The 65,464-nt window shown below is 26.3% G+C and overlaps 2 protein-coding genes across 2 annotated transcripts; both read left to right on the top strand.

The window, feature by feature from the left end:
- The first annotated feature begins 6,721 nt into the window (after positions 1-6,721).
- On the top strand, positions 6,722-23,920 carry LOC129957225 (short transient receptor potential channel 2-like). The gene is made up of 9 exons (XM_056069457.1): positions 6,722-6,858; positions 11,652-11,793; positions 14,115-14,270; positions 15,241-15,415; positions 16,739-16,853; positions 17,338-17,407; positions 17,498-17,840; positions 19,370-19,452; positions 23,350-23,920. Exons 1-9 carry the CDS (start codon positions 6,814-6,816, stop codon positions 23,547-23,549), a joined length of 1,329 nt encoding a protein of 442 aa, XP_055925432.1. The 5' UTR covers positions 6,722-6,813; the 3' UTR covers positions 23,550-23,920.
- Positions 23,921-30,236: 6,316 nt separating this feature from the next.
- On the top strand, positions 30,237-62,552 carry LOC129957039 (kinesin-like protein KIF3B). Its single transcript, XM_056069158.1, has 23 exons — positions 30,237-30,324; positions 31,620-31,661; positions 33,899-33,981; positions 35,912-36,007; positions 37,732-37,853; positions 40,801-40,925; positions 42,123-42,206; positions 42,290-42,369; positions 42,855-42,924; positions 44,773-44,865; positions 45,050-45,182; positions 46,278-46,365; positions 47,771-47,866; positions 48,740-48,926; positions 49,063-49,155; positions 50,199-50,303; positions 51,321-51,440; positions 51,528-51,646; positions 53,143-53,250; positions 56,410-56,527; positions 57,922-58,049; positions 60,468-60,533; positions 61,937-62,552. Exons 2-23 carry the CDS (start codon positions 31,644-31,646, stop codon positions 62,025-62,027), a joined length of 2,223 nt encoding a protein of 740 aa, XP_055925133.1. The 5' UTR covers positions 30,237-30,324; positions 31,620-31,643; the 3' UTR covers positions 62,028-62,552.
- Positions 62,553-65,464: the final 2,912 nt, after the last annotated feature.

Here is a 65,464-nt window from a genome sequence, read left to right as displayed (position 1 = left end):
ATATTAAATTTGGAAAATTTAGTTCCGATAAAGATTTGTAAAACTCTAACTTTTGCATATTTAGAAACAACTGCTTGAGATGATTGTTAGATTGCAAACTCAATTAATTCAAGCTGCAAAGCTGAACTCACTGCTTCACAATTTATGTTAAAAGGCATGGTGAAAATATCCAATTCTGTTTGACTGGCACTGAAATCTTGAAATCTACGTTCGAACTCAAAATACAGTTTTTTTTAAGCCATCTTCATAATTCTTAAGCTTCTCTTTATTTACTGAGGGTATAGAAATTAACCTCAAGAAATGAGAAAAGTCGTTCTTAGCTAGTCGCCCAACAAACAGATTAAGTTTTAGTTTAAAAGCTTTGAGATGGGCCCAGATATCGTCGATAAATTGATTTTTCCCTTGCATCTTGACATTCGAGTTGTTCATATGACAAAGAAGATCAATTTCGTCTTTCAGCTGCCAAACTCGCTCGAAAACACGTCCTGCACTAAGCCACCTTACTTTCGTGTAATACAGTGCATCACAGTATCCAGATAGCACGGACAAAAGAAAATCTCGAAATTGCCTGTGAGATCGAATATTGTTTACAAGCTTCACGACTGCATCGCGCACTGGTTTCATATTCAATGCAGTTTTACACAGAGCATCTTGATGTATAACACAATGTAGGAAAACAACATTGTTCCCGGGATAGTTTTCATTAAAGAGTCCAAGAAATCCAGATTTTTTTCCTTGTCATATTTGGTGCTCCATCGATCGAAATATTACATATATTTATTATAGGTACTTTCATAGTTGAAAGCCCTTCCTGAAATTCACGAAAAATATCACGTCCCGTTCTACTTCCCTTTAAAGAAAGCATGCATTCCTCGGTAATTTCAAAGTTCTCATCAACACCTCTTATAAAGCATACTAATTCAGCAGTATCATTTATATCAGTGCTTTCTTCCATAGCTATAGAGCAAAATTTAACGTGGTCAATTGATGGCCAATCGATGGCTTTGTTTCTAGAAGTCACCGTTTTTCAAGATAACCTTACAGTGTCAAAATTATTTTTCTTGTCTGGACATAAAAAAACACGTACTTGGTTTCTTTGTTTAGCAAACTCCCCATCCCTCAGAGCTTTATTATTTTTAGCAATATTGTGTGCTGGAACGTAACTTGTATGTGTAGTTGCTTCTGGGATAGTGTTTACCTTCTTGAAAAACTTTTGTTGGCCTGATAATCTTTTACAAAAGTTTTCTACCCAAAAAAAAATGTTAAAAGTTTCTCAAGTTCAAATTATAAAAGATGACGAAAGATACGCAGAAGAAGATATATATAAATTAAAAATCAATGAAAAAAATATAAATGATTTTTTAATGGAAATAATCAGATTATTTTCCTGGCCCGAGCTAGTTTAATAGCAAATGAAATGAGGTGCAAGCGATGCGTTGGTAATCTACGTTTGGTTCTCGGGAAACAAACAAAAATTGTTGACGGGTTTACTTGGAACTGGGACTACAATAATAACAGATGAGTGGCGTGGTTATAGAAGCGCTCTCTCTAATAACGAAGTTTTTCGTCACCAACAAATTAACCATTCCAAAAATTTTGTAAGCCCAAACGATGTAAATATTCATACGCAGAATATCGAGGGGTTTTGAGCCTTAACAAAAAGGTTTCTGCGTAACAAACAAGGAATACATCAGGATCAGCATTTTGACTACTTAACGCAATTTATTTGGGAATTTAGGATAAGTAAAAACAAAAGATTTAATTTGTCATTTAATTTGCTAAAAATAAACCATTTATGTCTGTGCACTGTTTTTTGCTGTGTCGTTTTTCTTACACATTTTTTGGGCAGATTTTTTTTCCCAATGCTGGTTTAAAACTGCCACATACCAATTAAAATTTTATCTGCGGGTTGTAGTTTGCCCATCCCTTGTGTAGAACAATCAAGAGGCCCCAGTAATAAAAAACGACTTTTTTTAACACGAAGGGACGAATATACAGAACAAATACACAGCACATCTGCTATGTATGCTGCTTCTATAATGAACTCCAGGATTTGGCACACAGATCCGTTAAAAGCATCTTTTGACTCTCTCAGTAATAACTCCGCTCAATCCAGTTGCGTACTTTTTATTCAGGAATGGTGGATTCAATCCGGTTTCTACTATGAAAGAGGAGTGCTGGTTGAAAAGCAAATTATTATTAAAATGCTTTTCTGGAGAGGGAGGGGCTGTCCACTTTTCACATCTGACAGTGATGAAATATTTTTTCACGTTAGATACTTTGAAAAGATTACAGACAGAATTAGGAGTTAATTTGATGAATTTTCAGAATGGAAATAAAAGTTAAATTTCAAAATAAGGTATGTTGTTATAAAGCAAGCTATTCTTTAAAAAATATATATACTGTTAATTAGATTCTCTATTGATTTCAAGGAAAAAAAATATGAAGAATAAAAATTCCATACATGAATTTCAATTTTCGTGAAAATCATCTTCTAAAATTTATTTTATTTATTTATTTATTTTATTGGTCTTTCAAGTCAAGGTCATGCATAGAAAACTGTTGTAATCTTTCTCTTACTCGCAGATACCACAAGTTCCGTTCCAAGGAGCAAATACTTGCATATTCTTTTCACCACTTTAATTTTCGAAACAAGTGATTTTTATTACTTGATACAAACTCTATAAAATTCCCCTATCGTGATAAACCTCCCGAAAATCAAGAATAGAGATTTCGGTCCCTTTTTTTTTTAGCAAGCACAGAACTGTCTTTCGCGTTATGATTATTTTCAGTTTTACAATGAACAGTTCAATCGTTTGCGCTTTTGTGCATATACTTCGTGTTTGTTTTTCTAATCACTTTTATGAAGTATGACTTTATTTCTTCCATGTCTTGATGCTGTATATGACGCAGAGATTTTATTTTAGAAGAGCATATGTAGTGTTTCCGTTTATTATTCTTTTCCAGTGGTGTATCTTCAGCTTTACTTCTGTTCTGAGAGAACACTGCAAATAAGTCAATGAAAAAATTTTATTATCTTAGTTGTCAATTAATAAATTTGAAATATTATTAATTCTTTTTATGATAAGATATTAAGATAACTTGAACAGTTCGTGTAACGTGTCAGGTAAATGCGGTTAAGGAACTTCCTCACTAAGTCCGTAAAGTCAAATGGTTCGATAGTAGTGGGTGTGTGGTTTAACGCAATCAACAGGCCTCTGTGAAAAATCACGATTTTTATAAGCACGGAGAGACGAATACACAGACAAAAAAATAGAGAGCCGAGACGAACACAGGTCAGCACACAGCAGGACATTACAGAAAACAGTAGCCCACAAGTAATAATCGTTAGCAATAACAACCACAGCACACAAAGCGGCTCGAGAGAATTCAGGAGGAAGGAATCTACCTAGCTATTTTGTACGGTCTCTCCAAACGCTTTCATTTCTCCACTGTGTCCTTACTTTAGCTGTATCCTACCGCCGACTCACTACTGTACGACTGACTACTCCTCATACGATTCGATGCTGCTTCTGTAAGGAACTCCAGCATTCGGCACACAGTTCGTAAATTCAGCCTATGTTCACATAGGTATCGCTGCAATCAGGCGTATCTTGGTTTCTAATGGACGGATCGTTAAAATTCTCGAAGTTTCCAGCATTTTCTATTTTGTCGCCGAAGTCGCCAAATATGTCTCAAACCTCTGAGAATATTAACGCGATACCAGATCAGCTCTCACAGGGCTGACCGTAAAACTCTCTTTCTTACGATGACAATATGCGCGTTGGGAAGCAAAATTACAGGTTTGTAACAATATTTTCTCAGCACCTTTTTCTACCAGCGCTTCACTGGACTGACCCAACGAATTCGTCGTTGACTCGCTATACGACTCTAAGCCTCTCCGTGATTCCTTCCACGAATGTCTTCGGCATGGACTACCGACCTTTTATATTTCTCGGATTTTATATTTCTGGAACAATCAATCATATCTCAGTTTCTATTGCTCTATCACCAAAATGAACATCGAGAATGGGGGCTTTCGTCTCCTTATTTAGAAAATATAGAATGTCCATCACTTTATGTTTATTTCCGTTTTTTTAGCTGAAAGATCTCGATTTTGCATTTGCTACTATCTAGTTTTTTAATAACTTTCTAGGAATATGATTTGTGTCATTCGTGTCTTGATGGTTCCGTTTAATGGAGAGGTGTAATATAGACGATACATATATACTGTTTGAATTTATGAATCTTCACCAGTGGTATATCTTCAACTTGAACTTTGTTCTGAGAGAACGCAGGGAGCAGATCAATTAAAAAATCTTATTACCTTAGATGTCAATAAATGTGTGAAATAATACTAATTCTCTTCTGATAAAAGAGTAAGATAACATAAACAGTTGGGTGGAACGAAAATATCAAATTTTGATTTTTAATTTGTAATAGTGCAGAAAAGTTGCCTTTTGGTGTAAATAAAATAAATTATAAATATAGGAATAGGTCTTGAAGTGCCGCAAGGACGTTAAAGTTTCATAAAAATGAAATGTTTGCTACTTTTAACCTCTTTAGTCCTGAATTTTTTAATATTGGTTTCAAAATTTGATTTCTAGATCTTTCACCTTCGTTACATCTCAGTAGTTTGTGGGGGAAAAAAATATTTGCTGATCAAACAATTTTAAGTCTCATAATTTTAAGGTACATGTATGTGTACCTCGGGTCTTAAGCAAGTAAAAGCATCCTCGAGAAAAAAAAATATACATATATATATTTCCTGGTTATTTAAAATCTTTACTTTTCCTATTCTAAGGCCTTATAAATGAAAAAATGCAAAATAAATACAAATGCCTTATAAATGAAAGAACCTGGGACCTTGTGGTTCGCAGCCCAGTAACAATACCACAATATAACAACAATTGCCCGTGTATCGTAGCTGTTATCTGGCTAATAAGCTTTCACCACAGTCCCATACCGAATTCGATATATTTAAGTCTTTGCATTTTTGAGTTATCGCATTTACATGCTTCTGAAAGTACAGAGTGACAGACGGTCAACCTTTGTTGAATTTGGCTCCAAAATTGGGAGGTATCTACATATCTATGTTAAATTTCTGTAGCGTATTCAATCCACCGAATTCTCTTCGTTTTATAGTTACCGTATTATTCAAACAGTCGGACAGACAGGCTTCCTCTGTATAGATTTTACTCAAAATTTGATAGAGTATCCACAAATTTGATGTAAATGCTTATAGCAAATTTCATCTGTTTCGCTGCAAATATTTTTAAGTAATTTTGGTCATAAACAGACAGACAGGGATATTTCAAAAATGTAATTTTTTGAACTCAGAGGGATTTAAAATGTGGAAATTAGTTAAAGTTTCTTCAACAATATTTCAAAATGTTTATTAAAAATATGCCTTTTATTGAAACCTACTCCAGCATGGGAAAATAAGCCAAATCTGCATATTTTGATCAGAGCAATGGAAAAGTTGTAGAATGAAATTCTAACAGCAACAATGCGGACGGTTTTATTGGCATTTCAATAATAAAATATATTGTTATAAAATGCATCTAAAATATATTTTAAAAGATTAATTAAAAATAAAAACAAGAATATTTCAAAAAAAATTTAATATCATTGAAAATGTAATTCTTTAAATTTTAAAATGCTATAAAAATCATTTTTCTATTTCAATATTATCAAAATTTATAGTGGAGAAGAATAAAAAATGAGCTTAATTTTAATGAATTAAAATTCTAAATAAAAATTTTAAAACATCGTCTATCATTTAAAATAGAGTCTAACGTGCCGGTGTCCTGGCATAGGGGTAGCGCATCTTCCCTGTGATCTGGCGTCCCGGGTTCGAGTCCCGGCTTGGGTATGGTTGTTCTTACCCAATAAATGTTCTATCTGTGAGATGAGTGAAGGTTCCCTCCGGTAAAAAGGGGTTGTGCAAGTGAATGAGTGAGTCAAGTCGTACTCTTACGATAAAACTCTGGCTGACGCGCTTTAAATCTGTCGTGGTCACAAAGTCCTCCATGTCGAGAGTAATACCAGTGGGAATCAGGGGTGATCGTTCTCTGATTCAGGTCTAAATGACGATCTGTGGTTGAGTGAATGAAGTCCGCCCCGTAAAAAGGGTTGTGACGTATGTATAGCTAAGTCCTTCTCTTGGCCCTAGATGGTGCTACTATAGAAACAAGAGACGCTCCCCCTCAGGCTTAAATCCGCTGTCTCCGAACAGCGGGTTTGTCCATGGCAAGTGCCATAAGAAACAACAACGAAGATAAAAACAAGAGGCGCTCATTCTTAGGCTTAAATCGGCTGTCTTTGAACAGCGGGCTTGTCCGTGGCAAGTACAATAAGAAACAACAACGTGCACATTCCCACGTGTGTGTCGCAGTAAAATCCATAGATTTACGTTTTTATATTATTTTGAAAGAAAATATCGAAAAGATGCTAAATGCTAACAACTGTTTTCAACATCCTAAAAATTTGAAGATTTATTTAAACAAACTGACAAAACAGTTTATCGGAATTTGTAACTAAACCATGCGAAAACATAAAATTTATACATTGCATTTACCATTGGTGTGATTAACTAGAAGGTGCATTAACGTTAGCCGTAGCTAAGGTTTTTTTTGTCTTTCAATCATATTTCCTATGACGTTATAATTTCAACCAATCAGAATTGAAATCACTGGCGAGTCTGCCTTTTCTTTCATAACCTTGAGAATATGTTTTCCCGCTCTTTAAAATCCGGCGTGTTTGAAAGCAGAAAGTTGTCTGTTATTTTGAGAAGTAAAATTACACAAGAAAATGGGTGTCATTTCTCTGGATTATGTTATTTCATACAGTTCTCAAGTAAGTATTCTCTACTTTATAGTCTTTTTCTTTCATTTATTTTTTAAATATCTTGTAAACCTTAAAAATATATAATTTATTTGGAAGCTGTTCGGCACTTAGTCTTAAGTGCATGTGTTTCCATTAATGGTCAGGATTAGCTCAAATTTAATTTCCAGATGTATCATTTCTGCTCATAAAACTATTGATGTATGTATTAGTTTCATTAATAATTCATTTTTACGAGGACTTATCGTAACAGAATATTACAAATTTTTTATACTGTTTTCAAGAAGTCAATGTTGGTACATTGTGTATTTAAAAGAGAAGAACTGAGCTTGTTAATTAAAAGTTTGAAACAAATTATTTCCTTTTTTTCCTTTACATTAAGTATTTTTTTTAATTTAAATATTTGTTAAATAATATGGCGTTGTCTTCTATGTAGTATTTTTTAGGTTATGGATTTTTAGAATTTTTTATTCATTGAAAATGTAGATTTGAATTCTTTGAAAATAGTTCGATTTAGATGCTTCGAAAAATTGATTTCTGTGTTTCTGATATAGTATTCCTCCATGCAAATAAACATACAGCTTTAATTTCAATCCACCTTATGGCTTTCTATTTAAAATGCTAAATTTTGATGTCCCCATTTTCCTCTATAGGTGCAATTAAATGATTGAATTTATTCGTTTTAAAAATTAATAATTTTGAATTTTATTTATTCTCAAGCATAATGAACTTGAACTAATTTGGCCATTTAAAGATAAATTCTTTGTGTGGTTGTTGTTTGTTTTGATAGAAAGAAGGTTTTTAAAGAAATTTATTTGACAAAAATAACATTATGATAAAATACATGTATAAAATGAAGAGGACTCTTTTCTGTATCTGACTTTCTTTTTTACTTGGTCATCTTTCTTATTTTTCATGAAAATAAAATTATGTTCAGTCATTGTTTGCAAAATGGGCCTGAAGAGAATTTTAATGCTGGATAACTTGGTTAATTTGAATTCATCATAATTCAAATTTTATTACTTGTGTATATCAAGTTATTCCAAGTAGAATTTTATCCATATGGCAGAAATTAAACACCTAAAATGTCATGTTTCTTGCTACCAAATCTATTAATAGTCAAAGATGCCGTATCAGGTGTAGCTAAAATGTGATTATATTCACCAATAACATGCCAAAGCTCAACTACTTGCTTGAATTTAGTTCAACTGACTTCTTAATTCCTGAGTGGCCTCTTACCTGTGCTCTCTGCCTTTTATAATTCCTGTGAAAGTGTATCAGTTGTTTGTAGAAAGGGATTTTATCTTGCTCCCAATAGATTTGTCTTGAAATTCTGGCAGTTTCAAGAACTTTCATGTATATTGCTAAAGTTGGAGGGGGTAGGTCATTAAAACTGTTGATAAGTACATGACTGTTATGCTTTCATTTAATAAGATTGATACATAATGGGTGGTATTTTGGAGACAAAATTGCTAAACATGATTGCGATTTCTAATCCATTTAATATGTAATGTTTTGAGTTTTTCCATGCTCTGAAAGTGAACTAGTTTGAATTAAAATTGCCATTGCTTTTTATCAGTTGTAAATAATGACTAAATAAATTTCTATTTGTCATTGTAAGTAAATATTCACAAGCCATTCAACCTCCGACACGCTTGTATCATTGTGGATAGTGAAGACTAAAGCAATAATTAAAAAAGAAGCAATGTTTGAACAACTACTTTCATTTATAAAAAAGGACCCAAAGGTCAAGAATGGTGCAAGGTAACAAAGACATGCTTGCTAATATTTGATATGCAATCAACACAAATGTGGATGTTATTACTGGGAAAAATGCTAACGAATGCCTATGATTTTGAAAAATCTGTGCACACACACACACACACACACAAAAACCCTGAACTGAATATTAAAAGTAGGGAAGAGCTGGCAATATGCTTTATATCTACTGTATTTATATCTAAATAAAAGATTATGCTTATTTCTGATTTCTCAGTTAGAAGAGCAACTATAATCTCTTGCTTGTTCCTAATTATTACAACAGCTATAATATTATTTGTGTTTAAAACTGAAAATATGATTTTCATGCCTTGGAAGTAAATACAAATTCTTATTTTTTTTAATGATTTTTCAATCTTATTATTTGTAAAATAAAAATATTTTAAATGTATAATAAATACAAAGATACAATGTATATAAACTAACAGTCAAATTAAATTTAATATAACATGCCTTATGTGATATTCATATTAAAAGAAAATTCTATAGTGTAAGGAGGAATGGGACATGCTCAATTACGTTTCAGTACATTTTCTAAATACGTAAATGTGCTAATGATTGTAGTTCTTAATGTTGTTTAATAAATTAGTTGTTTGTGTGCTACAGTTCAATAGCAAGTGGATGATTTTAAATGTATTAAAATATATAAATTAGTATGCATTATTATGTTATATAATACACACACATATATATGGATATATATTTTAAATAATATAAAGCAATAATGTACAACAATAAAAAAAAGCTGAGTTTCCATTTAACAAAACAAAAAGCATTAAATGAAATTCCACTCTCAAAAATTTATTTAAGAGCACCAATTTTTCTAATTGTCTTTTGTTATTCTTTGTTTTTTCATTGTATCATATAAAGTATGAATTCATGCTTGTGGATCGTTTGTATCATTTTGCATAAAAAAAATTTCTGCCTAAAATCATGCTTACAATTTAATTTCAGTGAAGTAAAATTCTGTTGAAAATATAATAAAGTAATATTATAAATATTATTTAATGAAAAAAAAAAGCTAAGTTATGAAAGCTATCTATTAAAACTTTTGTAATTCTAAATTTAAAACAATTAGTGTTTGTATCCGTTTTATGTAAAAATGCCATGAATATAGAACAAAAACCATCTAGAAAGAGAAAAATATACTAAATAATATATTGCAATCAGTGGAAATAGTTGTAAAAGAAAATGAAAGTTTTTAAGATGTGGCAACACCAATGAAGATTTCAAAATCAGCTCCTGTTTGGCATGACCAAAACATCATTGAATGTAAAGGATATTGAAATGCATTATTTATTAATTTTTAATTTTCTCAATCTTTGGCCCGTTCCTCCATCATATGTCTCCCATACCTCCTTCATGTAAGGGAGGTGTGGGGCACAAATGCTATAATTTTTAACTATGCAGATAGAAGCTAATTGTTTGTATTTTGTTGTATTTTTTAAAAATAAAAAGCATACCATTAGATTTTTATTAACTACCCTGTTAGTAAATATAATCTAATAAAGTAAAAAAATAAAATGAAATCTGTTTCATTTTTTCCCAATTCTCCCTTACTAGTGAAAACAGAAAGGAAAAGAATTTTACTAAAGTAAATGCATTAAAAAATAAAAGTGATGGTGATAGAAACATGATAATGTGTATAAAAATACCCATAGTTTTCCTTTATTCTCTGGCATTACTAAAGTGACAGAAGCTGTTAGGTCAGCTTATAAAATCAAAAAAATGGTAGTGAAGGAATTGAGATTGGAGGTTTTATATTTGCTATATTTAATGAAAATCATGATCATTAAGAATTCCAGGCTTTATTATAGATAATGATATTGTTACAAAAAAATGTGAAATAGACAGAGACAAAAAAAAAAAAAAATGTGAAGATTATATCTGATTCTCTAGAAATAAAATATTATGACAAGAAGAAATTAAGGATGCTTTTAATATTGATAAAATATTCCTGCACCACAACCAGAAAAAAGTATGTTCAGGAAGAATTGAAAAAGAAAAAAAAAGATTAACTGAGAAGATGAAAAGAATTTTGTATCAAATTTGATTTGATGGTACCAAATAAATAGACAGGGGATAATAAGATTTTTGTCACCATGAAGTGGTTTGAAGCCTTCCTGACAATTGTAAAAGCATTGCTATAAAAGTTTGTACCAAGATTTGGAATACCACAAATTTCATTCCAATCAAGGGTGAAATTTCACTTTTGCTGTCTATAAAGAAATTGAGAAACAAAAATAATCCCTATTTGCCCACTATCAAGCAGTATGGTAGCAAGATTCGATTAGATGTCTTTCTCTTTTTGTTTCAAAGAATTTGCAAGATTGTGGTTATATATCTTTCTTCCGGATTGGTTGTTGAAGAACTGTATGTCATGAAACAAGTGATTACAATGTATTTGCCTGCTCTTTAATTGTGAATTCCATGTGCCCTTTGATTTCTTATTCTCAAGTTGTCTCCTTTTGGAAATAATGTACGGTATGTCGATTTATTTAAAATGTAAGTTTTTCCTTATTTTTATTTGAAGTGTAAATTTTTATTATCTTAATGATAATGTTCTTTTGTAATATTTGCTTTACTATGCAGTTGTAATATTGTTGCTGATTATAAATTGCTTCTTGCTCTGGGGATATACTGTAGTTTTGAAATAGAGAGCAATATTTATGATTTCTGTAAATTGTATAGTTTTAAAAGGCTTAATATCGTAGAATTTTTACTCTTTTCTTGAAAATTTGAATCTCCTGAAGGTATATAAAAGCTTTGCTGATAAGCCAATACCTATTGTTCTTTCACTGAATACGAGAATAATATATGATCATCAAAATTTTGATTGAAACGAAAATAATGAGCTTGATAAGAGTTTGAGTGGGTTTGATTTGTAACATTTAAAATCAATCCACAAATTCATTTAAACCATAAATATATAAGCCATACAAAATAAATTTATTCTTCTCTAAAATAACATATATAAGTATGTATTAATTTCTAAATAAGCTATACTTTATTTCTCTATCTTCTAGGACGAAACTTATAAGGCAACAAACTTGTTACAAAACCCTGGTTCTGGAAAACCATGGCTTTGTGCTCCAGATGATAAATCATGTTGCCTTGTAGCTGAGTTTCAGTTATGCAAATCAAGCAGAATAGATTTTATTGACATTGGTAAGTTTAATTTTTATTGAAATAAAATCTTTTATGATTTAAAAAATATTTTGGTCTAAAGTTAATATATTTTAATTAAATTTATGCTTAACTTTAATTCCATGATAAATAATGGCTTTCAATCTTGAGAAATAATTATATATGCATATATAATATTTTATTCTGTCTTTTTAGTTTAGAGTTTTCTGTCTTTTTAACATATACTTATTAATTTAAAATATTAAAGGGTTTTAAATTGTAATTTTTTTTTCAAAAGTAAATAATATTATCTTTAGGAATTAATTCAAAGGTTACAAGACATGTTTCTACACTAAATATCTATTTTTAAATTGTGGTTAGTGAAAAATTAAGTATTAGATATTTTTTTCTTTCTTGAATATTTGGCTTTTTTAATAATTTGATAAGTTATATTCATAAATTAACATTCAAATTTTGTAAAAGAAATTCTTAAATTGATTGTAAATTAAAAGTATTTTTAGATTATATGCTTTGCATTGTGTGTGTAATTTAAAGGTTTTTTTGTTTGGATTGAACGAAATATTTTTAAAAATAATACAATTACTTGCTTCATTTTAAATAATTTCTTAATGTTTTAATTTGAATGTTTTAATTAAACTAACAAATTTGTTTTAAAAATTTTTAAAAAAGTACATAGAGTGTGTAAATAATTGAGAGTAATTTGCATAATGAAGATCTTATGCTTGTCGATTCTAAATAAAGTGGGAAAATTATTATAGTACAATATTAATTACAAATATTGCCTGTGATTCTACTCAAAAATAGTTTTTGACATATTTTTGCTGCTCTCATGGTGATTAATTTTAAATATATTTATTGCCTGTAATGTAAATGTTGCAATAGAATGTAAATTCCTGAGGGGAGGAGGAGTTATATTAAGTCTCTTGATTTAATTGCCTAAAACTTCACCATGCCAGATAATAGAACCTGATAAAATAATTCTGTAGTATGTAATGTCATAGCTAACTTTAAAAACTAATATTTTGGTCCAAAAGTCAACTAGCTGAGTATTGTGCTGAAAATTTTGAGCTTGTCAGTTAATAACTTTTTTCTTTCTGTTGTTTAAAGAATAAAAAATGTCTTTAGTTAAAAAATCTTGGAAAAATAAGGAAAATCAACTAAAACCAACAGGGCTTTTCTTCTTTTGGATTTTTCTCTAAGTTTACACAATGTAATATTTTATTTTCATTGTTTAGTGAAGAGAAGTGAATTTGCACATTGAACCTTTTATTTATTGCTTGGGTTAAAAATTTAATACAGATCTAACCTTTTAACTAGACCTCATACCAAATTTCATTTATTGTAATAGATGCAAGTTTGAATTATTGTATTTACATATAAATCAATTCGTAACCTGGCAGTTGGTCTACTTGTTACTGGATTTAATCCAAAATTTGATCAAGACTTCAGATTTGATAATAAAACCAAGTGCCAGATTCCAACCATTTAGCTTGTGGTAATTTTTGAATTACTGTATTCACATGCTCACAGATTGATGGATTTTATTCAGAAATTCATTTAATGAAAGTGATAAAAATGTTAAGACTTCAAATAAAATTTCACCCTTCTAATTCATTAACTTATTTTAGATGCTGTTTTTAATGTATCATTTAAAAAATTTTATTTTGGACATCTGAAATATTGAAAGTTCATCAAAATTTAATTCTGAGTTTTTTAATGATTTAAACACTTTCTCAGTATATTTCATTAACTCAAAATTTAAAAGAATAAATTGAAATATGTACTTGAGCTTTTTTTGGGGAGGTGGATAAATGATATGCATATTTTTGGATTACTGGTTTATTAATAGCAAACATTTCCTTGAAAAAGGAATCAGATTGATGACCCATATTTTAAGGTGATTATATTAATATTATAATTAATGATTTTTAAAAAAATTGGTTTGAAATATTAGAATGTTATATTTTGGAGAAAATGCAGTGGTTGATACATTGGTGTTATGTGTCCAAAAGCCATACTATATTTGTGTTCTGGGTGCTTTAATGATTTACATAAAAGAAACAGAAGTATTCTTTTCTATTTTAAATTGCATGCAGTCAACTAATGATTTGTTGTACCTGAATAAAAAGTGCTTTTCTAATCACGAGAGAAAACAAAATTCACTATCTGTTTCCAGGAATTAACCTTATGCATATGAAGAGCTTTGAAATTTCATTTAGTGTTTCGTAAATTGTTTAGTTAATTCAATAAAGTAAAAAAACAAATTTGTTTGGCGTTATTTGATTTGGTATCTGCTTTTTTTCCTGTGTTTGTGCTATTGTTTGCATTTTTTTTAATTTTAGGCAATTACGGCTGTAGCACTGTCGAAATACAAGTTGGAAGATCTTCTTACCACTCCAAAACACAATATGTTTCTTTCTTGCCAGCTGTAACATTACTTTCATTGGCTGATCTCAAAGAAGGTGTAGATCGTAATGCAGTCTACATGTTTAATAAAAGTAAGAAATCGCATATTCTTTTTATAAATTCCTATGGCAATACTTGCAAATAAATTTATAAATATAATGTATATTCTTTATGGATTAATTGTAATAATGCATTTTGATTTTTCTTTTTTCATTGGGAGAAGTTTCAATTAAATATCTTAATATTCCTTTACAATTTAAAGAATTCTAATATTTATTATAACCTGAAAATTAGAAATCAAAAATTTGATAAGCAAGCAAACAATTCTACACATTTATACAATCAGGAATTAAATATGATTTAATGGATTTAAGATTGCATTTCAAAAAGAGCTCCCAACATTATAAAGTTCTCTGTGCAAAGTTGAAGCAATTCGTGTTCACATGTAATAGCACTGTGAATATAGTGATTAATTTGGGTAAACTGTAACAATTAAATTTTAAATTTAATTATTTTCTTAATTATTACTGAAGATCAGGAAGGAACTGAATATATCTGTGCAGTGGTTTATTCACTTGGGAATTAAATGTTAAAACTGTTGATAAATTTTTTTGTATTAAATACATTTTAAGCATATATGTATCATTGTAGGAGGGAAAAACAATTGATAGTAAAATTAATGAATACAATTGATAGTATATGATTGATAAAAATATTTCCTAAATATGTTCTAAAAATTGGATTATATCCATAATTTCAGTAATTCTGTCCTCTCTCCAGCTGAAATAAGGTCTATGGATGATGATTATTATCATTTGATTAGAATCATTAATATAATGACCCTGAAAATTCATTCAAAGAATAAACAGTTCATTTCAATAGAAATAAAGTTGATATTTTGTGCTTGTTGGAAAGACAGCTTGTTAGATATCTTCTTCCAATCTTATCCCACCGAGTAGTATTGAATTTGAAAATATTGGTTTATATAATGCATTTTCATAAATAAAGAATTACATATCATTATTGTTTTAATAATAGTATTAATTTATATATTTATTGTAGGCAACTTGAATGAAGCTGTTGCCAGTGACAAATGGGATCGTATAAAAGTGATTTGTTGCCAGCCTTACAGGAGGAATACTCAATTCGGTTTATCATTCCTTTCTCTACGCACCAATGAGCTTGCAACAGAGCTTAGTATCAATGGCCAATCAATGTTAAATGATAAAAATGACAGGTAATTATTCTGATTTGTTTTCTTGCTTAGAAAGACATGTTTTTACTTTAAAATGTAATGTTAAATGCTTGTTTGTTTAAATGTAATGAAATATATTGTATAAAAACTTCAATTTGAGGTTATTAATTAACAGTAGCTATATTCAAAACTTTGATAAAGAAATTTAACTTGAGTGTAAAATGTGGAGGAATAATTAAGAAATAGAAGGGAAAGAAGAAACGAATTCTTTTAAATGACAAGCACAAACAAAAAATATCTTCCTAACATTAATAACTAAATTCAGTTGTAAGCATTGCTGAGATTGAAAAAAGTTTTATAGAAATTTAATATTGATTAAATGAATTATTTGTGTTAAATTATTGGAACATTATTCCCTTATGTCCTCACATTTAAAATAATGTACAGTAATTTTTTATGTTTTATAGCCCTAAGTCTTCCTTTTGTCTCATGCTTTCTGATATTTGTAAAATCATGCAGTTGATATTGTATAATTATCATAATTATGTTGGTGTAAGTTAGTCCTTTTAAGAATAAGTTAGAGAGTTAAGAGTTATAAGTTAGAGAGAATAAGTTTTAAGAGTAAGTTAATCATTTTCCATGCATGAAATTCATATAGAGATGTTTTTTGTTATTAATGAGAATAACAGTTTATATTCAGCATTGCTAAAATTTGCTGTAAAAATGATATTGGTTGATTTTATATCTCGGTAACTAAAAGAAAAAAAAAAAATTTCCTTCATTTAAAATCTTTGTCCTAGATGTTAGATTACTGACAATTTTTTTTTAAAATTCTGTTTTATAAAATATTTGGTAATTGTACAATTTTTCATATTTTGTAATGTATTTCTTAAAATAATGCAATTCTTTTCTCATATTTGATGTTTCAAAGATTAATGATTTCTTTATCCACTACTCTCTTGAGAACCATGATCACCTCAATGATATGGTATCACCTTTTACAGTAACAATAAGAATTTGGTGCTTGTTACTTATGCCTGGCACTAAATCAGAATTGAGTGTATTTATTATAATTAAAATCCAGCTTTGTTAATTTATTGATATAGCTGGTTCAATAGAATATTTATCATATTTCAAAATAAAATTAGTTGTGAAGTTCAGTTTTTAACTTTAACTTCACTCCATCTTTGAAATAAGGTATAAAAGCAATTTTCAACTTATATGTACTAAGCAATTTTAATGTAGAAAATTTATTTCTATATTTGCATTTTTACTGTTGTGTTTGTAAACTTTTATTATGTAGAACATTTTCCAAAGAGTTTAAATTATCTTCACATAATTAATGTGCATATTTATCATTTGTAGATCTCCCTTTAAACGTTCCAAAGAATATGGATCAAATATCACTTTTACTAGGGGACAGCAGCTTCTGAATGCTTCCAGATCTAAACAAAATGATGAGAAGCCACGCTCTCATTCTGTAAGTACTGATTTCAAACTAAATTGTTTTATTAAATATTTTAAATCTTTGATATTCTATACTTTTTCATTGAACAAACAGATTTTTATTTTAAGGTTTTACCATTTTGCTTTTTAAATAAATGCTTTAAAAAATGTAGGGGGGTGGGAACTTATTGAAGTTTTTATAAAAATCCAAATCCATTAATATGTATTTGTTGCTTTGTTATTAAAACCTTTCTCGTGGACATTTTAGTAGCCATTACATAAATGATATGGTTTTTTTTTTTTTTTTTTTAAATCTCCAAAAGATTTTTAATACAATTTTAATCAGCTGTAGTGTAAAAATGCATATTTATAACTTGATCAAATGCATACTTATAACTAGAGATATTTTCAAAATTTTTTACACTGTTATAAAATTGTTATATCTATGAATTTTATCTGTAATTGTGCATCTTTTATCTTGACATTAAAGTATTTTAATTTTGTTTATTACTTTTCAGTTTGAGGAGGACATAAGTGTTTTTCTTATTGCTTGTCTGGGAGAAGAAAATGAAAATAAAACACTGGAAGGTAAAGTTTGTTAAATATTGTTGGTACAGAATAATTTTTTAAAAAAAAAAAAATCTGTTATGTATAGAATTATTTGTGATTTATCTTTAGATTACATGAAGGAATTTGAAGAACAGTCCCAACAAAACCTGAATACTGCTGAAAAAGTAATTTTTAGAATGAACTACATGAAAATCCGTGGCAATGCATTTATTTCTGATTATAAACCATCCGATTCTTTCTCAAGGAATCAAGATTCAAGGGTAGAATCATCCCCTTCTAATCCTAAAAGTGACTGTAACAAGTCAGAAATTCCATCATTTGATTTACAGTTATCCACTCCTGCGAGAAGAAAATTGTCTGACTCGGACGAAGCTGACAAAATGAAAAGGGCGCTGAAACGTTTGAAAACACCTGCAAAACCTTCAAAAATTGCTGAAATTCTCAATATTAGGTATTTATTAAATTTTAATATTCTTTCATAATTTAATTCCAGATACAAATTTGTTGCACAAAACTGATGTAAAATAGGATACATATGTTTAATGCTTAAATATTTCTTAGTTTCTGCTTCTTCTAAACAGCTATTGGTTTAGTATTAGTGCTGGCTTACAGATCAATTACATTAAATGGGTTAAAAGGGATGCTTGTAGACTAAAGACTTATTTTATATTGAATAATAATTAGGAGTTATATAATAATTATTATTAAATAATATTTGTTATATAATATTTAATAATTAAGAATTTAGATTTTTCTTTTCTCTATTTTGTAGTGACTATATTTTGATTCGAGTTATTTCTTTGTAATACATACAATATGCACAAAGTAATTCGTTTGATGAAGAATTTACAAGCATGCTATATATGAAGTTTTATGTTTTCTGATTGGTAATTTAATTTGATCAGGATATCTTTAAAATTATGTAAGAAAAGAGATGCGAGACTCATTACATCTTACTAAATAATGAGTCATAAAATATTCTTTAAAAAAAACGAATGAATGCTGACTCAACATTTTTATTTATTTTTGAAGAAACAAAAAATGAAAATTATTTTAGAAGTACAAAAAGGCATTTGTTAGATAGAATCTACTTTATATATTGCTAATCAGTAAATGATGTAAAAGTTTTTGTCATTTATAATTTATAGTAAAAAATATTTTGATTATGTTTTATGCAATCTAATATCTTGCTTGGCAACTACAAAGATCCTCTGAAAGTATCAAAAATTATTTCAATCAATAATAAAAATATAAAAGTAATGTGCCGCTTTTTATCATTGTTTTTATTGTCAAATATTCTGACTATTGCTTCAAAAATTAATGTGAGAAGGAAAGAGATTTTTGCACTACTGTCAAATTTAAGTAAAATTTTGGTGATAAAGTTGCAAATCCATGATATCTTCCATTTTGTTAAATGTATTATTATGTTTTTATTTTTAGCTGTGATGATTTGCATATAAACAGGCATGCTTAATATTTTCACTTAGCAGAATGGGAATACTCGGAAACATAAATGCAATAATTAAATATGCATATAATATTTTTATTCGGTATAAATATCAACTTTGTACTTCAAAATAGTTGTGTAGTTTCAGAATGCTAAAGAAATTCATGTTTAAAATAAATAATTTTTCTTGTTAAAAGGGTTAGTCCAAAATTTGATTGCTCAGTATCTAAATTGTACATCTCAAGCATCAATTTTATTTATCTAGCTTATTGTGTATCTTTTTTTATTTATCATATTTATATATTCATAAATTTATAGATGCTTAAACATAATTACAAAAAATAAGGTGGGGAAAGTGATTCAAGGAGGTCCGTGACATTTAAATCCTAGTGGGGAAAACTGTGTATTTTATGATGAAATTTCAATGTATGCATCAGAAAATAGATATATTTTAACAGCTTTATCTGAAGTATGTCACATGAAAAATCCATTATAAGACAAATTTATTAAATCTTTTATATTTTACTTTACAGTCCTGAGGATTTTATTCAATCGGATGGTGTGCAACCCTCGACATCCAGTGGAGTTACATATGTTGATTGTCCAATATGTAGAGGTAAATAGAAAAATTTTATATAATCTTTTTAAGTAGAGCATATTATTTGTCTTTTGTATCTTCTCTTTATGTATTCCTATTGTGCTTATGATTCTATTTCTGCAAATCCAAAATAAAAATAAGAAAACTTTGTATTTTTATCCTTTCAATTTTTATTCAAAAAAATTTTTTGTCAGAATTTATCACTTGTAGTTTCATACAAAATTTCATATGCTCAAATCCATTTATTACCCTTGTAATTATTGCTGAAATTTAATTCTTCATATTCTCCCTGTTAAATTTAAATGCTTGCCTTGTTTCATTAAAAGTCCTTAGTAGCTGCTTATTTTTAATGCTCTTAATATAAGAGCCTTGAAAACATTTGTTTTTACTTTCTCCAAGTGTTCCAAAGAAAAAGATTTAATTTCATCACATCACGATATTATGTTAGATCTGCCTGATTATATGACTGCATTTTCTTTGTTATGTTTGATCTTTCATCTCTGAAAGGGCCTCAGTGAATTCAGAAATCTATGTTTTATCTATTTTGAAAAATACCAATAACAGGGTAAATGTATTTCTTTCATTTACTTTATTCATCTTTTATCTCCTTTTGCTTATTAAGATAGGGAAAAGAATTGTTTCTTTCTACAAATAATTTTATGCATTCATGTAAATTACTTTTTAACACTGGTTTTAGTTCATCTTTGTGCACTTTCTTATGCTTTTTAAAAGAGCATCTGTTAGTACATAATTTAGTAAAAATCAAAAATAGTTATTTATTAAAATATTTTTACTGCAAGAAATGTTTGCATATAATAAGTAGTTTAATAACTTATAAAGTATATATATTGAAATTGTATATTTAATTAATTGGGGGCTTTCAAAAGCATGTATATATTGAATCATTCAAGGCTTTCAAAAAGTAAACCAAATTGTTCATGATGCTTCTAAGTTAATTGTAAGCTATTACTTATATGCTTTTGCCCAAAATCTTAAAAATACATTAATGGTAATACAATTCTTTTTACTTTCTCATCTACATAGTATTCAAAGAGAAAGATTTGTAGCCATCACAAAATTTGAACTCAAAATTTTATCTAATCTCTAGGTTTCAGACCTTCTTAAAACAAAAGTTTTGGAATCTGCAGGAATTCAAAAACGGTGTATTTGGTTTTCTTTACTATACTTCCAAACTATGAAATGCTCAGGTGTTGAACTCTAAAAATAAAAATTTCAGTGCTCATGGCCTTGTCAATTGTCTCAAATTTTTAGAAGGGAGAGAGTATTCCTTAGGGGAAATACGATCAAAAACATTACTTCCATTTCTGTCGCATGTTGTGGGGTTTATTGAGCCACTTCTTCAAATGTATTGAAGTGATGATCCACTTTTTTAAGTTTGGAAAGAAAATTTCTGGAGTGAAATTTCTTCACTAAATAACTAATGCCAGTTTTTTTAATTGTTCACCATTTTCTGCATCTGATAAAGTGGTTGCAAATATAATAGGGGTCAAATTATTTAATGCTTTACCCTTTACAACAGAAAAATCCAATACAGTAAATGCTTTTCAAATGTAATTGTTAGAAGTTTGTTTTCACCATGTATATAGCTTTATTTTGTGTAGTATATAGTTAATTTTAAATCATCTTCATTTGATTTCAAATTCATGTAATAAAAAATAAATAAGATGAGATGAATGTTTTTTAAATCTTCTGTTTGAAGAAAATTTCTAAAACTGAAGATTTTTGAAAACTTTCATTATCTCTCATGAATAAGTATCTTATAAAAGTGGATTTACTTTTGTTATAAATATGGAAGTGGGAAACTTATAAAATATGTTTCAATCATCTTAATCAGAAATGAAATTTCTTTTAGAAAAGAAATTTGCTGAAATGGAATGTAATGTTATTGCACTTATTCAACAAACTTGAGACTTTTCATTACTAATAAAATCTAATGAGTTGAGGAAAGCTATTAGTGAAGGAATTGAAAGTGTTATGAAAAAATTTCAAAAGAGAAACAATTTTATTTTCATATGTAAAAAAAAGCACGTTTTTTATATCTTAGCTTTTTTAACTTATGTTCATTGCCCTTTTCTTTTTTTTTTTTTTCAATCAATTTATTATATATGAAATCTTAATATGAAATAATTTCAGATATGCAATATAAGTGCTTTAATAAGATTTTTGAAACTAAACTTGCATAAAAGCATTTTAAATAATTTAGTTTCATTGTTGGTGGGAAAATATTCAGCAATAATTGATGTCTTTAAAGATAAAATATAACTACACACCCTCTGTAAAATATTATAGTTTGTGTGCAAAATCTTAAGTAGGCAAGAAAAAAATTTCAAAACTAATATTACAATAGCTGAATGTTAACTTATGAGAAGGAAGACAAAACACACTCTTGTTTTCTGAAGTTGATCTATGTACTATACTGTATAATATTAAAAATCAAATTGAGTAAAGGTTTAGATGTCTATCATTATTTGTAGCCTCTTTTAGAATAATGGGGGAAGTACGAGACATCTTGGCCAGTAACTTGAATTCAATGCTACATCATGGGTTTTTGTTAGTTAATGAAATAACTTACTTTAGGTATTTTTTGTTGCTATTTTGATTCAGTTGTCTAATAATTTTTGGAACACTTGAAATACCTATGGATTCCATATGTTTTGTATGGCTTTATAATATTTATGAATGATTAAATATTTGTTGAGTGTAGAAATGTGTCAATTCATTTCAAATATCATTCTTGACCAAATAGTTAGGTAGTAAAAATTCTTTTCTTAAATTAAAAGGTTTTTTTTTTTTTTTTTTTTTAGGGATAACTTAGATTTTGAAGAAACTCATACAATTTGTTATCAAGGTTAATATATCTTTTGATCTTTGATCTCTGTAGAGATCGATCAGTGAACAAATAAACCTTTTGTTACTAAGATACCCAGGAAGTAATTAAAATGATTTCTTTCAAAGTTTCTGCAATTTTATTTACTACTTAACATTTTCATTTCAAAATTTCCAACTTTAAGATCAAAATATTTTTTTGGATTGAAGACATTTTTGTTAAAACTTTGATGTGCTTTTTATCTAAAACTAATTTTTAGATTAAAAGATTTTATCTTCCTTTTTTAAACACAGTCTTTAAAGACTGTGCTTGCTATGCTGTGCTATTTATATTTTAAAATATAATTACCAAGAAAAAATGCAATTGGATCTAAAAGTAAACAAAGAATTCAATTTACACTGTTATAGCACATACAAAGAAAAATGAGGTGAAGCTTGTAATGAAATGCCAAACATTTTTCAAAATTTTGAAGCAAATTCATCACTTATATTCGAATTTTGAAATGGATTGTATAAAAGATATCACCATATAATAAAATTGGGAGAAGTGTTTCAATAACAGTGCTATATAGAAAAACAGGAGACACCTGTAGCCAGGAATGCAATTCTGAGAGCATTTCTTGTATCTGATAGGTTCTGCCAGACTGTTGGTAGCAGACATGGGCTTGGTAAATCTTTCACAATGCCAGCCCAAATATTGTAAATCAGCTTGCTTGTAAAGTTCCACATATGCATTTATTCACAAATTTGATGAAATCAAATTTGAAATTGCAATTTAATGAAACAAGTGAGAAACAATGTGGAAAATTATAATTGGCTTATCTTGCAGTATTTTGCTTCATTATCATAGAGATCTATTGTAATTATAAATTTATTACTGTTTAAAAATAAATATCCTGCATATATATATATATATATATATTTTTTTTTCTAAAAAATTTTTAAGACTTTACAATTGAAATTGACTTTTATAAATCTTAATCTGAATGTTTTCAGTTATCTTTGTATATGAAAGGTTTTATAAATTGTTTATAATTTGTCTAAAAGAACTGTATTTTTTCATTTCAGAATTTTTTCCTTCTGATGAAATTGAAAGACATGCATCAACATGTGGTGATTTGACAGCGGATGTAGAATATCTATATTCCAGCAAGCCCAATGCATTGCATTCAGAAGATAAAGAAGAAACTTTCATCACATGTTTGTTTTGCGATGAAATGCATCCTCAGAAAAACATGAGTTTGCACCTAGATCAACATGTGCTGTAATCAAATTAACATTCCTTAGATTTTTTTATATTTTGTACAAATAATGTGAAAAGTTTATTTTCATATGAAAATATGTGAATTTTATTAAAATATTTGCTTGTGTGCAATTATTGAATAGTATTATTATCTTGCTTATTATCAATTTGATACATCAGTGTTTAAGCCAGTCCTATTTTTACAATGACTTTTTAAAATAACAGTTGTGAGTCATTACAAAATGAACTTTAAAAAAAAGAAGAAGAAATTCCTTGTATGAAAGATATGGACTATAATTTTCATCGACTTGCATACAGGCATTTCCATTTGCTATAATGTTTGTTGACAGAAAGTATCTGCTAAAGCATGTAGCGAAAGTATTCAACATATACTTTATTCAATAAAAGTGTATTTTATAAAAATTGTTTTTAATGTGTTTTTGAAAGAAAAAAGTATTTATTTAGTTGATACAGTTGTTTGAACCATCTACATTATTTTTAAATTCAAAATTCTATATAATTATTTTGATTTTCAAAAAAGGGGGGGGGGTAATTTAAGTCAGGTTTATTATTTTTCTGCAATAAACCCCATTAAGTAATTATAAAAATTGTTTGCATACTATTTCAAAACTGAAAAACAATTGTCTTTTTGATTATACTAAATTTTATTTTCTGATTTTTAACTTTTTGACATTATTTTCCAGCTATATATTTCATTATTGCTGTATAATTCAAATATATATCCATTAGTTTATAAAATATTATTTAATTTTCTTTCATTGTTAGAAAGGAAGAAAGATTGTAGATTGTATCTAATGAAATTTAGAAAACGAAATTGCTGAAATGTAGGAGTAATAAAGAGGCTAGATGTTAATGATTGATGATTAAGATCTGAATAATTTTAAATGTTTGAAAAAAAAAGTGCACGAAATTTATAAGTAAAGATACTCTTAAAATAGATTTCTGCTTGACTAAATTTTATATTACATTTTACTTTTCTTATTCCCCCCCCCAAAAAAATATATATATATATATATACTTGATTTTGGTTTCATATTAAAGGAAAATTTAAATTCTCATTTTCTATATTAAGAACTGGAGAAATTTAGTGTGAATTTAGTCATAATTTATATAGTGGTAAATTCTTTAAAACTTTGTTATTGTAGCTATATGAATAGAAATTTACATTAATAAGTACCTGCAAATATCTAATTTTTGAAGATTCATTGTATGTAACTCTGCTTTTATTTATTGAAGAATTAGCTTGTTATGCAAAAAATTAAAACTAGCTAGTATTTTAAATCATATCTCTTTATATAGGAAATGTCTGGGAGACTGAGCTTCACTTGGCAGTTTTTTTAATAAATTTGTGTCTTTTTAGGGAAAATTTTTATACAAATCACATACTGATAACTTATGAATATTTTTCAATCTTACCTAGTTGGTCAGTTAAATAATAAAAAAAAAATATCATGAATCCATTTAGTTTAACATGCTATTTGTAACAATCTGCTATATTGCAATAATCATTTCACAGTTTATGATTACTTATATTTTTGAACTTGCATTTGGTTTCACCATAATGAAATTGGGTCCAAGATAACGCTATGATGTTGGCAGCATGATGGCTGATAGAAAAATATTTATAAAAAATATGTTTTGTTTGTAAAATCACATTTTTCTGGAAAGACATCTATATAGCAGGGGTGTTTGTGCTCCGGGGAAACCCCGGAATTCCGGGGATTTTGAACTTCGATACCCGGAAATTCCGGGGATCGTCGTTCAAAAGGAAGTAAGAATAATAATGAATAATTTATTTTGATCTGGGTAATTTTGTTTGCTTTGAAAGCAGAAAACGCAAGGTCAGTGTGTGTGGTGAAAACTTTTCCTTTCTTTCTCCAAAGGCAGTGATAATGCGTGAAAAGGGGGAAAAAACTTCTTTTTTGTTCTTTCCTTATTGCGAGTTATGACTCATTCCCCCGGTTCTCGGACATTCTCTTCTGGATTCTTTTCGGCAAGTAGGCGCGGCAGAAAAAAAAGGGAGAGACTTCGTTCGACCAGATGTGCGATAACGTGACTCTGGGTTCAAAGGTCTTATCTCTCCTGGCGTTGCGCCAATAAGTAGAGAAGGGGGATTTTTCGCCGTATTAGCTATTTGTCATTGATCGCTTCGCAACTTTTTTTTCTCCGCTGTGTAAAATTTTCGTTTCATTTATTGATGCACGTGTAAATTTTTCGTTTCGCTTATTGAAATATTTTTTTATTTATGTACGCAAGAGAATTTCACTTTGAAATTTCAGCATATGAAACAGAAATTACCCCTTAAAAATTCATATCTAATTAGTTTTACAGCATTAGATCCAGAGCTAAGAGGTAAAACCAGTACAATATTAGCTTTTGAAAAATTATCATCTTTTATGTCCCATATTTTTAGTGATAATGAAAAGTCAAAAGTAGAAGCTGAAATAAGGTTATACCAGAGTGATATTGATATCACCAAAGAAATGCTCTACACATCTGATGAAAGTGGAAATCAAGTCAAGTGTACAATTGATAAATATTGGTCTAAAGTTTTTAATTTAAAAGATGATTTCACAAATGATTATAAGTATCCTACATTGGCTAAATTGGTCAAAGCCTGCCTTAGCTGCTTCCATGGCCCATTAGTGGAAAGTGCATTCAACTTAATGGATACACTTGTCACTGACTATAGAACCTCTCTTAAGATTGATTCCCTAGATGCAGTGCAGACTATTAAATATGATTTAATGGCTTCTAAAGAAACCTCATGTGAAAAATATGGCTCAAAAAATCCAATGACTGATCCAATTCACAAAGATCTCTTACTGAATATGAACAGAAGTTGGAAAACATATCAAGAGGACTTAAAAACATGTATTTCAGATGAGTCACCTATAAAAGTCTCTGAAAAACCTTCTACATTAGCAGAAAAGCAAACTGCTTCTACCTCTGCATGTGCTGTTCTCGAGGAAATTTCTTCAACTGTAAATGAGGAAAATAAAAGTCAACCTTCCTGCAATTATGAAGTTCACCACAAAAGAAAGACAAGCCCACAAATATCAGAAAATAAAAAAAAAGCAGCAGAAATTAGATAATTTTTTTAAAAGAATTAATTCAGGTAATTTAAAATATTTGCATAAAATGTAGTAATTTATATGTTTGAAAATTTATGGTTATTAATTTTGCAAAAAAAGTAATTCATTGAACTTTTATAATTAGGTCATTCAATACTTCATAATTGTAATTTTTCATTTCTCTCCCCCCCCCCCTTCTCGAAACTCCAAAATGCCGGTAGTAAGTCCGTAAAAGTTTCAGGGGATTTTTTGGGGTCCCACAAACACCCCTGATATAGACAAACTTCAAAACCTTATCTAAATATAAAATTTGATTAAAATCTTTACAGCCGTTTCTGAGATGCACAAAATATATTTATATATACAAAAATTGCTTGTTTAAAGTTATAAGATAAAAAACTAATAATTAAAAATGCATTCTTTTAGAAAAAGCAATATATGGTTACCATTTAATAATTTTAATGTGCTTTCAGAACCTGAAAATTTTTAATTTTCTGTTAAAGAGAAAATATTGTAATTGTAAAAAAATAAGAAAAAAATTGTCCATAAGATTTTGATGAATCTCCACAGTTTAGACAACCCTGAACCCCCCCCCCCCCCAAAAAAAAAGTTTTGGGAATTATGTCTATTTGTGAACACAATCAAGCAAAAACATTGAGCTAGACAAATGAAATTTGCTTTATGATCTTAACAAGAAATTTTTGATGGAATCCATTCATAGGAAGTTAGTCTGACCATATACTTGTGAATATTAAATTTGAAAAAAAAAAATGAGACTTATCCACTGGTCTGCAGATGAGAAGTGCCTAAAAATTTTCGGAAATTGATTTTATTTCAATTTTGACCAACAAAATTTATTTCATTGTGACTTTAAATGCATTGAAAGTGAAGATAGGATTTGGCCATGTATCTAGTTAGTTATTAATTTTATATTGCTGCATTAATATTATATCAGTTCAAAAAATATTCGTAATCTTACAAAGGAAATCGTAATGCATGTATTAAGGAAGTTACCTATATTATCAATAGTAATTTTTAAAATAAGAAACTGCTGCTTATATCAAATCAGAGCAATGCATCAATTTAATGATTTAATCACGCTATAGAGTACTGTATTAAAAACAGTTTTTATGATGAATTAAAAATGTTATTTTTCTGTTTAACATAACCTTTAAATTAAATACATATAACTAAAACTGGGTTTCAAAATGTTACTTCGAAAAGGTACCAATTTCTAAAATTATAGGAGGATAATCAATGAAAACTCATGGCTAAGACCTTTTTTTTTCTCCTCAATTATTTTATTAATTCAGTGCTTATGTGCGCCAAATTATTCTATATCAAAGTACTCAAATTTGTGAAGACAGCCTTGCAGATTTAACTATGTCTTGCTTTCGATTTAACTGCCTGTGCTGGAATTCAATTATTCCTGGTTTCTCTTAAATACTGAGGTTCAAAAAGGATTCTTATTGAATCGGCGATTAGTTTTTTATAATCGACCGTAAGTTTGTTGCTCAGAAATATTCTTTTATGTCGATCTTCAGGACTTATTGATCAGATTTGTAAATAACACTACCTCCTCCTTGATTAAATTGATGTTAACAGAATTGCTAAATAATCAGAAAACCAGAACTGTTCTAATTAAATTATTTAATCTGTTTCCTTGTGCGAAAAATTCTTTTTGGAAATAAAAATTTTCATCCGGCTGTTATATAAATAGATAGAATGGCAAAGATAATAAATAGTTTTAGGAAATGCATTAACCTAAAATATGTCAATATTTTTTTAGTATAATTTTATTTGTCTGTCTTCTTCCATTAAAGAAAATCTAACCTAAAAATACAAATGCATGCAAAAAAAGAAAAAAAAAAAAAAAAACCCTACATGATTTTTTAGGTGCTCCTAATTGCGATCCCGACTACATGTCGTTTTCCGAGCAGGTTTTGATAAAGAAAAACATTTAAAATAACCAATGATTATCCTCATGTCATTTACTTTATAGAGACCATTATAATGATAAACCCAAAAGTAAGTACGGTTGACTATAATAAATAAACACTAAATATCTGTACAGATTTTATAATGGACAAAAATACTCTTTGCAAATTTAATTATCTAGCAACTTGAAAAAGAGTAAACTAGAAACCATGATATCAAATCTATTTTGTTTTTTATAAAAATATCAAATCCGGACTGGCATGCATTTACCTTGTTGCGTTTTGAATCATCTTATTTATATACTATATATAAACAGACAGACAATCTACCAATTATAGCATTTGCCAACAACCTCCAGTTCTATTTATATGTCACGTGTGAAATTGCCACACATAGCTTGTTACTTTTTTCGGTTATCGTCTTCTAGTATACTTGAATATGTAGACATTTTACCAATAGACAGACAGGATCCGAGATTTAATACAGATCTTCAAAGCTTTTGTACAAACCGAAAGTTAAATTTATTCGTGGGTCATTATATTTATCTCCCCACCCTTCACTTTACAGGAACATTCTTGCCGTGTACAAATTTTGGGCCAAAATTTAATATAGATCTATAATTTTGATATAATGATTACACACCAAATTTTAAATATATGGCATTTAAAGAGTTTAAATTTTGCGTTTATTAATTAATAGAATTATAAAATCGTGTTTTTTTTTTTTTTTTTTCGAACTCCAGAAGATCTACAAAATAGAAATTCATCAAAGAAACTGTTTTACATTTACAATGTATACAGTCATTTTAGATATTACAATTTTTAAATATGAGAAAATAGACAAAGGATACGAATCTGCATTTGCGTGAGATTTTTTTAAAAGAATGTTTTTTCCTTCGAAAGTTAAATTATGAAATATTTTTAGACAATCTTTACTTTCTTTCATGATATTTAAAAAATCAAGAAAGGATTATATCCATCAAGGATTTTATAAGTTTGACCAATGGTTAAATTAAGAAAATATCATCCGAGCTTAAAATTACTTTCCCATTCGAAGGTAGAGAGCCACTTAGCGGATTGGTATGAGTGAGGATAGAACCTGGGATAATTGCTTTTGTGTCATGGTCATGTTACTAGACTGCTAACCACATGATCCCAGTTTCTATCCTCACTCATACCAATCCGCTACAGCCACAAATTCTTTACGGGTACGGGTCAGTAAAATCGGACCGTCTTTATAAAATGTCATAGTGATTAAAACATGAATCTAAGATTCGAAATCGGCCCATTTCCCCCCATATTGCTATGATGTATGCTCTTTTTGGTTTACTAATTAGTTTGGACAGCAAATGACATCTCACTGTCAAAGAATTTTAAACTGCTAGAAATTTAAAATGAGACGCACATAATTCGAAATTCATAATTCCATTTTAAGCATTGCAACTGATAAAGATATCGCTTACAAAATGGATAAATTTTCCATCGAAGTGTTTCAGGAATTGTCATTCCATTATTCATTTTCATTTGTTTGTACCAAATCGCGTGATGTACTAATGATGAAACATTATCTGCTGTGATTCAGAACTTGCTCATTGGAGTTTCACACCCACTGTCGCCTTGGCAACTGAAAAATACAGACGTTTTTATTTTTGTCAGAATATCTGGCAACACATTTCTGACAGTCCATCCAATACATTTATTTAGAAAACAAATCATCCGGCCCCGTTAATCTTTTGCCTATTTCAGTAATACTAAACCATTAAAAAGCGTAAGACGATTTTAGCTTATTAATAATCAAATAAAAATATTTTAGTAAAATGCTTTAGAATGTTTACTGAATAAATAGTTATTTGTAAAAATGAACTTTCATTAATTAGCCTGTGCTAATTTAGATTGTAGTATAAAGAGGTGATGTGTGAAATCATTTCATAATTCTCTTTAGATTATTCATTTTGATTGCTGATAAACTTCAAAATTTCATATTATATTTTCAAAAGCTATTCGATGGCTAGAACAATTAATTTGTGTCTTCACATCTAAAATTCTAGTTTACATTTCTTTTTAAATGCGGCTTGAAAAGAAACAAATTTAGAAAATGTTAAAAAAAAATGAAAATTATTGAATAAATGAATTTTAATAAGATGTAACGTAATAGAACTATCTCTCGTATTAAGGATTAAAATATTACATAGAAGCTGTATAATGTAGGAATTTTCATTGATAAAAATAAAAACATTATCTTCTATTTACATGTACGATGTATTAGATTTCTACTAGAAAACATTAGATTTCGCCCGATTTATGCACGTAATACTTAAATTTCACTTAATTATCCCAATCATTTGATTTTTAGATACAAAATTATTTCATACCTGTATATAATTATAAAATGTATTTCGCTGATTCATACAATTCTGAATTATGTTAAAGATTTCATGTTGCGGTTCACTAAAACAGTAGTATATTCTTTTCTACTTGTGATATTAGTTTTATAAGTTTTTCATCATTTTATAAGAGCATTTTAGTTTAGCATTCAGTATCAGATGTTTTATATGTTGCTTAAATATACGGTAAATACCTAAATACTTTTGATGTTGATGTGTAATAATGGTAGATTGAAACAATAAAATTATTTAAAAATAATTCTTCATGAGATTTATTGTCAGCTTTTTTATCAGTTAAAATTTAATGAAAAAAATTAGAAATTATTTTAATAATTAGTTGATTAATGCAGTAATCTAACTTTTGTACAGATGTACTTTTTCTTTTGATAATTTTTTCTTTGATTGATTCTTATTAAAATGTGGTTTATTTTCAAAACAATAATTCTATAATCAAAAAGATTTTAACAATTTTTTCATTTGCAGCTAAAAAAATTATCTAAATAAATTATATATGCTCTGTTATATCTTTTGATGTAACACTCATAATTTAGTTTTTAAAACAAAATCTCACAATTTGTCCAAATCAAATGACAGCGATTTTTAATTGTATTTTTTATTTAATATTTTGACTTTTTTAGTGTTTTTCTTTTAATGTTATATAATTTCTCTTTTTCTGAAGAACAATAATAAACAAGATATAGTGATGGATTCTAATACAGAGGTAAGCATAAATACATTATAATATTAGAGATTAATTATTTATTAAGCTTTATGTTAGTGTCATTATATAATTTTTAAGTAATATTTCATTTACTAACTTTTAATGATTCATATCTTTTAATTTTGTCTTCATAATTTGATTTTCTTTATAATTTTAAATGTAACATCATTTAATATTAATTGATTTTAATTTTTAGCCCATATATTATGTATATAATTTAAAATTTTCTTTAAATAAACATTACATTTTTATTATAATTTTTGAAAAAACAAAACAAAAAACAACAATTTTTTGTTGTGTTTTAGCCTTAATGATTTATAATTTTAATATATATATATATATATATATATATATATATATATATATATATATATATATATATATATATATATATATATATAATATGTCTATTTTACTTAAATGGTATCCTTAACATTGAATAGTACTATTTCTTTAGATGCATCCATTTCTATTAAAACCATTTTGAAATAGTTATTTAATTTCTTATAATAAATTTTCTGTTGAGTTAATCCACTAATATGGTACTGTAATTGTTTCCCAATGATAGATTAAGAGAATTTTCCTCTAATATTTCAGTAAGTTTTAATGGTAGGTTTTTAGCTGTAGATAGAAACCTATAAAATAATCAGGAGAATAATGAGTAAAATTGAAGGTTTTGAGGAGATAAAAGCTCAAATATGATTTGAAACAGTTTGTTTTGTTGTAAATAATATGTATATAAATACAGTGAAATTACTAAAGTTTTTGCCACACTGGGCAGATTTACAGCATGCAATCTTTTCTTTAATGGTCATTTAGATATAAAATTATGGCATTTTCCTTGGTTGTTTTTTAAAATTTCAAAAATATGAATGAATGAGTTAATGTAAAATGATAGTTTTGCAAGGTATCTTGTTATATGTTACTTTTCAATGAGTGCAGCTATTTTTATTCAATTTTCGTTTTGGAAAACTGCAATTTCTTGATGAAATTGCATTTGTATTAAGAATGGAGTTTAATAACTATAGTGTCGAATGAATTATTTCAGTTCAAAGTAGTTCTTTTTTTTATGGCCAATATTTGATCTTCACTTTTGGCAACAGAAGTAAAATTTTGAAATCTTTATTTTTTTATATATGAAATTGTTTTGTCAATCTTGCTATTATGTATTTGATACTCATATTCTTATAAATCTGTTGGATGAAGAAATGCACATTTCACAACAAGAATATGTAACATTGTTTTTCTAGATGTATAACTTTGTCTCTTTTCAAAATTCCATTCATGATGGGTTAACATCTAGTAGCTCTTACTGCATCAATATCTAATTTTGATCAAGAGAGACTAAAATATAAATTTACAATAATTTTTTAATATTTACAGTAAATAAAATTAAAAAATTGCAGATATGGAAATAAAATTACAAATTTTAATTTGCTTTGTTACTGATTGGGATAGGATGAGTTCTGTTTATTTCGGGACCCGGAGATGAGCTCTTTGGGATGATTTTACTTCATTAAGGGGTGATATGTTGTAAAATGAGCACATTTCCATAATTCTTTGTTGGGCTTTGATCTTGACTTTCCTCCCTTTAGATGTATTTCCTTTCAATTTTTGTCATGTTTTCATTTAGTTCTGTACTATTTTAATTCAAAACAATTACTGATTATTAAGTAACAATAAGTAGGTGGTATAAAAAATATTTTAAATAATATTGTTGAAATTTTAATTTAAAGAGATGGCTTAACAAAAAATTATTATTTTTAAAAAAGGTGAATAAACAATTTAAGTGCAAAAATCTATTATTCAAGTCACAGTTCTATGTTTAGACCTTTTATTGTGAATAAAAATTGTTTAAAAGTATTTTATTGTAAATTTGTACAATATTGTAGGTTATATATTGTTATTATGTCTCCCAATTCCACGAATAATCGGAGATCACCTTATTACTACACATAAACATCTTTTCCTTCATTTCTCATCTTGCTCCTATTTTGATGAAATAAATTCTTTCTGATTTATGCATAAAACTAGGGCATATTTTTGTATCTAAGAACTGACTGTACTCTCATTGTAATGTTGTAATGTTTATTTACTTCCAAAATTCCAATTGGAAATAATATTTTAGCTGTTACTATAAATCCTCTTAATATGATTTATGTATGCAAATAAGTTATATTTTGTATATATTACATATCAATATTTCATTAATGTTTAAAATATGCCCTATCTTTTAGATCAAAAGCAAATTGGAAACAGTCAAAGTTGTTGTACGATGTAGACCTATGAGTGAAAAAGAATGTACTGCCAACTATCAAAAGTAATTATTTTCTTCTTTTTCCCATAATTGAACATGCAGTACTATTTTCTTAGATTTAAAAAGATGTCAAATTCATATGGTTTCACTTTGTGATGCCATGTTTTAGTTTTGTTTTGAATACAAAGCACTAAATTTTCAATTTACTTCCTCTAAATTGTTTCTTGTTTTTTAGAAATTGATTTACAATTATTCATGCTGTATTCAGATTGAAAGAAGTTGTAATTCATTTGTAGTTTTAGTTCATATACATAAAATAAGGGCAGATAGCTCTTAAATTTTATGATGCAAGTTTGAATAATTTGCTTTCTGTATTTGATGTAAATGAAATAGAGCAAATTTAAATTCTTGAAAATATTTATTGAGTCTGTGTGATTTATTTCTCGAAAAATAAAAATATTATTCAAATTTTTTAATTCCAAGAATCAAATGAATTTATAATGACAGAAAGAATCGAAATTCAAATATATGACTAGTTCAGATATCCAAATTTCTATTAAAGGTTTACAAATTATACTGCTCTTGAAGCTATGCAAATTTTATTATTCTTGAAATTATAAAATCAGTTTTATTGTGCTATGTAAACTCAACTATTTACATCTTTGAATATGAGAATTAGAAGAATTTATGTTGTTTGAGAAGGTCAAAATATTTATTTATGGCTAGATCAGGGTTAGGGTTTCTACTTTTGAAATATATTAATCACATTTCTAATTCCAAGAAATGGATGAATTTAAGTTGACTGATAGAATATATTAGAATAATGATTTTAGACTAAAAATATTACTTTTATTTTAATTCAGAAAATAAATTGTCTTATATGATCATTTGAAGAACACTTGTTATGCTTGATTGTTGTTCTATGAAGAGAGGTATGTATTTTAGAAAAATATCCAAAGTTAAAGAAATTAAAGCATTAAATTTACTGTTTTTAAAATATTCTGCAGATATAATCATGAGAAAAAGACTTAAAAAAATGACTTCATTTAAAAGTAATGAAAATTTAAAGATCTCTATTATGAAACCATTACTTTGAAATCATATTGTTGCACCAGAAATATGAGAGTTCTTGAGTAAGTAAAATTGAAAGCATGTTTGTAAAGTGAGCAATTTCAAGTTTTTTACTGAACTTTGATTCTTTTGTTTTTAGTCCTCTTCCTTTGCTATCTTCTGTATTTTAATGTAATTTATCATTTCATATTTTTGCTCATATGGTTCCTTCATCATATCATTTATTTATTCATAACTTTTCCCTGGTTACTTTACGACAATAATGATATACAATTTATAATAAATGGAGGGTTTTTTTACTAAATACTGTATTAAAAAATGGGTTATATACAAATACACATAAAAGAAGCATTATTTAAATGTTTAACAAATGGCAAATGTAAGTATTTTGTTCTTAGAAATTATATACTTTTCATTGTCAAATTAACTTACATCCATTTATAATGTCCCTTTATAATTCATTTTTCATCTCTTCATAATTTTAAACTGAAATATAGATGCTTTATCCTGTTTTAAAACATTAAACGATTGGAATGTCTTATATATGAATTTTTTGAATAAAAAATATATTTTTGTTGTTATCAGTAAATAAGAATTTTTTCTTTCTATCTTAAGCATTGCATGTAAATAGAGTTAAACTGTAAAATAAAATTAGTTTTTATTCATTAAATTATTGCTTCAATTTTATTTATGTAATAATCTGATTGATTAAAAAAGGTTAATGCAGTTAAAACTACCTTTAATTTAAAAGGATTTATTCATTATTAATTAATAATAATTTTAAAAATTGAAAGATTTTGAAAGATTTTTGTTGTTTCTTATGCCTAAATTTTTAATCTTGAAAATATTCATAATTAATTTTTCTATCTGTATCCACAATTCTTATACTTTTCCTTTTTTTTTTTTTTTTTTTTTTCCATAGAGTTGTGAAACTTTATCTAGATAGGGGTGGAGTTGAAGTACAGATGAAATCACAAAATTCTAAGTACTTTACATTTGATGCTGTTTATGATGGAGGGTAAGTAAAAAATATTAATACTTTTTAAACTTTTTTTTTTGATTTAAATTATGTCACTCTTATCACTCTTCCTTTATTAATGGGTATTGTAACTGTATGTTTCAGTATTATAACAGTAACAGTATATTGTAACAGTATAACATATAATATTTTTTCCTGTGTACAAACTAATATAGTTTCCCCTTACTCTTTGGAACACTATTGAGAGATTGTGATCATTCTGTTGATACTTTTATGTCTCCTCTCTATTGTTATTACCATTTGTGACAGATTTATTGCTAATAAGATAAAATGAGAATAAGTAATCCCATTTACTTATTATATATATTAAAAAATATCTAAAATAATTATACCTCCCACCATATGTATATTAAAAAGGAATATATAAGCATTTTTCTATTTTTCTGTCATTTGTGTTTTAAGTGGATATCTTTAGATAAGGTATAAGAGAAAACATGGATAAGTTATACTATTTATAAAAGTGAAATCCAAGAATTTCTTTTGAAAATTTATACATTATATTTTTATAAAAGGTAAACCATACATATTGCTTTGGAATATAATTTTCTCGTTCTTCAACTAGAATTCTATTAAAATCTCTAGTTAATCAATCGATAGATAAATTTTTCACCTAGACAAGAAAAAATAAACTACATATTTTAGGTGGTAAAACTATCTAAATTTACTATGAGCAAAAAACTATCTAAATTTACTCATAGCAAATTTACTATGAGGCACACTATTCACTAATAAGATGAAAAGATTAAAAAACCATGTAATAAAAAATAAAAAAAAACTTTAAATATATACACAAGAAAAAATTAATTGGAATGGCGACTTAAAAGTTAGGTCTGCCAATGCTATACAGTTTTTTCAAATTCTCCTAAAAATTGCTGTAAGTGCTTGAGAACATCCTTAAATTATTGAAGGATTCTCAATAAAAGCATAATTGAATGAGTGCTTGTACATAAAACAGTTACCTGTTATTTGAAACCAACATCATACATTGTAAGGAACTCTAGACATCACAACATCCATCCTTAATTGCAGTTTCAGTTGTCTATTGCATAACTCTCATAGTAGCTCTGCAGGTGATATTCGATGTTTCAGTAGGTATTCTTTCATTTTCAAAGATAAGCACAGATTTCTTTAAATAATTAAAATAGTTTAAGTCTTCACATTGAATTCAAAACTAAAAGAGACAAAGATAACCTTTTATTTACTTCATTTAAAAATTATGGTAACTGCATATCATTGATTAACTTTTGACTGAATAGACTTTAATGCATATCTTGGCAATCAGGATTAAAGTTTAACTATAACTAACATTACATCATTGGCCATTTTTTTTATGTTTGATTATTGGCATGTGTTTTATAACACAATAACCCAAGAATAATTTATTCTTGAAGCATTTTTTTCTAATGATAATACTCTCCCAGATTTTTCTAATTTTGTGTCAGGATTTCATTTGGCCTTGTCTTCAGCAATTTATGATAAACTCAATATTGAATAATTTTTATTGAATTCCTTTGTTGAATAATATCCTCTCACTTATATAAAATACATTTACGTGTATTGTTTATTTCGAATATATTCTAACTTTGTTTTATGTTTAAATATTCTACTGTTACTGTTTTACTGTTTTTATTTATTAATGGTGCACGGAGTTTTTATATTATAGTTATAATTTATTTTTGTTGTCATTTTCCACTTTATTGTAGGAATCAAGCAGATATATATGATGAAGTTTTTCGTCCCTTAGTTGATTCTGTTATAAATGGATTTAATGGAACAGTGATTGCTTATGGGCAAACTGGTGCTGGCAAGACTTATACAATGGAAGGTTAAGATTTAATTTTTTTTCTAGAATTTGTTAACCTTCAATTTTCAATATTTTAAATTTAAAATAAAATATATGTAATAAGGAATTGGTTTTGTTGTGGGTTTTTTCCTCGCAATATGCATCTAAAATTAGTTTTGTAAAATTATTTCATATTAGCTGCTATTATAAAATACTTGAAAACCTACATCTAGTCATCCATTATATTATGCAATCAGAAAAATTCTGTAATGTGTATTAATTTTATTTTGCTGAAGCATGAATAAATGAAAATACATGTTTTAAATTAATTGTTGAAAAATTTGCTAAAATTATCAGTAAAACTTAAAATGGTAAAAATTAAGATACATAAATTTTTCAAGGAATTTGAATTCAGAATGATAATCAGTGACTTTTTTTTGGGGGGGGGAGGTTAGTTAATCTGTAATAAAAGGCATTATTAAATGAAATGTAGAATTGTATATTTGAATAACAAAATGAAAAGATAATATTCATGGGATATAATAAATTTGAAACTATTTTAAAAGAAACAATTACAAAAACAACCACCTCCTCTACATCTTTACATACTCTTGAAAAAAAAACACATTGTTTTGAATTAATAATTTCAAAATTTTTGAAATTAAAGAAATTTTAAATCAATAATATCAAAAATTATTATTTTTATTATTACAATACTGTTGACACATGTTTTAAGGTGGAAATAAAATAAGATTTTTAAAAAATTAAGAAGCCTCAGTGTGATATTAAATTGATTTTCAAATAAGAACAGCTGTTGAATTTTTAGAAATAGAAAATTGTATATTTTGTACTTATTTTTTTAATGAAAAGCAAGTTATTTTACTGTGAATAAATAATTCAATCCTTTTTTTTAAAAGACCATGTTTCTTGCAAACTTTATTAAATAAATTTAATTTTATTGATTACTTCAGTCTTCATACCATTTTTTTCCAGTATTTCTTGAAAGTAAATTTATTTTCCCTCTTTGTTGCATTTTGTATGTTTTCATCTATTTAAGCCTTTATATATGTAAATTTATGTTTGATTAAATTGTTATCATAAAGTTTATAATTTCTATTTTTGAAATGCATGCCATTCAATAATTGGTAAATTGGCTCTAGTAATGCCATTTTATTATGTACTAGCCGCCTTTGGCGACCAGCCGGTTCGCCAGTATTACCGCTCGCTACAATTTTCAATTAAATATTTTAAGTAACTGGTCTCTTAATAGATTCGCAAACAAAACATTTTTAATCTTCAAATTTTGATAGTCATACCAAACTTATACTGTTGTTTAGATCGTTTCGTTCAATTTACTATATATATTTTGCTAATTTGTTGTCATTTCCGGTAAAACTTCAACTTTAATTTAAAGTGGAAATGATGAAATTGCAATTAATACAAAGACATTTTAATAATATTTTTATTTTATTTATCATCTTTATTGTTATTTATTTATTTATTATTATTATTATTGAATATGGGTATTGCAAACAGAATCACTCGGTATTTAAGTCTTATGTGAACTACAAAATATTTTTCATAATTTACATAATATCTCAAATAATAATTCAACAAAAATTTCTGAGATTCAGCATAAAATTAAGTTTTTAGTTTTGCTTTCAAAAGGATTGAAATGAAATCATTAAAAATATTTTGTTCCAGTCTATAAATATATTTCAAAAATTATGAAGTCGAAATTTAATGCAGTAAGGTATCAGATTCTGATAAATATTCTGGACACACCAAATTTTAAATAAATGAATGAATGTTTCTATTTTCCACGATCAACTAAGACTTATTTATGAAGTTTTGAATGTTAAAAATTTAGAAAAACTCAACATTTTCATAATCTCAGGACAATTAATCTTGAGAAACCTGAGCGCTGATTGGCTTATTTTCTTTGAAACGATCGATGGAAAATCTAAAATTATCCTTTTTTTATTGAATAGTGATATTCAAATTTTCATAAATCAGTCAGTTTAAGTGATTGATTTAGTTGATTGGAAATTAACTCTTTTTATTTAAAATATTAGTGTTTCAAGAACATTTTGTTATTCGTAATTTCCACAGCAGAAGCTTTATTTAAAATAAAAAATACGTTATTTATTAGAGCATTTATTGAATCAAGTTACATAAAATATAATCATTTTCCATTTAGACCATTTTAGCAGATCTGTGTCTTACTAAAGGTTTACAAATTAGCTGTGTGGCCCTGATTTGAATGGATATTCTGTTCATATTAAACAAAACTTGCCTTAAAATAAAACTGATTTATTGGATTAATAATATAGAGAGTGTAAAAGATCATAAAATAATTTTTCTTGAATTTATTTTTTAGAAAAAATGTTTCATATTTGTTTCATTTCCAACAGACACATGCCGAAAATTATATTTTTGCAGATTTCATTTCCAAAAAGATTTAATTTATTTTTAATTGGAGCTTTAATCAATGTGATGGCAACACTTTGAAAAAAGCTAATTTTTTTCCCATGAATGCGAAACGTGCTCGTGCAGCTTAAATTTTATTTTTATTTTGTACGAAAAAAAAAATTGTTGAAAAATATAGTTAAAATATTTATTTAAAAATTCATTAAAAATAGAAATTTAATTTTAAGGTTAAAACATTGGTATCATTTAAAAGATAAATTTTTGATCTTTAACTTCATGTAAAAATCTCTTTTGTGCGGTAATATTTTCAGAAGTTATAGCAGAAACACGCCAAAATTTCGCTTAATTTTTAAATAAATAAAATTCTAATTAAAAATTCGAAAAAATAACCCCCAGGTGCACATTCCCGGCATCCAAGACGTGCCAAATTTGGTAGCTGTAGGTTGAATGGTCTGGCCTGTAGAGCGCCAACACACACACACACACATTGAGCTTTATTATAAGTATAGATAAGATTAGATTTTTTAGAAAAATTTCCTATATTTTTGCTTTTTTTCAGGCCAACTTGGTGATTCTGAAAAAGAAGGTGTTATACCAAATTCTTTTAGACATATATTCAGCCATATTGCCCGGTCAGAAAATACACAGTTTCTGGTTTCAGCATCTTATATTGAAATATATCAAGTAAGTCCTAGAATTCTTGATTATATTTATGGTTTGATGAAATCTGTGACTTTTCCGATTAAAGAACTAATATTCTTATGGTTTGAAAAGTGTTATTGAAGTATATTTTTTTAATAGTAGTGTACATTTTATTGTTTCCTGAAATGCCATCATTTACAATTCCTTCTATGATTGAAAACATGAACATATATATAAAACTCTTTGTGGTAACATTTGTTTTGAAGAATTCATCTGTTGTTGATCAACTGATTATCAGAAGCCTGACAATTTTTAATTATATGCATTTTAAATTTTATATATATCCAAAAGCCATTTATTATGCTTTTGATTGGAATTTTGTCTGAACTTTTATAAATCTATAGTATTTGTATAGATTATAAATGAAGATGCTGATATCAAATTTTAAATCCATTTCTTTTGTATTAAAACATTCTGTTAAGAAAACAATAATTCTTATATCTTCTATGCACTGAAAGTATATGGTAAAGGAAGCATTTGTAGGTATTATACAGACTAAAAATTGTATGAAAACATATTATACACTAGCTCCTATCTTGATTTTCATTGGAAAAATCATAAGGACTATTTTCTATCTTTTGTTCCATTTTAAAGTAAAGCTTCTTTAATTGTGGATTCTGATCCAAAATGGGATCATGAAATTTTGATGACATACATTCTTGAATGATACATCAGTATTAGAAATGAAAAATGTTATAAAAAAGGAGAGAAAAAGTACCCATTTTAATCAAGATTCCTTGTTAATATCTATGGCATGATTGCATTAGATATTTTTTTTATTTATGATTGATTAATATTTCATTTATTTGATTTGTTGTAACTTTGTCACTATATATATAAGATTGCATTGAAAAAATTTGATTAAAAAGAGGATATGAATATTTTTAAAATTTAAAAGAAATTGATGGTGAAAAGAACTAAAAAAGTTCCAATTTAAAGCATTAATTTTCTGATTCTGTCACTTAATGGCTAATATTGAAGATATAACTGAAAGAGAAAAGATTCTAGATGTTGGATGTTTCGTCTTATCTTATTGAAGAAATTTGTTCACTTATTGATATAATTACTTTTTCACTTGTAAGTAATATTTAGAAATTTTGTTATAGCTTGTAAATAAATTTTATTTATTAGTATTTCTGTTAATATATGAAATGCCATATTCCAATCACTCTGTTCTAGGAGGAAGTACGTGATTTGCTGTCACCAGACCCTAAAAGAAAATTAGAAGTACGGGAAAGAAATGATACTGGAGTTTATGTAAAAGTAAGATGCATCACATTTACTACACATTATATTTATAAATAGAGTCTGTTAATAAGCAATTGATATCATTCTTTTTTTTATAGGACTTAACTGTAATTGTGTGCAAAACAGTGGAAGAACTTGAAAAAGTAATGATTGATGGAAAGCATAACAGGAGTATAGGGTAAGAATTAAGCTTGTTTCAAAGATAAATTGCTTCTATGAATTGATCGATATTTTTCATTGTTGATTTAAAATTTATTTAACAGAATACCATGTGATTTGTTAAAAGTGAATTCTGCCAGAATTTTCATTTTCAATATAAAGTTAATGTATGCAAAATCATTTCATTTTAAACTTACAAAAAATAACTACTATTTATGCCTAATAATCTCAATTTGGAAAGTTAAGAAGTGTGGAGAAAGAAATAACAATAATTAATTTGCATTTTAAAATGTCATATTGAGATGTAATATTTTTTGAATTTGACTCATTTGCATATTACTTTTAATTCCTTTTATTTTCTATATATGTTTATTTAAAATGCTCTTGAATCTGCTTATATGTTTTCCTTTGGTATAACATTTAAAATTCTAATTAGTAATTAAGGAAGTGGTTTTTTCCATTTTTATTATATATTAAGCCATATTTCTGATGTTTTCATTCCAGAACAACAAATATGAATGCTCACAGCTCACGATCCCATGCAATATTTATGATCAGTATTGAATCTTGTGCTGTAAGTTAATTGTATTTTATAACAGCCCATGAAGGGCATTTATTTACTTTCTTTGTTAGTTGTTATAAAGAAATTATAAGTAATCTGAACTTAGAATACAATATTTATGTTATCTACAATTATATTTTATTTTTAAGCTCTAAAGCACATTCTTGTTATTATTTTTTTTGTGATGAAGAGGTATGTTATTTTAAGATATGTCTTTTTATTTTGCGATTTGAAAATTGTGTGAAGAAAGACAAGGATTACTTCAAGAAAATTATTTTGTCTCTTTAATTATTTTTATAATTTTGAAATTTACACAAATAAAATTTGGAAGATTAAAAAATACCATTAGATAAAGGAGAGGAGGTTATTTCACAGAAACCTTGTATCATAGAAATAGCTGTATTTAAATTTTATGTGTAAAATATCTGTTATATACCTTCATAATAATATTTTTCACTTTATTTTTTGTTTATAATCAATTAGTATGCTTATGCAGAAGAAGTGTGATACTTAATAATCAAATCCTCTTAAATAAAAACAGTATTATGAATGATTTCTAAAATATTATACAAAGAATTATATCATTATTTAAAGATAATATTTTGTTAAACAGTTTGACATGATAAAAATTTGCAAATTTATTTCCTCATCAAATGTTTTCTGTTTTATTTGTGATTTATCAATTATATACATCACCAGATATAATTATAAATGCACTCAAGGCATTTTTAATATTATATTTTTTTTCTCCACAATATATGAAGTAAATGAGTTGTGATAAATACTTTAATTGTATTTTTAATGTGGTTCTAGCATATTGTTAAAAATAATATTGCCTTAACCATGATGCTCTGAAGCTTGTTTCTACGGTAATGGATAAACTTAGATAGATCCCAAAACGTAGACCTGTAAATAATTAAAACTGAAAATTCATGGACATTTCTTTAATTTTCATGGTAGAATTAAATTCTGTTAAAAGTTTATGAATACCAGTTTCAAAAGTTTAAAAAAGATTCTTAGACAAAATTAACTAAATTTTAGAAAATATTCCTTGGTTACAATAGTTGTTTTACATCCATTTAATTTTAATTTTGTTTATCATATGTTTATTAATAGAGAATATTGTTGTCAAATTAAGTTGAAGCTCAAAAAACAATATTATTCTATTGTGTTGAAGCACTTATTTCTGAAGAAAAAGGGGATAGAAATTTAAAATGTTCTTTGTGAACATTTTTTGAAAGAATTTCATGGCTTTGGATTTTTTTAAGCTGATAAAGGTCTGCTTTTTAGTTATTTACTGCATATATATATGAAAAAGTGAAAATATTTATGATAGAATCATCTATTTCAATAAAGAAATTTTTAAAGGTTCTCATACTTTCATTTAATTTATATTAGCTTCATATTATCTTAATTTTGTGTAATAAAAAATATGGTGTTTATATTTAGTAGAAAGTGGTTTAATTCATGTAACAAATAAGTGATTGCATGTCTTTTTTTTTTTTCTTAATATACTTTTTCTCATATTTAAACATATATTATTACATGTATCATATCATTTGCAGATTATTGTTGTTTAAAACATCTCTCTACATTTTTTTCACAACATTTGTGTATATTTAGACTGATTTTGTTAATGAAATACTTTAAAGTATTTTGAAACAATCTTTTTTAATATACTATTGCATATATTATAATCCATCTAAAATAGCTTTAAAGTGATATAAAAAATTGGAAAAATAAACCAATTCCTAAAAATTAAATAATTGTTTTATCTTTTATAAAATTTATTTTCTGTTTTTTGCTTGTCTATTTTGCTTCATTATTTGTTCTTCTTCTCACTGTCCCAATTTCGTTTAGACTGATTTGGATGGAAATACACATGTGAAAATTGGAAAACTGAATCTTGTTGATTTAGCTGGCAGTGAAAAACAAGCAAAGACTGGTGCAGTGGTAACATATTTTCTTTCTATTATATTATAATTGATAACACACATTTCTTAGTAAAGTTATTGATAATTATGGGAATGTTTACTTACATTGAATCTTTTATTGGTAGTAAGTATAACATGTATATATATATAATTGCCTTATAGAAATTCATTTCTCTAAAATCATGAACCTTTCAATTTTTCAGGGCTCTACTCAAAAAGAATCTATCAAAATAAATCTTTCATTATCAGCTTTAGGCAATGTTATATCTGCACTTGTGGATGGGAAAAGTACTCATGTTCCGTATCGGGATTCGAAGCTCACTCGGTTACTTCAAGGTTAGTGCAATTATTACATATTTTTTAACTTTGTATTCTTTTACTCAGAAATTTTCTTTATACATTTTTCATGTAATGACACAATTTAATTGCCAGAGAATTAAAAATTTATATTGAATTATTTCAATGATTTTATTAATATGAATATTTATCGATTGAGCTGATGTTTTGTGTTTGCAGGAAACAATTCAGTGTGCATCTGATATTTTATTAATAAATAAAATCTAATATTCTCAAAAAAAAAAAAAAAAAGAGCTTGCACATTTAGAACCTTTTTGCTACTCATTCATCAAACATTTCTTGAAAAATAAAAAGTGTTGCCTTTCTCAAAAGAAGGAAGAGTAAAGACAATTATTATCATTTAAGTTCAGTATTAATTAGATATTCTCACATAAATTACAAGTGATCTCAAACTTAATGTTAAGCTATTTTAGAAATTAAAGTGAAATTACTTTTGAAATTTATAGAACTGAAATTATTGCATCATAAGAATAAGCTAAATACTATTGAAGTATAGTTAAAAAGCATTGAATAGCAGAATGAAACCTTAATTGTTGATTTTACACTTTTGTTGTAATAGTGCAATAAAAATCCAAAAAATATTAATATGTTGTAAAGCAACTTTTATTTTTTTAATGTTGTCTTTTGATCTTGTGTAGTCATTTTAATGCTGTTTTGCTTTTCTTTTCAAATTCAGATAAACCATAATAATTAATTTTTTTGTTTATTATTTGCTCTTTTTGTCTTGAAATACAATATATTATGATAGATATTAAATTTAATTTAATACACATTACAAATTATTTTATGTAGATGTTTCTTCATTTTTTCCCCTATTATTTATCATTGATTTTCCTATTTATGTTTGACAACTGAAACTCCACAGTAAATATAATAGAAAACATGGCTAATGAGGATAACTAGTATTATGTAGCACACATTTTGCATTGATTTTCAGAAGAGTAGATTTTCATTCAAAATATTATTTGTTAAAAATAAATTGTAACATTATTTGAATTGTTCCAGTTTTTTGCTAATCATTTAACATTTATATTATTTGTACTGTGATTTTATACCAAATCTTATTTGTGTTAGACTCTTTGGGTGGCAATGCTAAAACTATAATGATTGCAAATATTGGACCTGCCAGTTATAACTTAGAAGAAACAATTACTACTTTAAGGTAATTACATTTTTTCCTGCTCACATTATGTTTTAAAAAAAAAATATTATAGCTTTAAACTGTTGTGTATATAATTAAGGATTTTACCTTTTATTGAGTAAATCAAAAGCTTTTCCTCATGTTATAAATAAGATAAATATTTATTCAAAATATTTTCTGTCAAAAGCTACAATACTTAACCATCCATGAGTTGACAAATGGATTTTATGAAGGAAAATGTCTTGTATTGAGATATTCTAATCATCAAATCAGTTTTTTATATCCTCAAAGTGCTGAAACAATTTCTTAAAAAGTAGTTCTGTATAAATTTATAACTTAGGCATTATTTAAAACATCATTTAAGGAATGAAGCAGTTCTGGTAATGTTTACTAGTGAAGTGCTTTTAGAGTTTCCCCAATATGTATACAAATGTTGCATGTTGGCAAATTGCCTTTCTGTGTCTTTAGATATATTCTAAATATGTTTGCTTTAGATCAGTGGTTCTTAACCTTTTTAAGCGCGACCCAAATTTGAGAAATATTTGAGAAAAAGTCAAAATTTTTTCATTGCTTTATTTTAGATCTCATTTTTAAAAAATCTTCAATCCTACGATGATGATTTTTTTTTAACTTACAAATTTTTTTTTTTTTTTTTTTTAATAATAAAGATAAACAAAAGTGCTTTCGATCCATAAGAAAAATATCTTCATCTCTAGCTGTTGTTGACATTGGCTTGTAAAATAAAATGTCCTCCTGTATATATGTTAAACCTGGATACCGCACGTAAACCATGAGAAACTAAAATGTCTGAAATTTGGTGTATTACTAACTTTTTTTTTTCGACTCAGCGCGACCCAAGAAATATGCTTCGCGACCCAATTTTGGGTCGCAACCCATAGGTTAAGAACCGCTGTTTTAGATCAAGTCCTTTTGAACTTGGTGAAAATCTTAGCCTGTTAATCCTTCCAATTCTTCATCTTGATTATTTTGATAATTTTCCATGATATTCTGATGATTCCATGATGATGTATTCTGTTTATCAGAATCACTATTCTTAAACCATTGAAATCACTGTTTGCTAGTTGTTATATTCACTAGAGATTGCTTATCATAAATTTAGAATATCAAACAATATATTTCTGCTGCAGTTTGATTATTTAAATAAAATGAAATAAAACATCCTACAAATATTGTTTTATTTTTAAAAATAAAACTTGACATTTTGAATAAGATAAAAATGTTTAAACAGATATCAAATACTATTTTATACAATATCAAACCTTTTGGTTACCCCATATTCTGTTATGTATAAGTGATAATATAAAAAATATGTTTTAAAAAGCTATAGAACCACATTTATACAAATGTTATGTTTTTGAAGTGAAAAACATTTATAACTAATTTTCTCATTTTTTTCTATGTGCAGGTATGCCAATCGAGCGAAGAATATTAAAAATAAACCGGTGGTTAATGTTGATCCTAAAGATGCCATTTTGCTTCAATTCAAACAAGAAATTTCTCGGTAATATATATTTTGTAAAATTTTTTCTTCTTATTTTTTTCCCCCTTATTGGGTTTTAAAGCCTGTAATAATCAGTTGCAAATACCATTAACTGGTTGATTTGTTTTGAAATCAATAAATCATGAGAGCAGGGAATTTGAAAAATATGATTATGTAACAAAGACTTATTGAGTAATAATTTTTCTAATTTGTTTTGTAATTAACTTTGAGTTAACCAGTATTTTAATGTTTTATCAGAACTACTATTGTACCAAAAGGATTCTAGCGCATTTAAAATTCAAAAATATTCTCTTTCAAAGAAATTAATTTCTTTTTTTGCTATCCCCTTCTCTTGCATTTCATCATAATTCAAATATATATAACATATTAAATTTCATTAACATAACATGTAACATTTAATTATATAACATATCAATATGAATATATATTAATTGAAAAATGAATTTTATTGTTTCATCAAATATTTTAAATGCATTTTTGTAGCCGTTTTAAGTTGCAAAAGAAAGTTAACTAATTTTTTTTTTTTACATTTGAACATAATTTTATAATATTCAAAAGTTTTTTAAGTAAATATTTCACTTTTACTTCCACGTACATGCACATATACTAATACAACACTAGTTTTAAAAATTAAAACAGCACTTGTTTGTTAGTAGAATGTTAGCTTTGAATCAAAGAGATTGCTTATTTGAGATCTGATTCCAATGAAACCAGTTATATTATTTTTTAATGTAAGTAGTATAATATCACATATAATGTTTTTTTGTACATTTACAATTCTTTTTGAATTAGGTATATATCAAACAAATATGCTAAGAGATATTTTAGTAATATTTTAAGATTATGTATGCATAATTTTATATCTTGTTTCAGATTAAAAGCACAGTTAGCTCTTAAAGAAGCCAAGAGGAAAAAGAAAAAAGAAACAACAAAAATTACAGAAGATGAAACTATTGAAGATGAATTAGATCCATCTAGTGTTGAAATTGTTAAAAAGATGGAAAATCTTCTGCAAGAAGAACGGGTAGCATATTTGAATGAGCAGAACATTATGGCTGAAGTAATTTCATTTTATAATTTCAATATTAGTAGAATGGATAAGATTTAGAAGTATTTAGATGTTTGTAATTATAAGTGTGAATTATAATTTAAGATTTATTTTTACTAAAAAGTTTGTTTCTTATTTTATTTTTAAGGAAAAAGAAAAAATAATGAGAGATATTAAGGCAAAAGATGAGGAATTAAGACTTGAAAATGAAGCCAAAGAAAAAATTAAACAACAGCTTCAGGTGAATTAATTTTTCTTATGCTCTTATTCTTAGTATATAGTATTATAATATTGTTGTTATGAAAGAATTTATCTTTGTCATAACAAAGACCAAATCATAATAGTGTAAAAATCGACTATTTTGCCATTGAAATTTAAAATTAAGAATGTATGTTTCTTAATTTCCTGTCTTGATTTTTTTTTTTTTTTCAAATATATACGGCAGTGAAATATGAAAAGAGTATTTTTTTTTTCATATATTTTAAGCTGACATTTTGTTCCAATTTATGTTACTGATTTGACAGTTACATTTTACTAAATCATTTTCTTTCCTCTTCTGTTTTTCAATATTTTCTTCATTTATTTTTTATGAGAAAAATGAAATCTTGTCATTTAGATGTTCAAAATGTAGCATTTTGTTATATCTTGATGCAAGTATTGTTTAATATGAATTACATCAGGAAACTTAATAACTGATATAAATTGCTAATATTAAACTATTTATACATTATTCATACTCAATTATTTGTATGAAGGCAAAATATGAATCTAATTTTGAATCCTAATCTTATATAATGAGGGTATCGGAGATTTAATTCAAGTTTCTGATAATCATTAAATAGTGTTAATGTATTTTTAGCGTCATCTAATTAAAGCTAAAAAAATCAAATATATTTTTGTGTGATTTTATGTTTGATTATTTGTATAAAAAGGGGAAATGATAAAATTGTTACTGAATGCAAACAATGCAAATAGAAAAGAAGCTGTTAGCTCTAATGCAATTTTTAGCATCAATTATTATTTGTGGGTTAAAAAAAATACAAACTTGCCTTTGGCAATCTGCTTTTACAGTATTCTTATTTTCTTAGTAAATTTCTGTGAATTCTTATTGTTAATTACTCATATTTCATTAAAGTATTATTGTTTTAAAAGTAAATTAACAAGATTTATATATTTTTACTTATTATAGCTTAAATTATATTACATTTTTTTGTCCATTATAGACTTTATTTAGTATCCTATCACTAAAAATAGTGATTGTTATAATTTTTTTTCAATGTAAAGGAACTTGAAGCAAAGCTTCTTTGTGGTGGGAAAAATATTATTGACCACACAAATGAGCAGCAAAGAATTTTAGAAAAGCGTCGTCAAGAGCTGGCGGAACAAAAGGTAAACATTTTATTTCTTCATTTTTCTTGTGCTTAAATTTTTATACCAGTATAGTATGTGTCATTTAGTGGGAAAAAGTTAGTACTGATTAGTTTTTTTAAAATGTATTTATTTTAAACTTTAAATATTTAATTAGAAGTATTTTAAGAATATTAGCCCTAAAAAAAACACTTTTTAAATATTGAAGAAATTGTTAGCTTTTGTATTTTTTCATGAATTATATAAGTATTAAATTAAGAGTTTCCATATATATGCAAGATGAAATAAATATAATTTTGTGTATAATGCTTTGATACTTGTCCAATTGTAATTGTTGCTATTGGTTAAATTTTTCTTTCTTGTTTATTCATTTATTAATTTGATTGTTGCTTGTGAGGATTGCTAACTTTTTTTTGCTCTGAGGTCTAAATATATATTAACATTTAGTTTAATGTCTGAATGTTTATTAAACATTTAGGTTGAAACTTTGGTTTTTATATATTCTGATATTTGTATTTAATATCTTGAAAATTTGTGAATTATATATTTTTTACTGCATTGAATATAGTTCATTTTATTAAATTAGTCGCAAATTTTGTTTATTAGTCAAGAATAATATATGTTCCTTTTTAAATAATTGCTTTGATAATTTTTATTTAGCTTTAATTAAAAATTTTCCTTAATGATATTATTTGATTTTTTTTTGTATGTTATATAAAAACCATAAAAATAATATTAACAAATAATATAAAAATAATATCATGAATTCCAAAAATATGATATTTTTATTCAGATCAATGCATGCAATTAATTTTTAATCCTAGAAATAGTTTATTTGTTGTATTTCATGAATGTTAAAGTAATAGAAATGAATAATACTTTTTATCAAATTATTGTGATTGAAATTTATTAATTTTTTTCTACCAATTTTAAAAATTAAAAAATCCTTATCTACTTTTGAAACATTCTTCTGCTGGAAATATTGTATTATAGTTCTAAAACTATTTTTGATTGATGTATATATGATACTGATTTCAGCGTATTGAAAGAGAAATACAAACAAAACTATTGGAAGAGGAAGAAAGTACATTAGAAAAAAAAGAAACCTATGATTCTTTACAGCAAGAAGTAGATATGAAAACTAAGAAGCTGAAAAAGGTTTGTTGGCTTAGCATCCGTTGATGGTAAATTTTTATTCCATAATAAAAATTGTGATTTTTATTTAATTTGTATTTTTGTATGTAGTTATTCCAGCGTTTCCAGACTTTAAAGGATGATATTAATGATGAATCAGAAATAAATTCATTTGAAAGGCAGGACAAAGAACAAACAATAGAAGCATTGACTAGGGACTTGAAATTATCGTAAGAAGTTTTTATTTCTTCTTTTATTTTAATATTAATTTTATTTAATATTATTCCTATTTTTTCCTAGTGAATTTGTTATAAAAAAGAATGAAGTTTTAAAATTTTTACTTTTACCTTGAAAGCCAGTATATAATGGATTTAGCTATACTCTTGCAAAGGTTGACTTTGAAGTGAATGCATGCTAAGTTCTGTTTTGAAAGAACTTAGATTACAAAATATTTCAATAGGCAATATTGAGAGAAAGTTGTACCTAATAATGTTAGAATTATTATTTCAAAGGATTCGTACAAAAATAAAAATTGTACAAATTAGAAATGCTGTTTAAAGTAAAATATGTCTTGTGTGGTAGTCAATAAAAGTATAATACAAAGTGCGACATAAAAAAAGTTTTTATTTTCCCTCTAATGATGCAGTGAAATATCGCTTAAGATCTTTTTGATGATTTATTCCACTTTTCCACATTGGCAATGCTTAATAATAAATTCTATTTTTAAATAATTTATTTTTAAATTAAATCCAATAAGTTATGAAAAGGATTGAAAGAGGCAGTTTTAAAGGGGAGGATTTTGAGTCTATCCTATTCATGTGTAATTTGGAAGAATTTGTCGGTAGGGAAAGAAACATAGCACAAATTTAAGATTGTTTTGGTTCATGCTAATTTAATAGCTAATTTCACAACTTGGCTGTTTGGTCAGTGTTATTTTCTCATTAATAGATGAATATTATGGTGAAATATTAATTACAACTGACAACTTAATTTGTATAATTATTAAAATAATTCATTTATTTTAATGAGGCCTTGATGCTTGCAGTCCTTTGTTATAATTGTTTTGTTTCAATATGGCATTAATTTCTTCATATCGCTTTAGTAACAACGATAATATTGAAAATTTACTCAGGTTACGAGCTTCCAGTAATCTTGACTTTGCCCCCATGGCTCAACATCTTAAAGAAAAATGCCATGTCTATGAACAAAAACATTGGAAATTATACCAATATGATATACATAATATATTCTGTGTTTATGGTTTTATATTTGCAATGTTTTTTTTTTTTTTCCTCCTCTTTACTAAAATTTAGAATTTTTGAAATATATTAATTGCAGACTCAATTTGTTGCAGTAATTTCATGGATAAGGAGTAATTTGTAATACATTTATGCATTTTTAAAGATTGTTAGTTTAGCATTATGATATGAAATATTATTTTCACATAGAAGAAAGTGCTCTTTGCAGATTCATTTTTATGAATTTTCAATTTGAATTTTGACTAACTAAAATAGTATATTTTGTGTTTAGAGTTAGATTTCACCATAGCAATATTGTCTGAATTTATTTCAAGCTAATATGAGCTAATTTATTTCCTTTTTGATATTTTGATACTGTTTTTAAAATGATTTTAATTTAAAGCCAGTTTCTTTTCTTTTTTTTTAAATGTTTGTGACAGTTTAATTAATTTAAATAGATGTACATACATATATATTTTTTATTTCAGAAATCTTGTTATTGACAATTTTGTAAATCCTGAGGACAAGGAAAAATTCCTTGAGCATGTTAAATATGATGAGGATGAAGATGCATATGTCATTTTTCCAAGTGAAATGTAATATTTTCTATTTTATTCATTAGTATTAGCAAAAATCATAATTAATGCATAAAAGCATATCTTTATGAAGTAGTGCTATTTTTTAAAGTTTTGTTATAATATTCATATGACAATTTTAAGTGATTCCATTTGTGTTTCAAAGTATGCTATAATAAATTTAAAACTGGTTAAAACACTTGAATTTTAATTGGGAAAACTGTAGTATTTTCTCTTAGTTTGTGCAGTTTAATATTGACTTCGATTTTTTGATCAATCCTGAATGCTTGTGCTAAATACAGTTTAATGCCATTATCTAAATACTTCTGACCTGTTTTTATTTATGGCTTTCTCAAATGTCTCTCTCTCTATATATATATATTTGTAGTTCTTTGTTTACTTGTTGCAAAATGTAGCAGCCATATTCATAATAGTTATGTCACTGTTATATCATAATGTTGCATATATAAAACTATATGTGGCAAAATACACAATATCATGATGTTAATAGAACCTCTAGTTACATATAGCATTTTGTGACAGATTACTCCTATCATATATCACATACAATAAATTGAGAGTAGATGCTTAGAATCAGTATAATATGTTTTTAAAAATATATTATACTGTTGTGTTGTGGTACGAATCTGGGTGGAATGTAATGGAGAGAAATAAGTAAATAAAAATAAAATAAGATTAAAGGCTCTCTTTGGACTAAAATGCTATTATATAAAATTGAAAATAACTGAAGGTAATTTCAGATTTTTAAGTATAAGATTTGTGGTATATTTCCTTAGATTATAACATGAGTTATATTTTGCATACATATCTGATAATTTAAAAAAAAATTACTAGAAGGCAATTATTAAGTAAGTTGTTTTCTTCCGATTGCCAGTCTGAAATTGTTTCTAGAAAGGACATTTCTTTAAATCGAATCAAATCAACATTGAGGATTCTATATTAATTTAGTACTAATGTGCTTTCAGAGAGAAAAATAAATTTATGTATATATTAATTCACCTAATTAAAACAAATTTTAGAATATAAAGTTTTTATTTTTTTATATACTTCAAACTTTTCATATACTTTTCTATACTTCAAACTTTTCATATACTTTTCTATACTTCAAACTGTCTGATTAATAAATAAGAAATATGATGGCAAAATCGGATTTAAGAAAAACAAGACTGCAAACACTAAATTTTGAGAGGAATTTGTAAAGAGTTTCATTTTATTTTTTAATATATAGTTAAAATGTCAAATCAGTAACTCAATTTTCCTTAAAAAATTATGTAAAACAATTTAAACTGATTTAAAAAATCACTAATATTTCTGTAATTTTGAAAAGATTAGTTAAAAATTAGACATAAGAAGAATCAAATAAAAATAAAAAGTTTTTTCCCCATCATAAAACCTATTTTATCATCCTTGAATGAAGTTTTTTTAGATAGTTTCTTTACAGATTCAACAATAATATATAATCAGATGAGTATCCTATCTTCTCTTATATTGGTTTTTTACTTTTTTTATGACCTTGTTATATCTTTCATGTCATTCTGCTATAATATTTCCAAGATTTTCAGGAAAATAAATATTCCTACGGGGTATATTTAGCTCATAGGCATTAAATTAAAAAAAGCATTTCATTCCTTTAAATTTTATAAAACATTTTAATTAATTGAGAGGAAAAATAATTTTTCTGCTAATCAATAATAAAATGTAATAAAAATTAGACATGAGAATACTCAGATAATAATTATTTTATTCCACTCTGAATAAAATAATTATTATCTGAGTTTGTTTGTTGTTGTTTGTTCTTGAGTGAACTTTGTTTACATTTTTTTTTTTTTTTTTTTTTGTAGATTCAAACATGATTTACCATCCAGTGACTTTTTCATCTTCTCATTGTTGATCTATCAGTGTCTTTATTTTTCTATGAAATTTTTTATCTTCATTCAATCATAATGATTTGCTAATACTATCAAGATTTTCAGAAAAAAAAATGGCTATGAGATTATTGAATAGACTCCTAGTACCAGCAAGAATTCTGAAGCTGTTATTTAAATTAAAATATTTTTGAACCTTGAGATTGCTTAGAAAGCTCTTGAACTCAATCATGGACATGGATTTTTCAATCTCTCTGTCTCAATCACGTGGTCCTTGGAAAGAGTATTATTTATTAGTTGCTGTTGTCACTGTGGGATTTTATTGAGGAAAAGCCAGTTTTGGTTTTAAAAAAAATCATTTATGAGTTGTTTGATTTGAGGACCATTGAAAATTTCAATTTTTCTGGTCTTATTCTTAGTAATTTTTATTCTGTGTATTTAATAGCTATCATTGTCAGTAGCTTTTAAGAACTATTTCATTAACTATAGTATTTTGTCTCATCCACCTAAAGGGTTCACAAATGACACTACTTTTCCCTACATCTATGTTCTCTTTTGTATTTTTTAAAAAATTCAGTTATATTATAATTTTGCTATCCAAAGCATAAAAATTAGTGGTATTTCATGTGGCTTTCTTACTGATCAAAGTGAACATTTCACCATTTTTAAATTTATATAAATTGTTTATTGATGTTCATGAAACTTAATCTTTTACATAAGTTTAACAAAGTTATGATGTATAGTTTTTCTTTTATTCTTCACATTTTTTAAATTAATTTAGATAGCTTTAACTAGTTTATGATTTAAATACTCTATTGCAAAAGTAAAGTGTTCAGAGAAAAATTGTTATCATATTTGGAATCAACACTCCAGAGTCAAACTAATTTGTTTTTAATCTAAGGGGGGGGGATTGTTTTATCGTTTTTAAATTGTTTTACTAATATTTTAAAGAAAGTGGTAGTGAAAAGTAATTTTTGCAATAGAAGTTTTTTTATAAATTCCAATTAATTTTTACAGTTTTTATTATCTTATACATTTTTTAATTATAATTTTTTCCTAAACTTAAATCACAGAAACTGATTAATTAAGCTATTTGACTGCTTTTATAAATAGTTATAAAAAAAGTTAAAATCAGGAGCTTTAAAGCATAGTTTTTAAGCATTTTAGTGAATTGAAGGAGTAATTTGTATAAAGTTGAATTGTCTGACCATTGACAATAGTTCCTTTATATATTATTCCATATGTTTTTTAACATAATTAAAATATTAATTCTTCGATTCTTGTTGTTTCTTAGGTCATATTCTCACTTTAATCCTGCTGAGCGTCCTGCTTCGGCTAATCACTTACGACGTCCCATGACCAGCCATGCAATCAAGATGACAAAAATACATTCTGCAAGACCTCGATACAAAGTAAGATATATATGTTTATTCTTAAGCTAAATAATATTGAAATTAAAAACATTTAGGTTTTTGAGCTAGTTTTAGTATTTTTAAACATTAATTGATATACTTAGTCTTTAGATTAAGGCTATGTTGAGATTTTAGATCAGTTACAAAAAATTTGTCATTGGAAAATTGAAGTCATTGTTGAATTGTCTTAAACAGAAGCTGAAAATATTGATACTTCCAACTGTTGAGATGAAGCATTCAAATCAAAAGAAATTAAAACTCTTAATTTCTTTTGTCTTAAGAACTCTAGTCGTGACAAAACTAATGAAATGAATTATAGTTTCTCTCATAGATCCATTTTTGATGTCTGTAATTATTAGGGTAATACTATAATAAATGACGAATATCTTTGGGGGTGAATAGTTTGCATATTATGTAGACTGTAAAATCTTTACTTTCTTTAAACAAAAATATCTGAAGTTTTGGGGTCAGAAATTTCTACAAATTTTATAGAAATTTTTTTAATTCTTCTTCCTTGATATTTTACTAACATTTCTGATTTTTCATGAACCTTTCCCTTTTTGAATGGATACTTTAATGGACAGTTTAGATTATAATGTTGTACTGGAAAGATTAAGTGAAAAGCCAAGCTTTGATCAAACCATGTTTTCATTTATTAGTTAAGAAAAAGTTAATGTCAATTCTCAAAACTGTCAGCCTTCCTGAAAAGTAACCAGAATTGAATAATAATAAAAATGTAGAGAAAATAAAATGCTGATTATTATCTTAAAATGATATAATAAATAATTTTTTCAAAATTGTATTTTTTTTAATAAATGACAACTTTACTAAATTCTTAATAATTAAGCTCATTAGTGAAATATTTATTAGTTTTCCCTTTTTTTTTTTCTATTTCAGTATTGATCTCCTTGTCATGCTAATGAAATATACACTTATGTATGCAAATCTCATTTGTGTGGTCATTCAGTTCATTGTGTGGTCATAGTTTTTCATAGTCTAGTTTTCAGAACTTTTTATATAGAATTGCAATCAGCTCTGTACTTCTAATAATATTGTCTATTTGTTAATTTTTATATAGTATTTATAATGTGTGATTAGGAATTAGTAGTTTATTATGAATCATACATTCTACACGTTTATAGCTAAGCCCTTCCTTTTATCGTAGAAGATCTGTTAGGTTTTTGACTGCTGTCATGTTAAATGTTTTAATGTATTTCTTGAGTTTTAAAATTATTGCAGTTTTATAAAGATATGAGTTTTTGCCATAAGTTTTTTAAAATATAAGCAAGCATGCTGATGAAATAAAATGCTTGATTTGTCCAAATTTAAAATCTTTTTTCAAGCACTGTTGTAACAATTTTTTGGAGGATAACTTTAACTCATTTTCCCCTTAGTGTGAAAACATTGTTGTAGTGGATCTTGCGGTTCCTCGAAAAAGAACAATTGACCATTATGAACCAGAAATGGATCCCTATGCCCGTGAAGCAATCAAGAATATGCTAGCTGATCAAGTAATAAATGTGTAAGTTTAACTTTTTTTTTTAATTAACCTGAGTTCATTAGTTCAGTTAAACTAATTAGTGCAGTTTCGTCATGAAGTGTAACTTTGGTAGAACACTTGTATACTCAAATGAGAATAAATGGGGAGTGATCAATCATGTCTAGAACTGAGGAATTTTGAATACATTTCAAAACTTTATTAATTCTTGCTATATTTAGTCTTTTTCCCTTGTAGGTATTTCAAAATCTATTGTAAAAATATCTTATACTATTTGTTATTCCTATCTTGTAGCTACAGTTAACCAGTTAAATGCATTTGACTTGAATACATGTTAATTCATTTCATCGCAGTCGTTGTGTAGTATTTTTATCTAATGAAAACGAAATTTTATTCGCCTTATTATGATTTTTTGCAAAATTTACTGTTTAACCATTTGTATTGCATTCAATGTGCATACACACCATCACTTCATTTTAAAAAGGGTCATTTATGGGACCTTTAAAAAAATAAATTCCACAATTTGTTTAAGATGTGAAAACCTGTTATTGATCCATTAGCATCACCATGAAGCTAAAATGTGGATCACTGAATATACGATCCAAAAGTGGCATTTGGTCTAAAACAAACATCATTTAAATAATAGGGAGTGGACATTTCCGGATCTGTCACTGCGTATGCTGTATGTAATTGAAAGGGGAAATCTAACATTAGTATTCCTTTTGCCACTTTTTTTTTAATTCCTTCTATTCCTACTTTTCTTATACTTTCCCTCTATTCTTCGCCTGTACCTTTTAATTTCAGTTTTTAATTCATTTCACTTGAATATTCATGAGAAGAAAAAACTTCCAGTTATATAAAATTTTTTAAATGTAATTAAAATTAAATATAATATATGAGGTCTGTTTAAAAAGTTATATAAATGATAACTGTGCAATAATATGTAAAATAATAATAATATATATAAACTAATAATGATGTGTGCAACTTATAAAGTCTTATTAAAATTCATAAAAGGAACATCATATGTTGAATGATTTAAAAAAAAATTAACAAGGTTAAATAGGCTTTTGGAAAGGAATCGTGTATCTCAACTCTTAAGAAATATTTTTCTGCAGCACTGTTGTTACTATTAGATCAGATTCAAGGTAGCACTTCTGAAATGTTTACATGTTTTTCATTTGAATACAGGAATTATCATTTTAAAAATGCAAGGTTTGAATTTGATAGTAGTTCTTTATGCTATTTCTGACATCTACATTCCTTTCTCTCAACTAATATCAAACTTGCAACAATGAATAGTGTATCAATGGAAATAAGGTTTTACAGACATCTGGCATTGCACAATCAGTTTATAAATAAAATACTTTCTTCATTTGCATGTAGCTAAAAAAAAGTAATGGCATTTAAATTTTATCATCTGTGTTGGCCATATAATGCCTGAAGAATGAAATAAAAATCAATGAATACTTAGCTCAAAGTATTGCAAAAGATTGTAAATTTCATTACATTTGGTATTCTCTACATTATCTTAGTAGGTGATTGATAACTTGTTTCACCTTCTAGAATTTTTAAATATCTTAACATATCAGTCTTACCAACACATATATTAATTTAAAAAAGTACTGTTGGCATGCTGATCAAATATTTAAATTTCAATCAATGAGGCAAGAATGTTCACCATGCTCCTCCATGTTTGTTCAAACTCAAAACAAATTATTGTCATATCACATGTTAATCCCATTCAACTTACCATGTGTGGTCAAATGATCAAAGCATCACTATTTGCACTGAAAGTTGCTCTTGCAGTGTCTATCAGTAAGTCTGGACAAATGCTGAAATATATTTTTCAAATGCTGTGCTAAATGAATTTTAAAAAAAAAATTAATTTAATTTTTTTGACATAATGACAAAATTTATCAAGTTATGCCAAACACTTATTAATTTAAAAAGCAAATTTGAATAAATTAAAAATATATTGGTATTGTCCGATTCTCTATTTATTCATTGAAAATTTTATCTGTGTTTTTCAAGAGTTTCTGAATACTTTTACATCAGTCCAAAAAAGTCTACAAGATGCCACAAAGTACTTGATTACATTCTCATATCAAATATTGTGTATAAAATTATATTAAAAATTTCTAAAAAGTTTGCATCAGTAATCTGGTTTTGTTGTTTTGTGATAACTTTTTTTAAAAAAATCTAACAGAGAACTAAACCCTTTGGATTTGGAAAATGCTGGGGGAAATTAGGATGTTGAATGTGCAAAAGTTTTACATGGGTTAATGATATATATATATTTTTTTAAAAAAAATATTATTTAAACCCTGATATATTGATCTTGTTGATTATCTTAGTTTTCTATCTTGTTCTTGTATTTTTTAACATCATTTTATATTTCTGGTTATTTTATGTATTCATATATTTTTAATTAATTTTCAGTCAACTTCTACGTCAAAATGTTGAAAAGAGCCCTGAACCAGTACAAAGAACATTGGGGAGATTTGGGTAATATTTTATTCTTAATTGTGCAATTAACAAGAATATTATTATTTTTCTTGTTATTGTGGTATTTTTTACAATTAAATGAAAATTAATAAAAATTAGATATGAAGTGATGCAATTTATATAAGTATAAAATAAGTTCCTTTGTTATAACAGTTATTTCAGACTCAAAGAACTAATAAAGACTAAAAAACAAGATTTTATTTTATGCTGGCCATATGTGCAAAAAAAAAAAAAAAAAAAAAAAAGTAGAGGCATTTAAACAATACAATTAATACTTTCTTCCTGATACCTTGTTCTTTTTTATTTATTTTTTATTTTTTAATCTATGGTTTTATTTCAAAGGATATTTTGATGGGAATTATTTTATTTTTTTTAATTCTTCCATGATGAATGCTGAGGATTCTAGATCTTAAAGTCAATCTTCATCTTGTACTAACATGTAGTGCTCAATAGATTCTTTTTTGTTTTCATGAAGTATATCTAGACAATTATTTGATTATATTCTTCTATAACAATAAATATATATCAAACAATGAATCTAATGAGCATTGAGTCCATACAAAATTATCAACATTGTCATTTAAAATATGTTTCTTATACTATTTGATTACTCTGAAAATATTCAACAATTTATATGATTGAAATAAAAGTGTTAATAAAAATATTAAGTTTATATAATATCGCATTGTGCTCTGAAGAGGAATTCATAATTTCTCTGAATGATTTGAGGCACATTTAAGGGACACTACCTTAAATGACTAAATGAGAATTCTCAAGGATCATGGGACTATGTAAGGAGTTTTCTTTTGCTTTTATTTGGCTAAACAATTCTTAATGTGCTTGATATCTGGAAATTTATTAAAATTAAAATCTATGAAAATCCTGTTACAATGTTCTGATATGTGCATTACTTATTGGTGGCTGTGAATTAGACATGTCTGATGTAAAAAAATAATATGTAATTAAGGAATAAAATATTTTATATTATTTATTTATTTATTTTTGCTCCACTTGTTTAAAGATTTATTAATTTCCTATTTTAAAATTAAAATAAAGATTTTAAAAATGGAAAATGAAAGAATTTTAATTGATATTTAATAAAATTCCTTTATGCTTCCTTTTCTATACTGAAAATACTTGTAGCATATTAAAAAAAAAATGAAATAGATTTTATGTTGGAAAAATATTTTACTATACATTGATTCCAGAAAATAATTTAAGCAAGTTAAAATGATGCTGTATTGTTTTAAATCATTATTATTAGCAGTAGTTTGTTATTTCATGCATTAGAAAAATGTTTATAATTTCTACATTTAATTCAACAATTATTAGTTTTTCTTATCATTTTAATGATAGATTTTGAATGTATTGAATTTTTTCCATAGTTTCTTTATGTCTTTTAGGGCTAGGACTTCCTCTCATTGTGGTCGTCAATTGAAATCAAAAGCAGATATTGAGCAATATCCGGTACCTCGTGGATTGGTACCCAAATAAACTTACGAAGAAATTATTATTATTAATGTGTCTCAACTGTGATATATTTATTTTAGTATTTCAGTTTATTTATTTTGTATGCCATGCTCTAAAGATTTGTGTAGTCCATCACTTTGCAAGAATTAAAAGTTGCTCAGGTTTAGTGTAACCATAGAATATTACCATAAAAATGAAATGTTTTTTTCAAATTTGGGCTTCTCACAACATTTATGTATGTAAGGAATTGATTTTTATCTCCTTTGGGAGGATTTAAAAAATGCTAATGGTGCTTATGCATTTTTTAATTCAGTGTTCATTGAGTTTTTATTTTACTAAATTTTTAAATACAACATTTTATGTATTTTAAATGAATTTTATATTGTTTCTTTTTCAATTCTTTTTTTCTCCCTGAAAATTACTATTGTTATTATTATTATTTTTAGAAAAGATTAGGATTTTATGCAAAATCAGTTATATATATTGACCGTTAAAGCTAAATTTCAAATTTGTCTAAAATTTGGAGTTTAATTTTCCAAGCATTTTAGTTATTTTATTTCAGAATATACTTTTTTTTTGTTTTATCATATATAAATCATAGCATGATTAGTTATGTTATTGTATAAAATTGATTATTTTATTGTTTATATTTTTAACTGTTCTGTGAACTTATTGTTTATTGTAATTTTTATTTGTTTTTGTAGCCAAAAATTGTTAAATGTGCTTTCCTTAGATTTAGTGTATAAAAATTGCTTATGTTTTATAATACATGAACTGTATATAAAATTCCTGAATTCTTATAAAATTAATTATTTGACATAAAACGAATGAGGGGCCCTACTTTAAAACAGTTTTTCTAAATAAAATATTATTTTGTATCAAATGTCATAGATGTTTTATTTAAAACAATTGTTGCATTTAATTTGTAAATAGTGTTGTGCAGATTTTAAGATTGAATTTTCTTTCATTATTAGCTTAGTCATAGATAGGTAAAAATAGTATAACCATATGTATTATTAACTAAAATGGCACTTAAATTAGGACTTTTCAATGCATTTATGAAATATTTATGTAAAAGAATGTACTGCTATAAAATATATGTATATTGTAAAAAAAATTTCCAAAGGATTTATTTGTGTAATATGCATTTTCATATTAAGGTTGTTTTGTACAGTTGCTTTTTTTTATATTAAAAATATATTTATGGCTACATGCATGAGTACAGCAAAGAACCAACTACTTAAATTTACTCTAGAGAAATAATAACGAATTTTTTATTTGCTTTTGTGTTGTGCTGTTTATACCTAATGTTTCACTAATTATTATCTGATGGATATAAAGATAATAGAATTTATATAGTCTTTTAGTATATTTACTACTATCAGCCTTTTTTTTTTAAATCGCATTTAGTTTTATATCTCATTTGTACAGCTATTAAAGTAACTTTTTTAAAAATAGGCAAAGTCAAATTTAACTAATGAATATTTTTAAAGAGTTACACAGAAAATATTATGTCCTTGACAAATAATTAATGATTTAAATGTGTCTATTTTTGTGCAATTGATGTGTATGACATTTGGAATTATTTAATTTTATAATTTTTTTATAAAAAATTATTTTTACTTTATTGTCTTTATAATTCATTCTATTAGTATGGAATCAATTGCAAACCATTTTACTGCAACTGTTTAAATATTTTGTTTATCAAATATGATTATCATTAAAAATTGTGAATTATTTTCATTGAAATGTATATGAAATAAGCAATTTTAGTATTGAATTTAATATGCAATTGATCAAAGGTGTACATTAAAAAAATTGTACATTTAATAAAAGATAAAGTTGTATAAAACATGATACATATATAATTTCATAAATTTATTATTTATAAATAATATAGTAACGAAATTCTTATTTAAAGTAATTTAAAAGGTATTTTTATTTATTTATTTTTTTGTAACAGTTAAATGTTTAATTTTATAATCTGTTGGAGACATCTTCTTTAGGAATGTTTAGAAAAAAATTTAACTGTTTCTTTTAGTAGAATTTTTCTTTTATTTAAATTATATAAAATACGTTTTTGAATATTTAAATAAATAGATTTTTATTTGTTTTTACTTTTTTTTTTTAATCTAAAAAGTAAATATGAATATTGCTTTTGTCTGTTTTAAAATACTTTTGTAAAGATGCCTATGCAATATGAATTTTATTTGTGACTCAGTGTAGTTGGTAGTGACATATAATACAATTTTAAATTTAGAGATACCTGACTTTTGTAGGAGCATTTTTTAAAAATGATTTTTTATTATCTTGTCTAATTTTATGACTTTATTATGGCATAATTTCACATCTTTATTTGTTTTTGTTTTGCTTAGATTTTTTCTCTTCTGTGATTACTTGTTTTTTAAGAAAATAAATGCTATTTAAAAGTGTTGATTACAGTGTTCCTACTATTCTTGGAACTTCTATTTATAATTGTTACAAGGAATTTTCTAAAGAAATAGTTAGCTATTGATATTTAAAAACATTTTCTTCTGATTATTATTGTGAAAAGAAATTTACATTGAAGAATTTCAAATGCATTAAAATTTGAACTACAGTCAAACTTTTGTGTATATTTTAGTTAATATCATATGGCAGTTTGAGTTAAAAACCTGTTAATAGCAACTTTTTTTTTTCAAATAAAATATTGAAATATTCCTATTTATTTATTTCAAGTTTTTAAATTAAAATGCTTAAAAATTTTTCTTGTTACAATTTTATTTCTAAATGTTTTAATGAATATAATTTATCAGATAAATAATAAATATTTTTCCTGAAATTCAGTGATCTATAACTGTTTTTTTAAGAAAAAACGACGAAAATATTTTGTTGTAAAAGGGATTAATGTTTGTATGTTTGTAGTAAATCCTTTTCTACTAGGATGAGAATTGTTCCTGTAAAATATTATTTATTTGATTTTCTGAGAGAAATTTGTTATTTATTTATTTTAAATTAGCCTTTTTGTTGATTGTAATACAAGATTAATTTTATTGTTGTTTTTGTATTTACTGTAAATGTACATTTCTGTTTAAAGCTGTCTACTCCTCTATTTTTTTTTTTTTTTTAATAAATGATCAGATTTTTAAAAATAAGATAAAAACGAAGCATGCTACCCAATGTTGTTTTGTTGTTTGTTTTAAGTTTTAAAAAATACTCAATAATTGCTTATTATTATCAACATTGCAAACATTTTTCTTTATAATATTTAAAGTTTGTAAATGTTTTAAGAGGTGCTATGCATTCATGCATTTTTAAGCTTATTTAGAAATCCTCTTGTCTCCTTTTTTTTTTTTTTTTTTTTTCCCTTGACAAAAGTTTGATTCAACTTTTAAAGTGCTTGATGGAAGATGATGCCTTGCTTTTTGTTCAGTATGAATGAAGTATTTAAGTAAAAGTATTGCATAAGTGTACGGTATTGA

The sequence above is a fragment of the Argiope bruennichi genome, chromosome 11 (assembly GCF_947563725.1).
Source record: "Argiope bruennichi chromosome 11, qqArgBrue1.1, whole genome shotgun sequence".
Lineage (NCBI taxonomy): Eukaryota > Metazoa > Arthropoda > Arachnida > Araneae > Araneidae > Argiope > Argiope bruennichi.
The sequence above is the reverse complement of the archived record's forward strand: the minus strand, read 5'-3'. Positions and strand labels throughout refer to the sequence as shown.

Bases quoted from the DNA above. Each gene is read 5' to 3' on its own strand.
- LOC129957225 (XM_056069457.1), top strand. From the start codon at position 6,814: ATGGGTGTCATTTCTCTGGATTATGTTATTTCATACAGTTCTCAA. The intron at 11,794-14,114 runs GTAAGTTTAATT...TTTTAATTTTAG, and splicing joins AATAGATTTTATTGACATTG to GCAATTACGGCTGTAGCACT. The intron at 16,854-17,337 runs GTAAGTACTGAT...ATTACTTTTCAG, and splicing joins AGAAGCCACGCTCTCATTCT to TTTGAGGAGGACATAAGTGT.
- LOC129957039 (XM_056069158.1), top strand. The intron at 50,304-51,320 runs GTAAACATTTTA...TACTGATTTCAG, and splicing joins AAGAGCTGGCGGAACAAAAG to CGTATTGAAAGAGAAATACA. The intron at 51,647-53,142 runs GTAAGAAGTTTT...TTTTTATTTCAG, and splicing joins ACTAGGGACTTGAAATTATC to AAATCTTGTTATTGACAATT.